The 72,089-nt window shown below is 42.3% G+C and overlaps 4 protein-coding genes across 5 annotated transcripts; 3 read left to right on the top strand and 1 right to left on the bottom strand.

Annotated features, from left to right (window-relative positions):
• The first annotated feature begins 6,956 nt into the window (after positions 1-6,956).
• LOC133890781 (protein phosphatase 2C 70-like) lies at positions 6,957-17,924 on the top strand. 2 transcript variants are annotated; one of them, XM_062331336.1, is made up of 13 exons: positions 6,957-7,247; positions 8,367-8,556; positions 8,707-8,883; positions 8,986-9,161; positions 9,849-10,007; positions 15,716-15,850; positions 15,913-15,974; positions 16,165-16,300; positions 16,854-16,948; positions 17,127-17,242; positions 17,333-17,462; positions 17,550-17,604; positions 17,711-17,924. In XM_062331336.1, the coding sequence occupies exons 1-13, from the start codon at positions 7,095-7,097 to the stop codon at positions 17,849-17,851; spliced, it is 1,725 nt and encodes a 574-aa protein (XP_062187320.1). In that variant the 5' UTR covers positions 6,957-7,094; the 3' UTR covers positions 17,852-17,924. The 2 variants fall into 2 exon arrangements, with proteins under 2 accessions (XP_062187320.1, XP_062187319.1); XM_062331335.1 differs by having other exon boundaries at positions 6,958-7,247; positions 15,710-15,850.
• Positions 12,995-14,380, bottom strand: LOC133890783 (uncharacterized). Its single transcript, XM_062331337.1, has 2 exons — positions 14,229-14,380; positions 12,995-14,136 (listed from the first exon to the last, which is right to left on the bottom strand). Exon 2 carries the CDS (start codon positions 14,050-14,052, stop codon positions 13,045-13,047), a length of 1,008 nt encoding a protein of 335 aa, XP_062187321.1. The 5' UTR covers positions 14,053-14,136; positions 14,229-14,380; the 3' UTR covers positions 12,995-13,044.
• Positions 17,925-18,661: 737 nt separating the features above from the next.
• On the top strand, positions 18,662-26,152 carry LOC133890214 (transcription factor BHLH42-like). The gene is made up of 10 exons (XM_062330663.1): positions 18,662-18,670; positions 19,430-19,539; positions 19,661-19,984; positions 22,521-22,617; positions 22,978-22,992; positions 23,249-23,305; positions 23,757-24,303; positions 24,728-25,155; positions 25,492-25,884; positions 25,987-26,152. The coding sequence occupies exons 1-10, from the start codon at positions 18,662-18,664 to the stop codon at positions 26,062-26,064; spliced, it is 2,058 nt and encodes a 685-aa protein (XP_062186647.1). The 3' UTR covers positions 26,065-26,152.
• A 33,556-nt stretch (positions 26,153-59,708) lies between these two features.
• Positions 59,709-61,000, top strand: LOC133891485 (adenylate isopentenyltransferase 5, chloroplastic-like). Its single transcript, XM_062332204.1, has one exon. It carries the CDS (start codon positions 59,709-59,711, stop codon positions 60,750-60,752), a length of 1,044 nt encoding a protein of 347 aa, XP_062188188.1. The 3' UTR covers positions 60,753-61,000.
• Positions 61,001-72,089: the final 11,089 nt, after the last annotated feature.

Genomic DNA, 72,089 nt, shown 5'->3' on the forward strand with positions numbered 1-72,089 from the left:
ACAACAAAAGACGAACGGAACCAACTGGAATGCATAGACGGTTAGCTCTAAACACAAATCCATCATTGATCACAAACTTGTTCCATGTACGTCCCTCTTTACAGTTCAGCAATACATCTTTAAAATCAGGATCAAGCACATATTGTTCTTTTATTGAGTCAAGTCCAAAAACTCTATAATCAAGTTGGGACAACAAAGCATATCGTCTAGACAAAGCATCAGCAATTATATTATCCTTCCCTTTCTTGTGTTTGATAACATAAGGAAAAGATTCAATAAATTCAACCCACTTAGCATGTCTACGATTCAGATTATTTTGAGAACGAAGATACTTAAGCGATTCATGATCTGAATGTATAACAAATTCTTTAGGCCACAAATAATGACGCCACGTCTCTAAAGAACGTACAAGTGCATACAATTCCTTATCATACGTAGAGTAATTAAGAACAGGGCCATGCAATTTTTCGCTAAAGTATGCAACGGGCTTACCTTCTTGCATCAAAACACCTCCAATGCCAACTCCACTAGCATCACATTCTAGCTCAAAGGTCTTACCAAAATTTGGAAGTTGCAGCAATAGCGTGTGCGTAAGCTTGCCCTTCAAAGTGTCAAAGGACTCCTCTTGTGCCTTACCCCAATGGAACACCACACCTTTCTTTGTCAACTCGTGTAAGGGGGCAGCAATGGCGCTGAAATCCTTCACGAAACGACGATAAAAACCTGCAAGTCCAAGAAAACTTCTCACCTGTTTGATGTTTTGGGGCACCGGCCAACTCTTTATGGCTTCAATTTTCATCTCATCCACCTCAATTCCCTGTGGAGTAATAACATAGCCAAGAAAAGAGACTCGATCCGTGCAAAAGATGCACTTCTCAAGGTTACCAAATAAACGTGCATCACGTAAAGCATTAAAAACAGCACGTAAGTGATCCATATGTTCATCCAAAGACTTGCTATAAATCAATATATCATCAAAGTAAACCACCACAAATCGTCCAATAAAAGCTCTTAAAACCTCATTCATCAAACGCATGAAAGTGCTAGGTGCATTAGTTAAACCAAAAGGCATTACTAACCACTCATATAATCTGAATTTAGTTTTGAAAGCTGTTTTCCATTCATCTCCAAGTTTCATTCTAATTTGGTGGTAACCACTACGCAAGTCGATCTTTGTAAAAATTACAGAACCACACAACTCATCAAGCATATCATCAAGTCTAGGAATAGGATGGCGATATCGAATAGTAATGTTATTGATGGCTCTACAATCAACACACATACGCCAAGTACCATCTTTCTTAGGAACCAAAATCACAGGAACAGCACAAGGACTAAGGCTCTCACGTACATACCCGCGGTCCAAAAGCTCTTGGACTTGCTGCTGAATTTCCTTAGTCTCCTCGGGATTGGTTCGATACGCAGCACGATTTGGCAATGTTGCTCCCGGGATCAAATCGATTTGATGCTCTATCCCTCTCATAGGTGGCAGTCCCGGGGGTATCTCAGCTGGGAAAACATCCTCATACTCCTGCAAAAGGTTAGTGGCAGCAGGAGGTATCGAACTAATAACATCATCAAGCGAATACAAAACTCGTTTGCAAACCAAGGTGTAGCAAATATCATTATTAGAAATTTCAGCAAGGTCACTTTTTAGTGCAAGCATAACACCACCCTTCAATTTTATGCCCTCTACCTTAGAACTAGGTGTAGACTTATCCTTTTTAGGTGGGTAAAGAGAATTAGCAACTTGCTGATTTTCAGATTTAGTATCACGCAAATTAGCAGCTCGTTCTTTATCAGCTTGTACAATTTCAACAGGGGTCATAGGAACCAAAGTAATTTTCTTTCCCTTATGCATAAAAGTATATGTATTACTTCTACCATGGTGTATAGCATCATTATCAAATTCCCAAGGTCGACCCAATAAAAGTGAGCAAGCTTCCATAGGTACCACATCACAGTCAACATAATCAGCATAGGAACCAATAGAAAAAGAAACTCTGCAAGTTTGTGTTACCTTAGCTTTTCCAGCATCATTAAACCACTGAAGATTATATGGATGGGGGTGTTGGCGTGTGGTCAAGCCAAGCTTCTTGACCAAATCTGAACTCACCAAATTATTACAACTACCTCCATCGATGATGACACGTGCTCGCCGATTTTGGATGACGAAGAAAATCTGGAACAAGTTATGGCGTTGCAGCTTCTCTGGTTGTTGTACCTTTGTGCTGAGCGCCCGCTGCACAATGATGCTCCTATAGGTCGCTGTGTCATCACTGCCCAAGATTTCGTTGCTCTCCTCAACAACTGGTTCTTCTTCTTCTTCAATGTCAGAGGCGCTGATGTACCCATCTTCAGTTGCAATGTATGCCCGCTGACTTGGGTAATCCTTCTGCACATGACCGAATCCATGGCAGCGACGACATTGAATGCCAGAGGTGCGTCCCGTTGATGCAACAGAGGAAGCACTCTTGGAAGGTCCCTGCAAAACAGAATTTTTACCTGAGCCCGAAGGTCGTGTAGTGACAGGATTTGGTGCCGTAGCTGCTTGTTGCTTGCTCGCTGGTGAGGGAGCCCTGTAAGTGGATGGTTTGGACAGCCCAAAGGATGGTCCTGTGCGCGGCGTGTATGTGGTGCTGGCCTTGTACTTGCCCTGCTGCTCACGCCCCTGCAACTCCTTCTCTGCAAGCATAGCAAACTGAAACAATTGGTTGACATTGTTAAATTCTTTATAATCAATAATATCCTGGATTTCACGTCTCAAACCCGAATAAAATTGACAAATAGAATCTTCGTTTCCCTCTACTATGCCACAACGCATCAAGCCCTTTTGAAGCTCACCATAATAATCCTGCACAGATTTATCTCCCTGTTCTAAGCGCATCAATTTCTTACGCAAGTCTCTATGATAAGATGGGGGAACAAATCTATCACGCATAGCAACCTTAAGCTCTTCCCATGTACGAGGTGTGGCACCATCTGCAGCTAAACCAGTCCACCAAATAATAGCAAAATCTTTAAACTCACTAGTGGCTTGTCTAACTCTATGTTGTTCAGGTACTTGATGGGCACTAAATTTTTGCTCTACTGTCATCTCCCAATCAAGATATCCCTCAGCATCATAATGTCCCGAAAAAGAAGGTATAGTAAATTTAACCTTAGCATAAGGATCTTCAGGAGCTCGATTATACATACCTCGATGGTGGTGGTGATGTGGAACGCCACCCATACCTGTGGTGTTAGTGCGAAGACGACGCCGTAATCTGTTTTGCAATGTCGCCGCTGGATCAACATTAACATCGTCATCATACAACTCATCACCGGTGTTGCTTCCATTCACATCTTCGTTGTGCACAGGACGGTTTTCCAAAGCATTTACCCTGTCGGTGAGCTCGGATAACCGTTTGTCCACCCGCTCAACCGCGTTTGCGAGTTTCATCTCAATTATCGCTTCAGTGACAGCCTTGATGACTGTCTCCCTCATCTCCTTCTGAGCATTGTCTACAACAGCTTGTAGCTGCTCTTGGCTGACACACTCCTTGAAGTCCTTTGGCGTTTTATCTCCTTCAACTGACATTGTGGAAACAAACACAACAACAAACAGTGAAGGTTATCCCTAATAATCGTACTACAAAGGTGGAGTGGTGCCTCTCAATCAAGATCAGCAAAGGTAGACACCTTACCAAGCTCTTACCAGGGTTCTTACCAGCAAAGCAAAGGATACCTGGAAGGCGTGCGAGCGATTGCAGGGATGCAAACCAGTGCTGTCCAGAAGAATCTGTGGGGCTTGGAAGGCTCACAAAGAGAACAAATATGTATATGTGGAACACAAATCAGAAACAGATAGTAATGCTGAATTATAGTCCCAAGTACTTGTTCTCGTTGCTGGCCTAAAGTGTTGCAAGTACCAAGTATGTGTGTTAAACAAGGTGGAGAAACAAGTATGATGGATAGCAAGAGCAACAGAAACAAAGAACTAAACAGCACACGCTAACACAGCTCACTTTGCCCTTCTCTATGTGCTCCTCTAGATATTGTTCCTCTTTTGCCCCTCTCTTTTTTCTATTTTTTTGGGCTGTCGTTGTTTTTTTGGGAAAATTCGACTTTTTCTTCTTATTTTTTTGATATTTTTTTTTCACTTAGGAGCATACAAGAGGGAACCACAGAAAATTTGAGCTTAAACAAGTGAAAGACGTGGCCTGTAGAATTTTCTGAAGTTCAGCCGTAAAATGAGAAAAATATTTGGAAATTGAAAACTCAAACTTCGGAGGCGAATTTGGGAATTCTGATTTCGCCGAACCCGATGAAGCGGGGACGAACGGATCCGAAACGCTGTTTCGATGTGAAAAACTCTATGACTTTTCTGAAAACGGAGTTCGTATGCGAAAGTTATGCCCGATTTGAGAAATGACTCCGAATTAGAGGACAAAACGGGAAGAAAGTGGGGAAAATATGCGACGGAGGCTAGGGTTTGATGGAAACGGTGGGGAAAAACACACGAACTGGACTCTAACACGACCTAACCAGCAACAAGACCTTGACCAGGACACAAACTCAACACGACGAACTCTGAAACTGAAATATGCAAAAGCTAAAGGCGCGGAAGGGTTGTAGGACAGGAAAAAAAAACGATATGGCAGTGGACTATGGAACGAAGGCGAAAAACACTCGAAACTAAGGGTAGATATGAACCTGACGGTATACCTGAAGCTCTGAATACCACTTAATATGAACAAGGGTTCCCGATCTTCCGAAAGGTTCTGGTAACTCTCGATTTGGTGGAAACGAGACACAAGTCGATCCGGCTTCCGAACAACACGATCCGAAACCCCGCAATCGCAGCACCACGTCTCCTCTGGTTATCAACCGGCGTTGCACGGTTGACCTCGCCAAGAAGGCTAAAATCCTTGTCTGCGAATCGAAGAACACAAGCAAGAACAAAGAAGAATGCAACCAAATTGCAGATGAATAATTAATCTCACGAGTTGGGGTCTCACAAACCGACGAAACGGCGAAACTGTTCTTGACAGAATAATCTAAGCAAAACCCAACCCTAATTAGGGCGGCGGCTACTGTATATAAAGGATTAGGGTCGGCCAAGGACCCCTAGACGCGTCCCTAATGGACTCCAACACGATACATGGCCCAACGGACCAAAAACGGTGACGCAGCACCGGGACAGATTCTGGACGCTGACTTGTTTCGACGTTTCCCGTTGACTCGGAAGGAATTTGGACCTCAAACCAACGCCATTGGTTTCCTTATGAAATTATCTTTCCAACCATATGTGAATCGTCGAAAACGGAGTCCGGATGCGTCCTGGGCGTCCGTTTTATTGCTCGCTGGTCCTGGAGGCCGAGGCTGATTCGGACTCGAGTTGGACTGGACCTCCTGCTGTTGTTGGACGTCCTAGCTGCTCCTCCACGCCTCCAAGCCTTCCTCTATGTGTTTCCTTGTTCTCTCCATGATTCCTAAACAACACATAATCATTAGGTAGTAATCTATTCTCAAAATTATATAAAGAGTTGCTTAGGAACGAGCTCACCTCTAAATTTAATTGTCGTGCGCGAGCTCTTGTGATTGGACCTTGAAAGTTCAATAGAGGATCATTGTATGTATCCGAGGGAGTGATGTCCTCATCAGTGATCCACCACCAAACTCCCTGTAATTTGATTTCATTTCCATTTACACTACCAAAGTGTGAACTAAACAACACCTTAGTTTATAGTGGTACGGAATTGGTATTTGCTACTCTCAATTGATCTTATCTATCTTTCCTCTGTAAAAGTCTCTTATGATTATTCGAGGTCTTCCCATTACGAGTAGCCATTACATAAAAAAACTGTTGTTCCATTCTTGATTCTGATTTTTTGAAAAAGCATTTTGGTCCTACATGCACGCTCCCTTCAATTTGGCAGTGTAAGGGGCCTAGAAGGTCGTGGGGCCCCTACTCACACGTAGTGTGTGAATTAGACCCATTTATCTTTTCTTTTGAGAGGAATTAGACCCATTTAGTTAGTCCTTCACCTTTTTGGCAGCTTGCCATGCAATGCAGGCTATCAGTCCACAAGATAATATCCATTGGCGAGGCTTAAGCATAAATTAGGAAGAGAAACCACTTCATTAGACTAGAATTTCTAAATAATGTCATAGCCTATAACTAGACGTGCACCAACGTATGTATATTTCCAAATATAATGAACTAAACGCATCACTATCTATGGTTTATAAAGGTGTGTCATTACCTAACAGATACCATTATAATCTTTTTTAATTATTTTAGCAATATTGTACCGAAAATATTGAATATGCAATACATGATAAATATATAAATGGATTAATGTGCGAGGTGTTCAAAGAACTCTATATTTGTGCATGAGATAGCTCTACATAGGCTATTGTTTTATTAAAAAAACACGAAGCCACAATATAGGCTATAAGGAAAACCAGAAGAAATTCTCACTCGTGACACCATCCATCGATGAAAGTGATAATACACTTTTGTGATATTCTTTTATTAAGAATCACAGTATAATATGGAAACATATGTACATACTCATATCACTACATATATGTATTCGCACAACGTCTATAATACGGAGCTTTTAGATTAATAAATGCGTTTTGCTATCGATAGATATGTTATCTATCGCTAAAAAAAAATTTCACCTTAGTGAGACACAAACAAGAGGTTTGATCTTAAATGAGTAGGGATATAATCACATCCACTACTCTTTTTGACATTACTTGATTTTTATATACCGTGAACTTTCTCTATATTTTATTATGAGTGTATTGGTATTTACTAAAAATAAGAGGAAGAAACTAATCTAAAGCTTAAAAGGAAGAAACTTAAAAAAAAAGGAAAAAGTGGGCGTGACATGAGATGTGCTCAACAATCATGGGCAACAGAAAAAAAACCCACAAAATGTGCTGTGCTGTGCCTCCCAAAAATAGCCTCCCTAAGAAACCCACGGACAACAAATTAGCCAATTGGGTAACACAAGCGCACGCGCACAACGAAGAAATGGCGATGGCGATGGCGATAGCGATGCAGCCATCTTAGCCTCCCCCGTTCCCTCCCCTCTTCCATGGCTGCCCCTCCTCTGGCGCTCCTGGCCGCTGCCATAGCCGCGCTCGTCATCCTCGTCTTCGTCGTTTTCGCCTTCCGGCGATGGTGGCGGCGGCGGCGGCGCCGCGCGCTCGAGGCCGCCGCGGCGGTCCCTGCCCCGGTCGCTGTCCAGGTCAAGATCCGAGCTTTCTTGCCCCCTTCTTGTTCTGTTGAATCGCCTGGAGGCGAAAGCGCGGTTTTTCGTGATGCGAATCGGTGGTCTCGGTGTTTCTTGGAAGATTATTGCAGAGACGTGGATCGCCGGTCGATTGGGGATTGGGGGTTCTTGGTGCCACGTTGCCAGCGGCGAATATTTGGGCGTAGCCCTGGGGGGGCTTGTTCTTGCCAACGTGATTTGTTCCTTTCTTAGTTAGAACATTGACGATTTGTCCATGTTGAGGTCGATAGGTGGTTGTTCTTGGCCATTTGCTTGTTTCTTGGGTAGAGATTATAGTTGTAGAGAACTATTGCATTGATGGTTCGAGGCTGTTTGGTTTGTTCCATGGTAGTAGTTGAGCAAGGTGGAGGTTGATTAGGTTGTCTTTGTTGCTTCTGTGCAATAATCTGGCCAGTAGATTGCCTAGATGTTTCAAAGAAAGGACTGATATTAGATTTTTATGCTCAATGATTGCGGTATTTCATCGGTTATTGTATTTTTAGTTGGTGAATCATGATGAACGATGGGTACCATGTTAGTGCCCACTTGAGAAAAGAACACCTATTGCCTAATAAGAAGTAACTATTCAGCTCAATTTTATCTCACAAAGCTATTAGAAGCATCAGATGGTCAGGATATCTAGGATGTTGTGAGCTAGGGAATGCCACTTAATGGAATTCTGCAGCATGTGGATTAAGCTGATCTTCTTAATCCTTGCTGAAGTTGTTTCGGCAGTCAATACCACCAGCTCCAGCACTTGTGTGCTAGCACCTAAACTATGTCATTGAGCCTCGAGCTGTATAATTGTGAAAATAGTGAAGGAGTATTATGAGAAATGCTATAGGCTAGGGCACAAGCTTTAGCAACGTTGGTTTGCAGCCTGCTAGGTTGATCAAACCCCCACTGTTTGTCATACTTGCTTGCCAAGATGATGGAACTTCACATTTTCTTTAGACTATGAAAACTAGTTATACTGAAAGACAATTTTATACTGCGGTGCTTTCACTACACATCTGTATCAAACTCTTATTTTCATTAATTGCAGTGTGGACATGCTTTTATTGGTGTCTTATGATTTACAGTCTCTGTTTGCAGAACGAGAATCTAAATAGGCCTCTTCTTTCTGAAAATCGGGATGATCACTCTTGCCAGAGTAGTAGTTTTCTTGAAAGTACTGCAGGAGAATCTTCGAAGATTCAAACAAATAGGAGTAACACTACGCCCAGAAGTCATGCAATTACTGATTCAGGAAGGATTTATCCCGCTGAATCTTGTCCTACACAAGGTATGCATAATCGTAGCCAAATATTTAGTAGCCTAGTTGGAAAATCACCTCTATTCAACTCTTTTTTTTTATTGCTCGGCACTGATATGTACACTCACAGATTTTCAAAGTCAATTTTCCAGTTACTGAAAGTCACCATGGATTTTGTAGGAGAAACTCATGTAATCATTGTTGAAAATGATACTTCTGAAGAGTTCCAATTAGGAAGCACCCTTAAACGGACAACACTGTCAAATTGGGCAACACCTGATAAAAGGCACAAAAGAAGGGGTTCTGGAGAGGATAATCGTAATGGCAGCAGCATTTTTCTGAAGGATTATACATATCGTAAGCTATCCTTCAAACTTGATTTAGACATTTTAGTTGTCCATTCCTTGCAAAGGTTGGCATTTATATGCCCATTTCATCCAATCTTTGTTAGAAGTGCAGAAAGCAACCTAGATTTAGAGGTCATAGCTGGTCCATCTCATGGCATAAGCTGTTCCCGGAAGTCAACTAGCTCTTCTATGCTCCCGATAACTCTTGGAAGGGTTCCCCCAAATGATTTGGTTTTAAAGGACTCTGAAGTGTCAGGGAAGCATGCTCGGATAAACTGGAATGCAAGAGTAAGTTATTCAGGAACTATTTATGTATCTATTGTGCCTTTGACTTAATTCTACTTGATTGTTTGTTTCTCCAGACTTTTAGCTCGTTGTAAAAAAATGAATAAGTAATGCTAATTTGACCATCAGGATTCTGGTGTATGTTTGTCCTAATTTATTACCTGACAAACTTAATTTTGTCGATGGATGGTTAATGTTGGGAATCGAGATGCTAGGGCCACTTATTTCAAACATAATCATTTGCAATGCCAATATCATGACAGCACTTTTTTTAGAGAAGCAATTTGTCCAACTGTAACTCAATGCAAAACTTTTTCATCTTTTTTTAAAAAAAATCCTGAGTAGAAACTCCCCCCTTGCAGAAGTGCAGTGAATGTTTGCCACGCCCACACTTATATTTTGTCAGCACTTCTAAATAGTTAGGTACTTATTTATGAGCAGAAGTATATTGAATAAAACCTTTTCTCGTGGTTGTAATCATGAAAATATTTTAGGCTTTGGTCATTAATTTACTAGAGTAGGGCCACCAAAGCTGCATTTGGCTCTCTCTGTTCAACTGACCATATCTGTAGTTAAGCTTGATGTCTTTCAGACACTTGCTTTCCTCCGGTTACTTATGTGCGGCACACAAATGTAAGATTCTTCCATTTCCTTCGAAAAAGTAATTATTCATATGTTGGAATGTTGCAGACTTTGAAATGGGAACTTGTGGACATGGGCAGCTTGAACGGAACTTTCTTGAACTCCCAGGCAATTCACCATCCAGATGTTGGGTCTAGGCATTGGAGTGAGCCCGCTGAACTTGCGCATGGTGATATTATAACTCTAGGGACATCATCAAAACTATCTGTAAGTTCCTGACATACTTCCAGAGCATCTGTTTTTGTTCCAAGTTTGGTAAAACATTTTGCGGGTCTTCCATTCATTGTTGTGGTTTAACCATGCAGTGTACTGAATTCCCATTGCATGTTTTATAGTAGTCTGAATCTTTGAGAATTGATAAAACTGACATGTTTTATAGAATTGATCATATGGTTATACCAAATCTATGCTATGAACCTTATACATGATATCTTCATGATCTTAATCTGAAACACTTTGATGTCGTAGGTTTAGATGGCCATTGTAAGTTTGTACTCCTAGTTCAGACTGAATATACAAATATACCTGTCCCATGACCTACAAATCATTATAAATCTACTGAACGCAATCCACCTCCGATTTGGTTGTATAGAAAATAATTATTTATATTTTCTTTTAATGATTGAGACAATTCCCTGTATGCCATCGATTTTTTTTTTAAAAAAATCCTCGATTGGCCACTCAAAAATTTATGATCCCTTCTATGCCACCACTTCAATTTTTTCTTTCCTTACGTGCCACTGCCGTCAGTATGCCATGAAACGATTGTTATCTGGTGCTAGAAAAGACTATCTTGCCCTCTTCTTACTCTTTCCTCTCACATCTCTCTCTCTCTCTCTCTCACACACACACACACACACACACACACACACATCAAAACTGCATTGATTTGATCCCCTCGACACCGGAAAGGATGCCATCCACCATGGCGGCGCACGCCCCCTCCTTCTGTGACAGAAGAACCCACCTCTCCAGCCTGCTCCACGCCCAGTGCTGCGGTCCTGCGCATCCTCAACGCACAGATCTGGCCGTCCTCAAGCTGCTGGTGGTCGGCATCGCTGTGGGCGGCACCATCGCTAAGGCCGTTGTAGGTGGCGGAGCCGAAGCTGCAGGCCCCGAATCCCAATCGTTGGCAAGTTGGGAGAGCACGGGGAGCTTGTTGAGTGCATGCTTGATGCCAAGCAGGACGGTGCCGGGTGCAGGAACTAGCTCCTTGTGTTCTGCTTGTGCGCGTACGAATCAAGAACTGGACAACCTTTGAGCAAACCAATCCAATCGCAAAATCATACCAATCACATCCAAGCTAGGGCTCAGTCGAACTAACCAATCCAAAACAGAAAAAAAAAACAAGTGTGGCTCATAAGGGAGAAAGCTGCTCATACTGTGGCGCTTGGCGATGAAGAAAACGACCAGTGCAAGGTCGCTCCAACCCTCCGCCCCGAGGCCGGTCCCTCCCTCTCCGCCTTCCTTGCTTGATTGGAGTTGGATCCATTGCTCCGATGCTGCAGAAGGGGAGTGTACCAGATAGTTTTGGAACGGCATTTCATCCCACCCGACACCGCCATCCTCTTTCCAGGCCGCTTGTTGCTGGTCCTCATCCTCGCCCGGCACCACTGAGAAAGACTGAGGAACAGTGTGAAGACTGAAGAGAGAGAGGGCAGTTCAAAATGAATGAGAGATGAGCCCACTTGTAAGCAAGGGCAAAATTGCCTTTTTCACAAAATCTAACGGCAGTTTGAGACAACAGAGTTGACGGAAGTGGCATATAGGGGAAGAAAAATTTGAAGTAATGGCACATAAGGGACAACTTTTTCAGTGGTACATCGGAGATTTTGAAATTTTTTAATGGCATACAGGGAATTTTCTCTGATTGATTCTGTGGGTGTGCTCTTCTGTTTTCAGCCCATATGCTTAAAGCTGTTCGTTTGGCATTTTTGGTTTTTTCGGTGGGGTAAATACAGTATTATTTGTCCAGTAAATATGGTGTAATTTATTGTACAATATGGTATCAGTATATACCAATTTATTTCGGTATGGGATCAGTATATACCATTTGTACCAAAGTTGACGTGAATTGAGATTGACATGATGAGTCATCAAGACATAACATGAATTTGCGAAATATCTGTGCACATGCAACCTGCAAGTGGAAGCCGCTAACTCACCAAGCCAGCCCCAAGGCCACAATAACGCAGCTTGCAGCCATGCACTGACTATGTTACACGGATACGGATACGTGTATCGGTATCGGACCGATACCGATATGCGGATACGTCTTTTTTCCGGAAATCCCGATACGCGGATACGTTTCAATAATATTTTATTAAAAATAAGTAGCTGCTATTTGGGTCATCACCCTTAAGAAGTTACTTCCAGCCGAATAACACATAAGAACATATAAGAAACACAATCTCACGAATAGCAAATTGGAAAGTTCAGTAGATAGTAGCTCACACAATAAAACATAGAAGTTCAACATAGCAGATAGCAGGTTCTACTTAAGTTTTATTACATAACATAATAGGTAGGATAGTAGCTTGCAAGTTCATCCAACTAGGTTTGTTCAGGATTTGCTTCAGCTTCATTTTCCTAAATATCAGCCTCCACATCTCCAAAAGACACGGCTTGCAATTCAGGCTCATCAAGAGAAAGGTTAGCCACTTCAAGAATTCCTAAACCACTTAGAGATTCAAAAGAATCTCCTCCGACATCCCACATCCTTGATTCTCCTTTCTTGTAATCATTAGTCCTTCTTGAGAGATGTCTCAAATTTGAGTGCACATAGACCAAATCTTCAGCACGCTCTGGAGTTAGGGCATTTCTTTTGACACTGTGAATGAAGCTATATGTACTCCAATTTCTCTCACAGCAGGAAGATGAGGCTGGTTGGCTAACCAATTTGATGACCAAATTCATCAATAAAGGAACAAACTGTCCATGATTTGTCCACTAAGTCATGGGAGAAACAAACCATCTATCATGGAGGGAGTCAGGATCATTGAATTCTTTGGAACAACTAGAGAACCTTGCGTATTCTTCTGTCACTTGAGACAATTTTGTTGGTATGCGGAAGTACTTCTTGAAGCATGTCATCCTCATTTTTGATACCTCTTTGTCCTTGTGTGGAGGTACACGGCCAACACCTCCATGTAGCCACTCTTGGCTATAATATCTACAATATAAACATAGGCAAGTGAATTAGCAATCGAGCTATAAACATAAGCAAGATAGCAAGTATTGATTATTACCTTGGGTTGAGTGAATGAGCCATACAATGAAGTGGATTATTGCCTTTTGTCCACCTATCAACTAATATCTTATGAATAACCAAGTACAAGTCCGACTCCTCATCTGGTTGCTTTCCTTCCCATTGATATATCTCTTTCTTCACTTTCTCAATCATAGAATCCCACATCTCATAAATCAAGTGAAGATATGGTGTGTTAGTGTCCGCCACACGTATCATCTCATAGATAGGAGTAGTAATCTTAAGTATATACTCCACATTCCTCCACCAAACCTCACTCAATACCTTGTCATGGACTAGAGCTGTTGTTTGGGCATCATCTTTGTAAATGTCCCATGCTTCACTAATTACCATTTGCTTAAGAGGTATTTTTACCTCCACCATCCGTTTCAACATACACACAACTGATGCAAATCGTGTTTCAGCAATAGCTAGTAGCTTCAAATGGCTAAACTCATTGAACATAGAAAGCCGCATGCCATGGTTCATTATAAAATTCTTGATGATTTGGGCTTCACTTCTAATAACATGTATAAATTCAAGTTGTTTCCAAACAAATTCCTCCTCTTCATTCTTTGGGAGTTTTGGCGCACAAATACTTTTCAAAGCAAGATTGAGAGTATGCACAACACATGGTGTCCAGAATATATTCTCATATTCAGCTTCAATAAGAAGACCCGCACCTTTGCAATTTGCAGCATTGTCTGTGATGATTTGTACCACATTTTGACGACCCACTTCTTCAATAACAGACTTCAGCTTCTCAGCAATGTATTCTTTTGTCTTCACTTGCCCTTCACAATTATCAGCCCTCAAGAACATAGGTGTCTTCTCAGAAACAGCAACAAAGTTGATGAGTAGTCGCCTCTGCGGATCTGACCATCCATCAGCACAAATTGTCACTCCCTTCTCCTGCCATGTGCTCTTTGAACTCTGCAATAGCATCTCAATGTGACCTCTTTCTTGCTTCAGAAGCGAAGTTCTAAGCTTGTTGTACCTAGGCATTTTTATAACCCGCCAAGTTGCGGTTACAAGCAAAGGAAATTGCTTGTTGAAAATATGGATTTCTTGCAAAATTGAAAGATATCCCTGCAAATCAATTAAAAAACAGAATTAGCACAACTGTACAAGTAAAGAAAACTTAAAATTGCAAATTAGTGTAATGCAATGAAAATGAATACCTCCAGAATAGAATGATCTAGCAATTAGAGCATCCAAGTGCTTACGGTCCTCTATTGCCCAAGATTTTTCTAATGCACTTGCAGGTCCTCTCTTGTTCGTGCTGCCACCATATGAAGAACCCGTAGTAGGCAAAGACACAGTTCTCTGTCTTGACATTTCTACTAATTCTTTGCACCTTTGAACATCTCTCCTCATTTGGCTAAGCAAATCTATTGACACCTTCGGACATATACCCACTCCCTTTCCCTTCTTCTGCAGCAAGTGAGCTTCAACTCGAGTGTAGCTACTGAATCCTTCATATGGACAATACTTGCACTTCCATCTAGTATTGCCCCCCCTGCTCTAGGTCTCTCTAAAATGTGGACATGATCCCACAATGGAGCTCTAATATCTGTCGATGTTGCAGAAGCACCACCAGCAGCATTACTACTTGAACCTTCGATCGCCATTACGATGAATCGGTGATAACACTGAAACAGAGCCACTGAGCCACAGCATGTCGGCAGTTACTGCTAAGTGCTAACTGCTAAGCGCCTAAGACAATCGGGAGGGGGAAAATGGGAGGGGAAGAAGGAGGAGAACGCACCAGTGGAGTTCAACCGTGCGCCTGCGCCAGTGGAGCTTCAAGCCTTCAACCGTGCGCCTGGACTGTTCGCCCGAACGCACCAGTGGAGGTTCTCCCGCGCCCCTGCGCCCGTGCGCCGGCCGCGGCTGCTGACCCGCCCGTGCGCCCGTGCACCAGCCGCAGCTCTCCCGCACCCGTGCGCCGGCCGCGGCTGCTCCCACGCCTCTGCGCACCAAATGAGAAGGATATAATGGGGATCAGAGCGGTTGCATTTTTGGGGTGGGCTGAAGCCCATCGGATGGGCTACGAGCTGAGGGATGACCCAGTGTTTGGTAGTTTTGTTTTTCAGTTGGTTTATCCGGAAAAACCGAGTAACTAAAATTCCACTTTTTTTAAACACCATCCCAAATACCAAATACCACTTTCCTCATGTGGGTGTGGGTTGAGTGGTGTTTTTGTACTGTGCTCTTTGTATTTTGTTACTATTTTCTTTTTCTTTGGTGAAATGACACGCATCTCTCCTGTGCATTCAAGAAAAACAAACCAAGTTGACTGGTACGGTTTGGTAATTTTGGTATGGTATTTTCGGTACGGTAGAAATCTGCATATTTCTGTATGATCTTTTTTACTCTTGGATATCATTGTTTGAATGGGTGCTTTCTTCGATTTCCTACTTTTCCGTATTGAGTTTTTGTTGCAATACTCCAACCATCATAATGTCCAATATCTTCTGTTCATCTAGTCTCAATTCTTAAGTTGAATTGTTCACATTTTATTGGTTCCTCAAGTTTTATTGGTGCTTGTAACTATGCAGTATATTTGGAACGTCATAGCAATATTTGTACACTTAGTTCTCTGATAAGATTTTTCATATCTCTATTTCATTACCTGAATTGCTTTGCTACCTCTCCGAAGGTTCAGATTTCACTGCAAAATCAACGAGTTCCTGCTGGTGTGGGTATGGCATCCGACCCAATGGTAGCCCGTAGAAGTGGAAAGAAACTTCCAATGGAGGACATCAGCTTTTGCCAGTGCCCTCTGCAGGATGTTGAACAGGTTGGTAATTTGTTAGTTCTGACAGTCTTGTTCCTTTTTTTTTATACTTGATTGTGTTGCAGTTTGGGCTCTTTGGAATTTTCGATGGACATGGTGGGGATGGAGCTGCCAAAGCTGTCAGCAAGTTAGTCATTTGTGCTCATTTGCATGATTATGCATCCCATGTACCATCCTAGCATACGGGGATTCTTGTCCTAGCATACGGGGATTCTTGTACTAGTTAATTCTAATGGAACCTGCTCTTTTATTTGGATTCTGATTTTCAATATTTAATCTCGCCATGCAAAACTGCTGTTTTACCTTTTGATTTGTAGGATTCTTCCAGAAAATGTGGCAAACATTTTATCTCATCCGGAAACAAAAGAACGAGTGCTATCAAGTTCTGATGCTTCAGATGTTCTTAGATATGCTTTTACTTTGACAGAAGCCGCAATCGATCATCAGTATGAGGTTCACATTTTCTCTAGTCATTTTTTGTCAGATGCTATTGTCAAACTAGGTTTTGGTTTAGATTCATTTGCCTATTAGTTTAGTGAATGTAATATTTGGTGAAAGATTGGTTTTTGTGTTTGCAAGGTAGTGATGTTTAGTGTTTTTGAACCATCCTGTTTGATTTAATATAAGCTAAGCATTTCCATGTTTGTTACAGCAGCATAATCAAGAAACTAACCGGGGTAGTGATGTTAAGAATTTAGACCATGATTCATGTCAGTTTTTCTGGTTGCTAATTGTGCTGCTGATCCCATCTCTTGGATACTGATTTTTAGGTAGTTTTGCTCCCAAATTGAAGCAGTTTGTTTGGTTGCTAACTCTTGTTGCTGAATTCATCTCTAGGATATAGATTTTTAGGTTGTTTGCTGAATTCTGTAGTCTAGTCTGTCGCCTCTTATAGGCCTTACATCATTTATATTATTTTGCTGAGTAGTAGTTATATGCTCTTCCCTTTAATTACCTTGATGATACAAACTGCGATGGCTTATGATTTTTATCTGTCCCTTCTCAGGGATGTACAGCGACTGCCCTTCTTATTTGGTTTGATCAGAATAAAGATTATTTCGCCCAGTGTGCTAATCTTGGTGATTCAGCTTGTGTAATGAGGTAACAGAATTCCTGGTTCATTTTATTTTTCTGAAGTTATTAAGAGATTTTCTTCTATTTAATATAAGCTGGCAGCTAGTATATTAGTTTTTCTCTTAACTTCCAATATGGTGTAGAATCAGAGCATTGTTACTAGGATGTTTCTGAGCCCCATAATGACCTATATTTTTTTTTTCAGTATCAATGGAAAGATGATTGATATGACTGAAGATCATCGGGTAGCTAGTACAACCGAAAGAGCTAGGATCGCCAGAACTGGGAAGCCCCTGAAAGATGGTGAAGTTCGTCTTAGTGGTATGATATTTTTGCCCCTTTTCCAGTGCAAGTCCTTTTTTTTACCATGTATGGTGAAAGCCAAATAAATGTTCATTATTGTTTCTACAGGACTAAATCTTGCCAGGATGTTCGGAGATAAATTTCTAAAAGAGCAAGACTCACGGTTCAGCTCAGAACCATATGTGAGTGAAGCTATTCATATCACCAAATCATGCACAGGTTTTGCCGTTATTGCTAGGTAACATGTTCTCTCAATGTGTAGCAAGGTAACGCTACTGATATAATGCAACCATTCTGACCAGCAAGGTTGTTTGTATGTATGCAGTGATGGGCTCTGGGACGTCATTAGTACTAAAAGGGCAGTACAGCTTGTTGTGGAGGTGACAGATCTGTTTCTTGTGTTTTTAGCTGGCATTGTTCTGCAGCCGCGATGGCCTGTCTTGTTAGTCTGTAGTCTTACGCTGTTCTTTCCTCCACATTTTTCAGGGAAACGAGAGGAACACTGGTGACAACACTTCGGCAGATAAAGTAGCCAATCGTGTCTTAAGCGAAGCTAGGAATTTGCGAACCAAGGACAACACATCCGTAATATTTGTAGATTTTGACATCTTGAGAACAGATCCTTGAATTGCCAAATGATTTGTCCGTTTTGAGACAGCTTGTTCTAAGAATCATCTGCCTGGTGGCTTATAGCTCCAAATTTTGCGTCACTATTGGTTTCTCTGGTTTTTACTGGGGTGATATTCGCATCAACTGAACTGATCATCTGTGAATTGTTATCGGAGCAAAGTACATGGTGTGTAATCTGGTGCTTCTAGAGTCTATACTTGCTACACAGAAAGCTGCAACACTTTCTGATCACTGGATTAGGTGACCTGAACTATAACAAGGAACACACAGCTTGTTGAGCTGCATGTTATCACATGACTTTTACCATGCTGTAGAATCTACTGGCTAGGCCAACAACAACATGCAGCCAAATGAAAACTGCTGTGATTTTTCAACCACCCAGCAGCCAACTTGCAAAGCAGGCACACTGCATTTTTTTTATGGTAGTAATTATCTGCATGGTTTCAGTTTGTGCACAAGCTGTGCCTCAGAAGACACCAATTGCCTGCCTGACAGAAATGGAACTCTGTGGAACCTGCCAAGGGCAATCTAGTGTGCACCTCTGACATCCTCTTTTCCCCAGTCTTGAAAGGATGAGGAGGGAAGCAGGTCTTGACCCTTTTACTACTTTCTGCAGCCCCAGAATTTGTAGCTCCCAAGACTAGCTGTGGACATTAAGGTACTGCAAGTAGTTAGAGCTCTTTTGCCTTTTTGAGGCCTTTTTGCATTCTTGCACATGAGAGGAGGATGTACCGTGGTAGATGTGCTTTGCATGCAAGAATTTTTGCAAGGGTTCAATGATTATTTTTTAAGAAAATATGTTGCGCCATGTTCAGTGTACCCATGTATCTTCCTCACCAATATTATCATTGAAAAGGTGTCAAAAGAGGGGAAAAAAGGGTGGTGCTGTCACAAAGCCATAATTGCGACAAACTAGTGCAAAGAAGAAACATGACTGACCAGTGCCATCCCCCATTTCCAAAATCTACGGAAATACCATCTGGCCATGCTTTCGGCTTTTGCCAATGTCCATTTGGAATGAAAAATTTTCAAGTCTTCTTCTCACCTCTCTCCATGGCCTTCCTATCCCACCCTTTATCACCTCACATAGAAGAGTGGGCGAAGAAGAACATAGTGAAATACAGAAGGGCATAACGGTCATTTCCCTTTTTTTTCCCCAGAGGGGGCAGAATAGTTATTTCACGGTCCGCCTAAGCAACTAACTGCAGGTTCCTTTCCTTCTTCCATACAGTACACATGTTTGGGATGACATTGAATACCGACAGACATTAGTAACGGTAACATCCTAATCCATTTGGATGATTTTTCTCAGATATTCTCCTAAACAGTCTTAAGCGCTATTAGATTATAATAGAAGGACGATGTGCTTGTTATTTATGGAGTTAAAGTTTTATGAATCTTTTTAATAGGTACGTGTGTAAGATGTAATAGGTTCATGTATATCTTGTACTAGAGGCTTTTAAAAAAAATCCTCGTACTACCCCACGTACCTTTGGGATCAGCTGCAGCCACCAGTCAAACTCTCGAGCCCTCACTCCTTCCTCGACCGGTAGAGCCGTAGAGGTGACCAGCTAGCCGCATGCCATGGCGGTGAGCGGCGAGGCCACGCAGAAGGCGCTGCAGTCGGTGGCGCAGAGCACGCGGTGGACGTACAGCATCGTCTGGCAGCTCTGCCCCCATCAAGGGTACCAAAAGCTGCACAAGCCGCCATGCCGGCGCTTCATCATCATCTTCTTCTCCTCCTTTCGTGCGTGCTTAATCACTTCAAGCTCTCGCGATATATTGACCAAGCCGATCTCATCACAGCGCGCTGGTGTGGGCGGAGGGGCACTACAACGGTGCCATCAAGACGCGCAAGACGGTGCAACCGGGTGGGGAGGAGGAGGAGGAGGAGACGGGCAAGGCGGCGCGCCGCCGCAGCCGGCAGCTGCGGGAGTTGTACGACTCGCTGGTGGGGGAGGCCGCCGCCGGTGTTGCTGTTGGAGGAGCGGGCAGCGGGGATGTCCACCATGGTCCGCAGCCGGCGGCGGCAGCGAGGCGGCCGAGCGCAGCGCTGGCGCCGGAGGACCTGACGGAGACGGAGTGGTTCTTCCTCATGTGCGCCTCCTACTGCTTCCCTCCCGGCGTCGGGTACGTATGTATCAATCAATATGCGTACGTAATTTGAACGAGACATATTTGCAGTATGAACGAATGGACATGTATTTGTTTGTATTTTGCATGCTTATGATTTTTTTCGAGTATAAGTCGGACGCACACTCACGTCAACACACCTGCACGCATGCTTGTGATTAAAACATATACATGTTCGTAATCAGATAAATCATTCATAATGTAATTATTTAGTAAATAAAGGTCTGAGATATGTAGTTTCAATCAGCCTCCTACTGCCTAGTTCATCAAAATAAATCAAGGTTGTTTTTAAGTTTACGCTGTCACATAAAAAGTGAATCCAATGATATATTTTGGGAGGACAAAAAACAGTCGCCTTTCTTTGCGACAGTGAGATTATTGATTGTAGTATCTGTCACATCATTTTTTTCCTTTTTTCCAAAAGGCTATGATTCACCCTCTCAAAAGTGTGTCATACAGTTCCAACAACACAGTGTGAAAATTGTGCATATGTATACAGAAAACATTTTTCTGTCTCATGATTAAGCGTCGTCCATGGCCACATTCATGCCCACATTAGTTCACATTACATGCCCATCTAAGATCTCTAGATAGCAAAATACACATGAATGTTCTCATGCACACACGTCTCAAGTTCATGGTAATGGAGTGTAACGGGCGGTGATGGCATGGAAGGGAAGAGGACTTATTTGACGGCAAATCAGGCATTTGACACTTATTCGATGGCAAACCATGGATTTTCTCTTATATTAACAGGCTTTCTAGTTCCTGGATGACGAATATTGAGAATGTAATAGCTGCAGTTCTTTTTATTCATGCATCTAAATAGGTCTTTATTTTTTCCAATATTATCAGGGGATACTAAATAGGTGTTTTTCCCACCTAAGATAAAAGTTCCAATTTTTTTTTCTCCCTAACAAATTATTCGAGCTCGATCCTTCTTTACATTTTTTTCAGAATCATAGATTATGCCAACATGCATCAATAAAGTGTTAAATGACAAATATAGAGAGATATACAAATAGTTCAAATGACAACATGCATCAATATATATATACAACAAGTTTATTATACGTATAGACGCACTATAATTTACTGTTGCGCCACCATCCAGTTGCAACTCAAACAACTATCAGATATAATCCGCTAGGTAGATCAGTTACAACCACGTATCCAGAAGTATATAATTGCAACACGAGAAGCTAACGAGTTACGTTTTAGATTGTACTACAATTACAATCTTGTTCCTTAGATTGTACATCATTAGATAAAAAATTCATTATGAGTTACGTTCATCCATAACGCAACTACAACTCAATTTTTTATTTATGTTTGATTGTAAATCCCTGTTTTGTGGATTATAACTCTAATTTTTTTAGATTATAACTAAAGAGAGTGTAACAGTAACTAGAGTTGAGTCTAGGCACATTATATATATACGACGAGTCTATTCTATGGCTAGGCGCAACAGTGAACTACGTTGCGCCACCCTTAGTTGCTGCAACCACCTTCGCACTACTCTAGTTACGATTAAAAACTAGTCAGTTATGACAGCACATATAGGTGAGTTACAATCACATAATAAAAAGTGTACAATTACGAGAAGCATTGTAGTTTACTACTGCACCACCCCAATTACGATTAAGAAAAATAGTCAGTTATAACAGCACAAATAGTTGAGTCACGATCACATGAAAAAAAGTCAGTTACAATAATAACTATACTGCTTTTTGGATCGTAACTAGGGTGTATACAGAGGTGACCTAGTTGCGATCACAGTTATGACAGCACAGATAGTTGAGTTACGATAGCATAACAAAAAAGTCAGTTACGATAGCAACTGTACTGCTTTTTATCGTAATGGGGGGTGTGCACAAAGGTGACCTAGTTGCGATCACATGACAAAAAATACATAATTACGATTAGATAATGTACTCAATTCTGACCATATATGTTTGTAGTAACTAACCTATCTTGTGAGTCGCAACTATACTATTTTCTGATCGTAATTGTAGGGTGACGCAACAGTGAACTACAGTGCGTCTATGCACATAATAGATATATAATACTTCCGGGAGTATGCACTCTCACATACGTATCTCATAATATAGGGAATATCTCATGTAATAAATGGTATGTACATGGAGCATGTGAGTATATAAGATCATTCAAGTGGTATGTATATTTTTAGGTGGTTTGTACATATTTTTTTGAGTATATTATATTTTATTTACAAATATGAAAGTATTATCAAAATCTATTAAAATTGATGTATTTCTTTTTAATTTTTTCATGTAATTCATATTCGAGTATCTTAGAATGAGTATGTAAGTATACTCATAATGATAAAGGAGTATATCCAATTTATTTATGTAGTATATCATAGTAGGGAGTATGTAATCCCGGGAGTACAGACTAGTGTGTGTATATATATATATATATATATATATATACAAAGAGATATGTTTTTTCGCATGCCATCACGATAGCTTTCATATAGGACTAGTACATGTGCCCTGCTTTAACTTTTCAGGTTGCCTGGGGAGGCATTTGCATGGAGAAGGCATGTATGGCTCAGTGGAGCAAACGAAGTTGATAGCAAAGTGTTTTCGAGAGCGATTCTTGCCAAGGTACGCCATCACTTCTTTTTTTTTGGGTGCTTATTTTGCTTTAAAGTATTAGTTGATTGCAGTGTGTGAAAACTGCAGAGCATCATCGAGCATAGATAAGAAAAAAAAAAGACTAAATTTGAAAAACAAAACTCTTTACATGTAGCAGCGAATTACAAAGAAATGATTGGAGTTGATATTCTGAAAACCATCACTTTCCTGAAAAATGGCTTTCACGAAATGAGCATGCATGAGAAGCTCAATCGGATAAAAAAGTCTTGTTTCCGTTCTTTCCCTGATCACAGAGAAAACTAACTCTCCTTGTTGTTACTCTTTTCACGTGGAGCGTAACAAATTTTGGTGGCAACGTATGCATGGCAGAGTGCAGGCATCCAGGTATTTGCCTCTGAAACTACTTATTCCTGAATGAGCATGATCATTGATTCACTATTCAACATTGTACTTCGATTACTTTTTGTGCCATCATCTCAGAATTTCAAAATAGCACTGAATTTCCTTTTATCTTCTAATAATTCTGTTTGCCAACATTCAGTAATCATAAGCACATAGTTACTTTACTTCCGCTAAATATTGAATCCCAGGCTTCTGAACTCCAACTAATGTCCGTGCATTGACTTCAATGATAATGCAGACAGTCGCATGTATTCCAGTTGTCGATGGTGTCCTGGAAATCGGAACCACAGAGAAGGCGAGTATATGATTTATTGTCTCACAATTTAATTACTATGTGTCAGATCAGTCCAAATAAACAATATTATACATACTTTTTAGCTAGTTAATTATGGATTGAAGAAATGAGTACTATTAGGTGTTAACTTTTTGCAAACTGAGCAAGAAGAGATTCAACTATGTTTTTTCAATGATGAAATTAATTAATCAACCTAACACTGTGAGGATCAGGGAAAAAAATTTGGCCTGGTACATCCGATTTACTGGTGGACCCTGGTAGAAATTTTTCTCCATGTTTACCGGTATTTTGTTTGAATTTTATTTGAATTGTGTTTAAATTTATTTGATTTTGTCTGGTATATTATGTTTACCAGTAACCTCTCGTAAATTTTATTTACTGGTAAAAAAACTGTGGGTGAGGATAAGTTGGGAGAACAATAGTATGGAACTAACGTATGAACATATTTCAGGTAGAACAAGACTTTGATTTTATTCAGTATGCTAGGAGCATCTTCATGGATCAACATGTACATGGCATCCAAATGATGCCTACCCTCTCAGGGCATTCAACTTCCAACCCAGTCACACACATTGATCATCAGCCATTCCAGACTAAAAGGGAAAACTACATTGGTGACACAAATGTGCAGCCAAATAATTTAAATCCAGGAGACGAGCACAATGAAATGGAAGAAGACGACGACGGCGACGAAATTGATACAGAGTGCGCATTAGGTTCAGAGATCAACACTGCGAAGGATTCATGCCAGCGTGCACGACTGAACAAGATGAACAATGAGCAGGCTACACCCAATGCAGGGAGCAGTGAACTGATGCAGGTTGAGATGCCCGAAAGGGTAAGAGATGGTTGCTCAAATTACAACATGGATGAAGGGACCGAAATGCTAATGGTTTGCCAGAACAGTAATGCCCAGTCCAGTCCGCAAGGGCAAGATGAACCTGGTCAGTGGCATCTACTCTACGAAGACCTATGCTGTGGCTACCTACAACCGTCAGGTATTTTGGTAGTCTCACTATGAGTTTTCTTCTTTTCTATATTTCCCATAGGGATTAGCCTTCTTGAAATGATCACAATTGACACCCTTCTTGACATAGCATATGAAATTCTGGTTTATTTGATGGTTTACTACTTGAATAAAACTTAAGAAGTAGTAATTAATTGAAAAAAGTTAAGGAGGTGAACATTGTAAATAAAGGTGAATGCCAATTTGTTTTTTTAAAGTTCACATATACTTCAAAATTATTTTTGGATCCAACAATAAAGTGTTTAATTTTTATTGTGACCATTGCGACCTGTTTGCTTGTTTTTCATTTTTGCAAGGTTCTTTAAATTAGGAGTGATGTATTGCCAATCAAAAAGAAACAAAAGAGCATATACAGTTGTCCTGAATTTCTTCATCTTTTTTTTCCTTCATCCCAGGAGCAGAAGATCAAGCAATACCACCCGAAAATGCGCACTATGCAGAAACAGTCCTGACAATCCTACGGCACAATGTGTGTCGACGAACAGCCTCAAACGTTAAGACCTACCTGGCAGTCTCCAACAATTCATCATTCTCAAGATGGAACACAAAAGGAACTGATGATCTTCAGAACATACTGAACCCAAAAGGCACTCCACAGAGAATGCTGAAGAGCATCCTGTTCAATGTTCCTAGCAGTCACCGCAGGTGCAGGGGAGATGCCCAGTCACCCGAGCCCAGGGACGGCGAAGGTGCGAGTCGGTCACGGAGAGGACAAGTCCAGGCAGAGATGAGTGCCAGCCATGTTCTGAAGGAGCGGAGGAGGAGGGAGAAGCTCAACGAGAGGTTCATCATCCTGCGGTCCTTGGTGCCGTTCGTGACAAAGGTGTGTATCTGAAAAACGAATAACAGATTCAGTTGTGTGCTCATATGAGTCCAGAACAAGCCTCCAAAGAGAAATGGTTGATGAGACTAGCAATGAAAAGTTGACATAATAAGTTCAGTTAATCTTTTTCATGGGTATATCTTTAGAAAGTTTCACATGGTCGATCTCCATTTTAATGAAAAACTTTTTGAAAAAAAATATGTTAACCTTCTGTCATGAACTGCACCGTTTCAAGAGTGAAATGTACAATGCTAACATGTTGTCAAATGCATCCTTATAACAGGTTTACTGACATGCAGTCATTTACTGACAGAAACAATCTGATTCTGTCGGCAGATGGACAGGGCCTCGATCCTGGGCGACACGATCGAGTACGTGAAGCAGCTGCGGAGACGCATCCAGGACCTCGAGTCACGATCCCGGCAGATCGACGGCAACGTGATGACGCAGCCTCCGGCAACGTCACACGAGAGGAGACGCCACAGCACAAGCAAAGGGAAGAGAGCTACGGAGGCGAGCGGCAGCAGCACCAGGATGCCCGCGGCGGCGGGCACGGAGGTGCAGGTGTCCATCATCGAGAGCGACGCGCTGCTGGAGCTGAGGTGCCCGCACAGGGACGGCCTCCTGCTCCGGGTCATGCAGGCGCTGCATCGGGAACTCCGGCTGGATGTCACCGCCGTCCAGGCCTCGTCGGCCGGCGGTGTGCTGCTAGCAGAATTGCGCGCAAAGGCAAGAACTGTAACATCATGAACAATGCGCGTACATTTGAATACGGTTCTGTTCATTGCAGTTTCTGTGAACTCTGAAGTGTCATTGGGTTGTCAACTGCAGGTGAAGGAGGTGCATGGGAGGAGGAGCAGCATCACTGAGGTGAAGAGAGCGATCCATCTAATCCTCTCGTCAGATTGAATATGTAACAAAAACTATATTTACTAGTGATCACCTTGTAGTTATTATACACCTGGAGGATGATTGTCAAAAGTAAAATAGAACCTGTGCTAGCAATCTTCGAAGAACAAATGAAGTAAGCATTATCTGTTAGACATATGAGGATGCATGTATATGCATATCCTTTATTTAGGCATAAGTTGAGGAGCTCGGTGCTGATGGTGGCATACATCCACGAGCGCATGGTACAATCCATGTGCATCCAATCGGGGTCATCGGCAGGGTCGCCGGCATGAAGGATATGATCATCGAGGGCATACTTGCCCAATGTGGTGAGGAAGAGCCCCGCCACTTGCTGTACTGGGTTGACGTCCGATTAAGAACGATTTGCACAAGGCACGGAAGTTTTGGACGGCGATCACTACTATAAAATCTATTTTTTAAGACATTCAGGTTTCATTTCTACAAGCGGTTTATAGGACAAACTGTTTGAGAAAGTGGTTACGGCCCCGTGCGGCTGAGGACTGTCTGTGAAAACTAATTTTTATAGGCGGTTCTTATGTGAACCGTCTGTGTAAATAGATCCATTTTCACAAGCGGTCCACATCAGGAACCGCCTGTGTAAATGCTCCATTTTCACAGGCGATTCCTTATGTGGACCACCTGTGGAAATGTATAAGGAACCGCCTGTGAAAATGGAGCATTTACACAGGCGGTTCCTTATGTGGACCGCCTGTGAAAATGGATGCATTTGCACAGACGGTTCACATAGAGAACCGCCTGTGTAAATTAGTTTTCACCGGCGGTTTCTTATATCTACCGCCTGTGGAAATAGTCCACAAATACTCCATCGTCTCGGCCAGCTCCATACAGACAGGCTTACTGTTTCGAACAGTAAGTATTTACTGTGGCGGCGAATTTGGAAAATAGGTGGGGAAGGTTTTGTTTTTGATTTCCTTAGAGGAGCCAAATAAGGTATGTATATCTCATCCCTAGCTTGCATTTTTTTTTAAGTTTAGATTTAGATTTAATGCTAAATTAGAGTTTCAATGTGATCTAGAGATGCTCATAGTTCTTGCCATTTAGATTATCAAATTAACTCAAATTTGTTACAATATTGATTTAATTGTGTAGATTCACATGATTCTAGTATTATATTTTAAAAATGTAGCTAGAATGTGATGTGTTTTAGCCTTAGGAGGTTTCATCATGAATAGGGATTTTTTCTCTAGATCTAGATCTAGGGAGAGGGAGAGGCAGAGGGAGAGAGAGAGTAAGGAATTCACATTATTTTGAGCTATAAATTTACGTCAATATAGATTCAATTACATAGACATATTATAATTATAACAAGCCCATATTTTCCTTTTTAAAAAAAAATCTTTTTAATTCTGATTTTCAAATTAATTAATTAATGTATCTAATTTTGTGGTTGAAGTTAAAGATGGACAAAGCATGGATGTATGATACGCCAAGACATGGAGAAATATACATCAAAAGACTCTCTGTTTTTATTGAAGCTGCAGAGAATGACGCTTTAACTAAGAAGACAAAAGAAATATATTGTCCATGTTCTGACTGCAAGAACGAGAAATTGTGGGACAAATCAAGCATAATCAAATCACACTTGATCTTGAGAAGTTTTGTTGAGGATTACAAATGTTGATCCAATCACGGCGAACAACGTACAAGCGAACAAAACCAGGACATCGCTGCTGATCAAGTAGATGGTGATGATGAGGGAGCAGTCGAAGGCGACACTGATGTTAGGATGGATGATGATACCAATTTTGATCTGGATGATGATGCTGATTTTGATCTGGAGGAAATACTGTGCCACGCAGAACCGCATGTTTTAAGGGATATGAGAGGTTTAGATAATTTCGAGACGTTACAAAAGGCATCGAATGAACTTTTGTATGAGGAATCGAAGGGCTGTGATAAGGAGTTTACGGTGTTGCATTCGGTGCTTGAACTTCTAAGGTTGAAGGCCAGCAATGGATGGTCCGACAAGAGTTTCTCGGATCTATTGAGTCTCTTGGCAAACATGCTTCCGAAGCCTAACTCCTTGCCCACCACCACTTATCTGGCGAAGAAGCTTATCTGCCTGTTGTCATTGGATGTGCAAAAAATACACGCATGTTCGAACCACTGTATCCTCTACCGTAAACAGTACAAAGCCTTGGATAGATGTCCAGTGTGCAATGCGAGTCGGTACAAGAGGAATAATGATTGTGAGGACGAAGATGCTTCCGCCAACGCGAAGAAGAAGAAGAGTAATGCTGGTCGTGATGAAGAAGACACTTCTTCCAACGCGGAGAAGAAGAGAAGAAGTCCTGCGATGGTGATGTGGTACCTACCAGTGATCCCCCGCTTGCAGCGTCTGTACTCGAACCCTAGGGACTCTGAACTGATGCGTTGGTATTTCGATAAGTGCAAGAAGGATAGAACTAAGCTTCGACACCCCGCTGATGCTAGGCAATGGAGAAAGTTCGATGCCATGTATCCAGAGTTCGCTGAAGAACCAAGGAATGTAATGTTCGCGTTGAGTACCGACGGAATGAATCCTTTCGGTGACATGAGCACCTCACATAGCACTTGGCCAGTGGTCCTGGCCATCTACAACCTTCTTCCATGGCTATGAATGAAGCGGAAGTACCTTATGCTATCCATTCTTATCCAAGGACCGAAACAACCGGGCAACGATATAGATGTGTTTCTGGAATCATTGATGGAAGATATGGTGAAACTATGGAACGAGGCGGTCCGGGTGTGGGATGAGTTCCGACGACAGTACTTCACGTTGAAAGCAATGATTTTTGTTACCATCAATGATTATCCCGCCCTTTTTAACCTATCGGGACAGGTTAAAGGGAAGCAAGGATGTGCAGTGTGCTTGGATGAAACCGCATCTATGTACCTTCCGTACTCACAGAAGGTAGTGTACACGCGACACCGACAGTTCTTACTCAGAACTCACAGATACCGCAATATGAAGATACATTTTGACAACACGGTTGAGGAAGATACTGGCCCGAAACCTCGCAGCGGGGCACGAGTGTTTCAAATGGTCAGTAGCATCAAGGTTGTTTTTGGGAAGCCACCGAAGGGTAAAAAGAGGAAGAAAAGTGAGACGCCGACCAGCACGCTGTGGAAGAAGATGCTAATTTTCTTTAAGTATTTGCCCTACTGGAAGGACTTGGACGTCCGTCACAGCATCGATGTCATGCACGTTGAGAAGAATGTGTGTGATAGCATCCTTGGCCTCTTACTGGACATACCGAGCAAGACAAAGGATGGAATCAAGTCACGTAAGGACTTGGTGCATTTTGAAATTAGGCCTGAGCTACACCCTGAAGACAGACCAAATGGGAAACATTATCTTCCGCTGGCTAGCTACTCACTGACACCTGAGGAGAAAAAAGCACTGTGCAAGTGCTTACTTGGGGTGAGAGTCCCGACTGGCTACTCATCCAACATTAAGAACCTAGTCTCGATGAAAGATTTGAAGCTAATCGGCATGAAGTCTCACGATTGTCATGTGATGATGACGCAGATGCTCCCTATTGCAATAAGGGGTATCAAGCCAAGATACATAAAAGGTGGTCATCACACGGTTGTGTCACTTCTTCAACGCAATTGCTCAGAAGGTGATCAATGCTGAAAAACTGGGTGCTCTACATAGTTACTTGGTAGAGACTTTGTGCCAACTTGAGATATGCTTCCCTCTATCCTTTTTTGATATCATGGTACACCTCTTGGTTCACATCGTGAATGAAATAATTACGCTGGGCCCTGTATTCTTACATCAGATGTATGCGTTCGAGCGGTACATGGGCATTCTCAAGGGCTATGTACAGAATCGTGCTCACCCAGAGGGTTCCATGATCAAGGGCTACAGTACCGAGGAAGTTGTTGAGTGTTGCATCGATTACATAAAAGATTATAATCCGATTGGTGTACCTGTATCTTGACATGAGGGGAGGTTGTCTGGGAGAGGGACCAAAGGAAAGAAAAGATTCATCGATCATGATTATAAAGCAGTGGAAGAAGCACATTTCACCATCTTGCAGCAGATCCAGTTAGTGGTGCCGTATGTCGAGCAACAGATAAATGAGCTCCACACAAAAAATCAAGGCCGCTCGTATGATTGGATCTTGAAAGAGCACAAGCATCGCTTCACCACATGGTTCAAGAACCAAAACCTTCCAAATGGCGAATCTGTAGATAAAAAAAAAGTGAAAACGTTGGCATGTGGCCCATCAAGTTTAGTTACATCATGGCAAGCGTATGACATTAATGGGTACACGTTTTATACCAAAGCAAAAGATAAGAAGAGAACGACCCAAAACAGCGGTGTTCGAACAGAAGCTTATGACATAACAGGGGAAAAGGTCACCTACTATGGGTTCATAGAACAAATCCGGGAACTCGACTATGGAGTAAATCTGCAGATCCCTGTCTTTCGGTGCAAATGGGTCAAACACCCAAATGGTGTGGCGGTGGACAACTATGGCTCCACAATTGTCGACCTCAGCCTTATAGGGCACAAAGATGACCCGTGGGTACTCGCTGATCACGTCGCACATGTTTTCTATATAATCGACCCCGCGAATGAAAAGAAGCACGTAGTTGTTGCCGGGAAACAAAGAATTGTCGGAGTTGAGAATGTGGAGGATGAGGAAGAATACAATTAGTTCGATGATGTGCCGCCTTTCGGAGATCCAGAAAAGATCAAACTTGTAGAAGAAACCCTAGATAGATCTGTGATGCCCTACATGCACCTTGATGTTGTAGGAAAAACAGTTCAAGGCAAATAGTATCAAATTGTATAAAATTAGGATAAACTTTAATTTGTATCAAGGACTTGTATGCATGATATAAGATTATGCTTTAATGTATTTCAAGGGCATGTATGGATTAGTATTATGCTTTAATTTACATTTAGGTCATGTATTAACTAAGATGCTTAATATGTAATAGAAGAATATTTGCCGGAAAAAATTTAAAAAATCATTAGTACCTTGCACTGATATGTTTCCACAGGCGGTTGACCTAAGAAACTGCCTGCGGTTAATCTTATAAACTGCCTGTGGAAATGATTTCCACAGGTGGTTGCTTACGTCAACCGCCTGCGAAAATAATTTTCACCGGCGGTTGCTTACGTCAACCGCCTGCAGAAATCTTTTCCTATATAAATTCCCCTTCCGAGGCCCGCTCGCCAAACCCTAGCACTTGACGAAATTTTTGCCTGCCGTCAGGCTGCCCAAAACCGCCACGCGCGCTCCTCGCCGTCTCCCCGCTGTCCTCGACACCATCCTCCGCTCCGGTGATTCCCGCGCAGCCATCGCTATCCCCATCGCCGCCGTCCAAGCCCTCGATTCCCGATGCCGCCATCCTCACCCCCGAGCATGCCGCCGTCCTGGAGTCCGAGGGCGCCGTCCCGCCTTCCTGGAGTCCGAGCGCGCTGCTGTCCTCGCTTCTTCCTCCCCGCACCGCCGACGACCGAAGAAGAAGAATGGCAGGCAGCTGGTCGCACTTCCCCAGCCGACGCGTCGATTGCCTTGGAGTGGCTTAGGACTTGTTATTCCCTTGGTGGTAAAGAGCCCTAACTCGTCGATTATTAATTTTGTGAAGCCTGCATTCGATGATTTTGTCCTGCCTTCCAAGAAATATGCTGATGTTGCAATTGATTTAATTGTGCAACATATTCGTACAAAACTTGGTCAGCATGACTTGTGCAAAATCTCTCATGAAGAATATCAGATGCTGCTCGCCTCTTGTCATGGCAACCCTATAGCTAGCTACAACAGGATTAAGTCGATAGATAGCTTTACTTTTCGTTGTTTGTTCAAAGAATTGCCAACATAGAACTCTCAAGTTCTAATTATTTTAGTCATGGGGATACATGGAAATTTCAAATATCACAAAGTACTGTACGACATTTAAGCTGAAATTGAACTGTATCAATAGAATATGGATTATTTGTCAAGCTTATTGGTCCCTTAGAATGTAGGAGTAGGAAAAATAAAGGAATGTAGATGACATGACATTGATTTCAGAGGGAGTACTATCTGTAGGGATTGTCCAGCTTATCTATTTGGACACTATGTACGCAAGCAAAACATCTTTTTGGACATTAAGTGCCAGGAGAAGTTTGGGCATTATGTTTTGCTTTACTGTTTGTTAATCATATGCTGATGTTGGGTTGAAAGCAACAATTTTGTGTAGAAGTCTGAAATCAGGATGTCCATTTCCCCTCTTTACAATTTATATGCCTGTCATCCTTGATATTGTTCTTCCGAGTATCACTTGCCCGCCTCCATCAGATGCTAAAGTGGCATGTCTCAAATTATTTTGTATATACCTCCTTTTAGTTACAAGCTTGTTTTTCCACAGTGATAATGTACTTTGACATTGCAAGGGCATGTCTTTTTGAACGGGTTGCATGCGTGCGCATGTTTGTTTTAGATGGAAAACATCAAGGGAGCTCCATACAGTATATTAAGTAATAAATGATTTGGAGCTTATATGTACAAGTAAAAAAGAAAGAATTTGCAAGCCATTAGAGCCAAAAGTACCAAAAAAAAGCTATGCCAGGATCTGAGTCTTTAGTTATCTTCTCGCCCAATGGATAATGAAAGCAAACTCCTGCGTGAATTGTTATGTATCCTGATTCCATGAGTGACAATATACCATTATCGAATGTAATTTTCTTTTTAGGTTTACAAATAGTCCAGAAGATAATAGTAATTATTGCTGATATGGGTGCTCAGTTGTAGTTTTCACTTTTCACATATATGGATGCTTTAGTAGTCACCTACTCACCTCTCTTTAATCTATTTCATTTTATGAAAGTTCCAACCTTTTCACTAACTAGTTGATTTTGTTTTCCTGTTTTCAAGCGCACAAACTCTTGTTATAGTCACGCTTATTTTTCATGGAGGAGCAATCGTTTGCATTCAGTTCTTATGCTCATACTTTATAAAAGTAATAGCAAAGAGTCTCGGTATGAAATCTTTCACAAGATCTCTGGGCCCTCAGAAATATGCTTGAGTTGGTGCGACCCACCGCAGCTCCATATGAATTTTGCCCAAAAAAAGAGAAAAAAAAGGTCCTTCAGGGAGAGTGGGGATATGAGAAAAAAATAAATTCATGTGCTTCATGAGAAAGTTATGCGCAAATATCATTGTCTTCTGTATAGTAATGCTTTATGGAAGCCATTTTTAATTTTCTAACATGAGAGCACTATTTTGGTATATCATGATCATGGATTAAAATCTTGGTAGCAAAGTTTCTACTTTGATCCTACCAACAATACCAGTTTTCAGCTTGTTCACACAGATTTTCAACCCTACCGAGAATACCAATTTTAGCCGCGATTGTCATTGATGATGTTTTCTTATCTTTATTGTAGCAGACAATATTATCTTGTGCATTATTCAATTATTTGACAAAATTTCTTGTGTGCCTGGCCATTTTTATCACACTACTTGCTTTCCACGATATATTCCATATTTGTTCATTCAAGAGAACATGGATGAGCTGCCATATGTTAGACTGATCTCTCACTAATTAAGCCCAACGGCTTAATTAGAACCTTGACCCGCGCCCTGATCGGGGGCGTCCAGCCCAATTTGGCTGGTGGGCCCCCGTCGCCAGCGCTATAAAAAGAGGTGGGGGGCCGGGGCGCTCGTCACGAGGTTCACCGCGCCGCTAGTCACCCCACCTACACCTAAACCCTAACCGATCTAGAGGAGGGGCGCTGTGCCGACGGGAAGCTCCACCTGCCCCTCTGCGTCACGCCCTGGACTACGTGCGCCTACGTCACCATCGTCGGACGCCGACGAGCCCTTCTGCCCCGACCGTCGCTGCCCTAGCGCAGAGCTCCACCGACGAAGCAGAGATGGCGGGTTCTAGCAACCCTACTCCAACCATTGGAGTCTCAGGTATGAACCCATCCATCTCCCCCCTCTCTCCCTTCTACTCTCGGTAGTGCGGTCATCAGGTTGTTGAAGATGACCATCACATATGCTAACAATGGCATCAGAGCCCACAACCAAACCCTAACCCTAACAGTACATCTTCGACTAGAAAGGGGGGGGGATTTCTCACCTCTTCTGGCCGTAGATCACCGCCGTGGGCGGCAGAGTACTCGCACCGCCGCTCGACGGCGTGCGCACAGAGCCGAGCCCCGAGCGCCTCCTCCGCGGGCTCAAGGGGTCAGGCACCACCGTGAAGCCACTCGACGGCGGCGCGCTCACCCCTAGGGGAGCGCGCACGCCGGCGAGGAGCCTCGCGGCGGCACCGTCTCTCCTCTCTGGCGCCGGTCGCCGCGGAGCGCCCCGGCCACCGTGTCGCCGCTCGGTCTCGCGAGAGAGAGAGAGGAGATCGAATAGGTTAGGGTTAGGGCGAGGGGCGCGGCGACGTCGGGTTTTGTTCGGCCGAGATCGCCGCTGCGCCGTCCGATCCAAATGAATGGCTGAGATCGACGCGGGCGGGCGGGGGGGCGCGCTGACGGGCCGAATTGGCGACCCAGGCCCAGGTTGCGGCCTGTGCGCGCGTCGGCCGTCGCGGGCGCGTCCGCTGCGGGCCGCTAGCGGGCCAAATCTCCGGCTGGGCCCAACAGTAACGGGCCGAAAGTGAAATGGATGGGCTGTCAAGGCCGAAATGGCGTTTTCAACAGTATAAAAGTATCTATACTGTTTAGCATTTTCCAGAAAGTATTTAAATTGAATTATTGGTGTGATTTTTATGCAAAAAAAAAAATTATCCAACGATAATTTTGCCCAGAAAATTATAAAGTCTAGAAATAATTCTGGAAAAATAGTATAAAGTATTTAAAATTGTTTTCCGCTGCGTATTTTCATTATTAAATTCAAACCAACGGGAGAATTTAATTCTGGAAATGAAAATGATGATTATTATTATAATTTTGTTATTATTCTGACCAACGTTGATTAATAGCAATATTATAATAATATTAATGTATAATCTCATGTATTAATTCTATTTTGCCCAACGGTGATATAGAATTAGTGCAGGGAACAGTTGTATGTTTTGATTTTAACCAACGTTGCAATCAAGGCATGCAATTGTGGTGTCATTTCATGTTCTCACATTATTTGAATTGTATTTTCAGGAGGGTACAACTTGATGGGTTGTATCAATGAGATTCCAACTCTGAAAGGTGACAACTATTCAGAGTGGAAAAAGAAGATCGACCTAGCCTTCATCTTGGCTGAGGTTGATTGGGTAGTCACCACACCGTGTCCTACAGATCCTGTGGCACCGGTGAGGGAGACAAACGAGGCTGATGCCGCTTGGGCAACCAGAGATAGGGATTATCAATCCCAAAAGATGGCCTATGACCTTGAGCATAGGAAGTGGGTCACTGCCAACAAGAAATGTTTGGCAGTGATAAAGAACACGATTGAGCCTGCTATTGTGGGTTCGATCTCAGAGTGTGACACTGTCACTGAGTACCTGAACAGAATAAAGAGTCAGTTTACTGGCTCTTCAAAGACTTATGCTACCCAGCTGATAAAGCAGCTGGTAACAGAAAGATACTCAGGTGGAGGCAGTGGCATAAGAGAGCACATACTGAGGATGAGCAACTTGGCATCCAAGCTCAAACCAATGGATCTGGCTCTAAAGGATGAGTTCCTTATCCATTTGATTTTTGCTTCCTTGCCAAAAGAGTTTGATACATTTGTTGTAAACTACAACATACAGCCCGAGAAGTGGGATTTAGAGAAGCTCATTGCTATGTGTGTGCAAGAAGAGGAAAGGATAAAAGCTTCACATGGTGGTTTCATCAACTATGTGAAAGAGAATAACAAGAAAAAGAATTTCGATGCCAACTCTCCAAAGGGCAAGGGCAAAGGCCCCATGCAGCATCAACAAAAGAAATTCACAGTGGAGAAAGATCAGTGTCTTCATTGCAAGAAGACGGGGCATTACAAGAAAGACTGTCCCGAATTCTTGAAAATGATAATGGCAAAGAAAGGTGAGAACATTATTACGTTCATAAATGAAATCCTGTATGTGAGTTATTCGAAATCTACATGGTGGATTGACTCAGGAGCAACTGTTCATGTTGCAAACTCATTACAGGGATTCCGTTCGACGAGGACTACGCAAAGAAGCGAAAGACACGTTAAAGTCGCAAATGGAGTCCAAGCAGATGTTGAAGCCATTGGCGACCTTCCTCTGGAGCTTACTGATGGATTCACATTAATTCTTAGAGATGTGCTTTATGTCCCCTCTTTACAGAGGAATTTGATAAGTGTTTCATGTTTGGACAATGATGGATATGATTGCCATTTTGGAAATGGCAAATGTAAGATAACATTCAATAATGCATGTGTTGGGATTGCTATCTTACAAAATGAGTTATATTTGTTATCACTACGTGATGAAGTAAATGTTATATGTGATAGTGAAAACGTATCCTCGTCTGCGGATGTAAACAGAAAACGAAAGCGAACTCAAGATGCGTCGTCGAAATTATGGCACTGTCGTTTAGGCCATATTTCGAGGGGGAGAATAGAGAGACTAGTAAAGAATGATATTCTTCCTCCATTAGAGTTCGCAGACTTAGAGCAATGCAGAGATTGCATAAAAGGAAAATATGTAAAGAAAATTAAGAAAAATGCCAAACGAAGCACAGGAATATTAGAAATAATCCACACAGACATATGTGGTCCATTTCCTATGAAAAGTGTGGATGGTTTTGACTCGTTCATAACATTCACAGATGATTACTCCCGTTTTGGCTATATTTATCCAATTAAAGAAAGAACAGAAGCATTGGATAAATTTAAGATATTCAAAGCAGAAGTTGAGAACCAACACAGTTTAAAGATTAAGATAGTCAGATCTGACCGTGGAGGGGAGTACTACGGTCGTCATACCCCGTATGGACAGATTCCTGGACCTTTTGCAAGGTTCTTACAAGAAAATGGAATAGTAGCCCAGTATTCGACACCGGGCGAGCCTCAGCAAAATGGAGTAGCTGAAAGGCGTAACCGTACCCTGATGGATATGGTGCGTAGTATGATGAGTTACTCATCCCTACCATTGGGTCTATGGATAGAAGCATTAAAGACAGCAATCCATATTCTCAATAGAGTACCAAGTAAATCGGTGCCCAAGACACCGTATGAGTTGTGGACAGGGAGAGTACCCTCACTAAAGCATTTACGTGTGTGGGGGAGCCCAGCTGAGGCCAAGGTGTTTAACCCAAACATTGGGAAGCTAGATCCCAAAACAGTTAGTTGCCATTTCATTGGCTATCCTGAAAGATCGAAAGGTTATCGTTTCTACTGCCCTGATAGACATACAAAGTTTGTGGAAACGAGACACGCAATCTTCCTAGAAGATGAGATGATAAGGGGGAGCGTGGTAGCTCGAGAGTTTGACCTTGAGGAGAAGCGGGAATATGTGCCCACTCCGTTGACTCATGAGCCATTCTTCTCACTACCTGTTGTAGCTGCACCAACAGTGGAAGACACTGTGATGCAAGCACCTGTGGTTGTCCCTCCTGTGGCAACAACGAATGAAGATGTGGAACCTGTGCTTCAGGAACCCATGGAAGCTATTGCCACAGATCAAGGGGAGCAACAACAGCCTCAACTTGAAAATATTCCAAATGTAGAGGCTCCTAGAAGGTCTCAAAGAGTGAGAAGATCAGCTATCCCTGACGATTATAAAGTGTATAACATCGAAGAGTTTCAAGTCGAAGGTGATCCTACCTCGTTTGAAGAAGCCATGAGAAGCGAACACTCATCCAAGTGGCTTGAGGCCATGGAAGATGAGATAAGATCAATGAGTGCCAACGAGGTTTGGGACTTAGAGGTAATTCCTAAAGGAGCCAAAACAGTGGGCTGCAAATGGGTCTACAAAATAAAATATGACTCCCAAGGGAATATAGAAAAGTATAAAGCGCGACTTGTGGCAAAAGGCTTTACGCAAAGAGAAGGGATTGATTACAATGAGACCTTTTCTCCAGTCTCATGTAAAGATTCCTTCAGAATCATAATGGCGCTGGTAGCCCACTATGATTTAGACTTGCATCAAATGGATGTAAAGACAGCATTCCTTAACGGGGATTTAGACGAGAGTGTCTATATGGCACAACCGAAAGGCTTTGTCATAAAAGGAAAAGAACGTCTGGGATGCCGCTTAAAGAAATCCATTTATGGGTTGAAACAGGCTTCAAGGCAGTGGTACTTGAAGTTTGATAAGACAATAAGACAGTTTGGGTTCAAAGAAAATGTAGAGGACAATTGTGTATATTCAAAGTTTAAAAGTGGAAAGTATATCTTTCTGATCTTATATGTGGATGACATCTTGCTTGCGAGTAGTGATGTCAGCCTAATGAAAGAAACAAAGAAGTTCTTGTCCTCGAACTTTGATATGAAAGATCTCGGTGAAGCTGCATATGTTCTGGGAATTGAGATACACCGAGATAGAAGCAAAGGGGTATTAGGACTGTCACAAAAGGCATACATAGAAAAGGTCTTGAAAAAGTTCAGTATGCATAAGTGTAGTGCCTCACCTGCACCCATAGTCAAGGGCGATAGATATGGGGATTTTCAATGCCCAAAGAATCAATACGAGATCGATCAAATGAAAGTGGTACCATATGCTTCAGCTGTCGGGAGCTTACAGTATGCGCAAGTTTGTACACGCCCTGACATAGCTTTTGTCACCGGGTTACTTGGCAGATTTCAAAGTAATCCAGGACCAGAACACTGGAAATTGGTAAAGAAGGTCTTGCGTTATTTGCAAGGCACAAAAGGCCTCATGCTAACGTACAGAAAATCAGATTCCTTGCACATAGTAGGGTACTCGGATTCTGATTATGCGGGAGATGATAGAAAGTCCACGTCAGGGTACGTGTTTACTCTCGCAGGAGGAGCAATATCATGGAAAAGCTCCAAACAAACCGTCACTACATCGTCCACAATGTATGCCGAGTTTGTAGCATGTTACGAGGCAACGGGGCAGGTGAACTGGCTAAAGAAGTTCGTACCCGGTTTAAAGGTGGTTGACGACATCTATAGACCACTAAAGTTATACTGCGATAATTATCCGGCAGTACAGTACGCTCACAACAATAAGTCAAGTGGTGCTGCCAAACACATTGACATAAAGTATTACGTTGTGAAGGATAAAGTCCGGGATCAAATCATAAGTCTCGAGCATATAGGTACAGCAAGGATGCTCGCGGATCCGCTAACGAAAGGCTTACCACCCAACGTGTTCAAGGAACATGTAGCCGGCATGGGGTTAAGGGATAGCCTGTGATTCCTGGACTACTAGGGCCCAAAAGTTAAAGAATCTGTTTCAAAACAGAGACGTGCTTGTAGCTACCAAATCTATCGGCGATTGACCGTGACGATGAAGTATGCTCTATGCAACTATCTGTGATGGAATGGGATAAAAGTAAAAGTTTAAAAGTAAAAGTATAGAGTGAGATCAAGGGGGAGAATGTTAGACTGATCTCTCACTAATTAAGCCCAACGGCTTAATTAGAACCTTGACCCGCGCCCTGATCGGGGGCGTCCAGCCCAATTTGGCTGGTGGGCCCCCGTCGCCAGCGCTATAAAAAGAGGTGGGGGGCCGGGGCGCTCGTCACGAGGTTCACCGCGCCGCTAGTCACCCCACCTACACCTAAACCCTAACCGATCTAGAGGAGGGGCGCTGTGCCGACGGGAAGCTCCACCTGCCCCTCTGCGTCACGCCCTGGACTACGTGCGCCTACGTCACCATCGTCGGACGCCGACGAGCCCTTCTGCCCCGACCGTCGCTGCCCTAGCGCAGAGCTCCACCGACGAAGCAGAGATGGCGGGTTCTAGCAACCCTACTCCAACCATTGGAGTCTCAGGTATGAACCCATCCATCTCCCCCCTCTCTCCCTTCTACTCTCGGTAGTGCGGTCATCAGGTTGTTGAAGATGACCATCACATATGCTAACACCATATTCACTTGGCAAAAGTCTATAGCATTGCACTATTTTTTCTTCATGTCCTTTGCACTACTGCTTCTTCAATTCTTTTGCTGAACTTCGTGTAACCTTGTCCTTCGTGATGTCTATATGCACCTATATTTCATGAAGCATTGAAATTTCACATTGTGAGTTTTATTTTTTGAACGGAGTATTATAAGTTTTATTTTTCTGAATGGCAAAGGAGATTTAGCACAGAACGAAGTTTTATATACAGATTGTACTCATTAAAATGCTAACCATGCACGTGTATATGGTCAGAAAATAATTTGAAGACCAGAACTTGCCTGTGGCCCCATATTAATCATACCCCAACTAGTTATCTTTTCCCATCAATGATAACAAGGAAGTCCTGAATACAAGGGCATATGATTAGCTTGAAGAAACATAGGAAGAAAAACAAACATGATCATAGTCAAAGCTGTATGTCCCACAAAGCTATGCTTCCTCTCTCTCTCTCTCTCTCTCTCTCTCTCATCGACACAAGCCAATAGCTAATCATTTAGCCCCAGATATACAACACCAGCTAGCAAAGCAACACTAACAATCGGCACACTTCTGAGATTCTAACTCATCTGTCACATTTTTTGTGTGTTTTGACCAATCTTTAGTTACCATTAACTCCATGTGATGTTAACTTTCTCTGCTTCCTCCTCCATATCATCTTGATTGTTTGATTTTTCTGGGCTAGCTGCCTATATGCCTCCACTTGCAGTTTTTGTGTAGAAACTATATGTGCATCTTTCTGACTTAACACCTTTCATTTTCCTAACTCATTTCTATCTTGATGTTCACCTATACCACCTGATGAGGAGTCGACTTTTGATTTTTTTTTTTTGTTTCGGCTGCCTCCCCTCAAGCTCTTCCAGCATTGCCTTATCGTTTTCTACTATTGTCTCCAACTTTATTTGCAATGTATGCAGGCATTGTTGGACCTCCTTCCACCTCAACTGACTCAATTGAAATATATATCATAAAGACTTCCAAACTTGTGATGCTTTTGATGATTCATCTACTTTTCATTTATACAAGTCCAAATTTCATTTAATATGGTTAAATTGAACCATTTTTGCTGGTACGGTACTGTGTAACTTGCTGATGAGTGGTGGTGTAGTAGTGTACCAATGTTCTAACAAAATAAAGCAACATCTACTTTTTATTTATTTATTTATATAGATAGATATATGCATAATCATGTGAAATATTATAGTCATTACTCACAGACATACCAAATGCATCAATTCTTGTCATCATCTCTTGTAGTACAACATGAAGGTACATGCATTAAGTGATGTACACTCTACACTAATATATTTGCATCAAAAGCCTCTCCTTGATTCCTTTTCTTTCCTCTAAAATAATATTACCCATTGCAATTTGATCTTTGTTGCATCTTGCTTCACAATGGCATATTGGAACGAGAAATTTCATTGATGTACCATTGCATACTTGTTAGTTTTTTCTAGACAACAATAATCCAGCGGTCGATTAAGTACTATGGGGCAGAAGAGGACAGTAACCCCTAAGAAACCAGAAGCAAGCAGGATGTCAGATGTCGCAATAGAGGCCTCCTAGGCACAGAGGACGCTCGCAATAGAGGCCTCCTCGGCACAGAGGACGCTCGCAATAGAGGCCTCCCTAGCACAGAGGTCACTTGCAGAAGAGGATGCCCTGGCACAAGATGGGGCGGATGGAAGCAGGAGGTCGGATAGGAGCCCAAGCCCTCACTAGCCGTCCTCCTCCGACAGCAGCAAAAGCTCGGGCTCGTATCACAGCCCAAGCCCTGTTCCGTGCGATCGGGAGATCTGACGTCAGGAAAGTGACAACGAGTACGATCCCGCCGAAGAGGTATTTAGTTGAGTCAATGCATTTTATACTTCTTAAATGGAGGAATATCTTCTGTTCATGTCAACTCTCATTTTTCTCTCTCTAGAGGGTGAGGGTGCAAAGATCTTCGCGTCGATCATCTGCGCCACAACATTCTGCGCCACAACCCACCGCTACCTCTGTGCCTGAAACTTCGGGTCCCTCTGGGCCGACGCTGAAACGAAGAAGGGGCGAGCGTAGCAGAAACAAGTTGCCGTCTGGCATTTATACAATAACACAGGTCGGTGTTGAAGGGGAGCCTATTGCACCTCGTGAGGCCTGCGCCAAATTCCGCAACAGTTGCAGATTTCTTGTCAAGAAGTACGTCCCAATCACTATAACTGATTGGCGGTTGCTATCGGATGAGACGAAGGAGTTCCTGTGGGAAACATTGCAGAGAACCATCCGATTCCCCTCGAGAACAGAGGAAGCAGCCAAACAAAATGCATTGAAAACTATGGGAAAGAGCTTCCGGGGCTGGAAGAGTGAGCTCAATAAGGAATTCGTGAAGAAGAACTTGGTACCCTTTAATAAATACAGAAAGATTACGCCAGAGCAATGGGCAAAGTTTGTTAGGCAGAAGACCACACCTGATGCCATCAAACTGGGTGAATCGTTCAAGCACCTTGCGAAGAAGAACAAGCACCACCATCACTTGGGCTTGTCTGGGTACGCCCCCAAAATTCCTGAGTGGAGGAGACAAGAAGAAGGGGCTACCCGGGCTGGGAAACCCAACCCTTTGGAAAATTGTGACGAGTGAAGCAGGAACTGGGTCTACGCTCGGTCACAACGAACCGAGTCTGGGGACTTAGCCTTCAATAGCCCTGAGACCATAGAGGTGACCCAGACCATCGAAGGGCTTGCTAAGGAAGGGTCTCTAGAGCCCGACAGGGAGAATGACCTGCTTACCAAGGCCCTAGGGAACAAGGAACACCCGGGTCGCACTCGAGGCATCGGATCAAAAGTGGGCTGGAAGCATGGGTTCCCAGACGCTGCGGGCCAGTACAAGACCCGTAATAGATATAAGAAGACCCTAGAGGAATAGATACAAGAACAGGTTAAGGTCGAATTCATGAAGATGTGGAATGAAAAGGAGAAGGAAAGGGCGGCATTAATGCTGATAGAGCAACCAACTAGCCCAGGTTTTCGGAGCAGCATCGGGTTCATGCATTTCGATAGCCAGAGATATCCTGTGGATGAAATCACAGAGGCTACCCTTGCATTCTTCATGTTCCGGTCGGTAAGGGAGACTTCACTGTCGAGGCTACCACTAGCTAGGCCATTCCAGGCCGTGTGTTTCACAGTCAAGATATTCCAGCCGGTTACGCCAAGGTACAAGTGGACTCGGTGCAACCGGTTTTCATGAAGTACAAGCTTGAAATCAGCACACCTGAGGGTATTGAGATTCTCGATGAGGTTGTTGGCAACTTCATTCTGTGGCCCAGACGGTATATCATCTTCAGCTGTCAGAAGTCACAATTGCTAGCGTCACGCCTATCCCAGCACCCAGCATCTCTGACTCAGGCACCTCTGCCCTAGAGCCAACCCACTCCGCCTCAGGCACCTCAGCCCCCGCGCCAACCCTCTTCGCTTCAGGCACCGTCGCCCCTGCACTCGGTATTTCCGCCTCAGGCAACTTTGCATCGTGCTTCACCGTCTACAACTCCGGCACCTCCGCCTCCAGCGTCTCCGACTCCGGCATCTCCGCCTCCGGCACATCCATCACCTGAGCATCGGAGAGTTCCTAAAATGATTACGCCATATGAGAAGATTGATATACCTGATCCGATGAAGAGGTGGCTTCTGTCCTCATCAAAACCAAAGGCATCATCCGCTCAGGAATCTCCAGCGAAGAGCGATCTCACGAAAGAGATCGTCAAAGCATTACGTACCCCACAGATAGATTTCGTGCATACACTGGATGTTCCTGAGAAATATGAGCATGACAAGCCATTTCTGCCATCGTTTCAACTCCAAGAAGGTCCGTGGGAGATAAGGAAATTCCACGAATGGTACATGAGGGCATGTCGTGCGGGGCTCTCCATAATCACTGCTTCTGTCCCCGCTATCATTTATCTAAGCAGAGACAACTACATCATGTTGGATTTTAAGGACATGCACTCTTTGTTCCGCCTCGAAAAACTCGATGTCAATCTCATAAGCGTGTGGTGCCTGTAAGTGCCTACAATCTACCCCTACGTTCATATATCTACCAATGTATGCTATAGAAGCTAATGAATATTGACTTGTTCTGTAGGATGCAATTTAACGATGCGGAAAAGTTGAAGAGGCCCATCGGATTTATTGATCCGCAACGAATTTTCCAACCCAGCATGATCGTGAACATAAGGACTGATGACCCTAGGATTAAGGGAAAGAGTAAAAAGGATAAAGCACGGGTCATAAAAGAAGCGACCAAAACAAAAAGGCTCAAAATGTCAACCTACATAGGAAGGGCTATGCTAGATATGCAGGACAAGGACTGCATCTTCGCTCCCTAGGTGTGATACGTTATGAACCTAACATAAGTATTCAACTTAGTTGATCGATCAAGAATCTAACATAAGTATTCATGTAGCGATCACTATATTTGTATAATGCTGATGCCGAAGTCGAGCAGACTCGTGATCCTTGACTCTGCCAATTTCTAACAAAAATCCTACCAAGATTTCATTGACGTTATACAGAGGTAAGGAAATCCCCCATACTTAAAATTCTTATAAATTATTTATGAATTGATAATTACTTATTGGCATTCGAATAGGGCCTACAAGTGGTACGTAACGAAAGGTGGGATACACGATACGGACAAGCCGGATGCGATGACGGTCCGTACACACTTTCTGGTAATAACTCACTTCTAATTCTTGTATCCCACTATTAATGACGAAGAGTCTTATTGAACTAACGAATACGTTGCGTTTATATTTATAGTGCCACAAGCAAGGTTTCAATAGCGTTCTTTGTGGATACTATGTTTGCCAATTTCTTAGGGTAAACAGGAGGTACACAACGAATCATGAGGACGTAAGTCATCATTACGCCTGCACATTCTTATTTGGTTATGTTTCCATTGCCAGTAGTGTTATAACTCTTTTAGTTGTATTTTCAATCCAGGCAAGGATGATCCAATGTGCCAATCAAGCTCTCACCGACAAAGAAATCCAAAACGTCCAACGTGACATGTGCCGGTTTATTATGCACGAAGTCATCCACAAGAACGGCAGATTCTTTGATCACGGAGGCGAATTAGCTAGCCATCCGAGGCTTTATGTGTGGGAGAGCGACTCTTAGCTATATAGGCTTGTGATGTTGTGAATATTATTATACTTGTGTTAAATATTGAAATATGTGATGCTATGTGATGCTATTCATATTGTTATTGAAACTGTGTGAAATCTGGATGCAATAAAATATATTCTAATTATTTTTTTTTGAAAGAAATACATACCATAGGCGGTTCTCTTACGGAACTGCCTGTGTAAATCTTTATATCTAAGGCGGCAGCTAATGTGGGCCGTCTGTCTATTTCCACAGGCGGTTCCTTATGCCAACCGCCTGTGAAAATAGATTTTCACAGGCAATCAGTTTTGTGCCTCCTTTGGTCCCAGGCGGGTGCGCTAAACGCCTGTGAAAAGACGTTTCCACCCGCCTGTACAGTATCGTTCTGTAGTAGTGGATGGCTTGCACATGCAGGGCGGTGAAGACGGCCTGGACGTTGGCGAGGGCGAGCATGTGGGTCTCTGCGCAGGTGGCTTCCTCGTCACGGCGCACACGGGCGGCCTCCTCTTCCAGGCGCGCAAGCTCGCGGGCCTCTGCCTGCTCGCGAGCGAGTCGCTCCTCCACGGTCTTCGGGTATGCCATGGCAAGAAGACGGGTGGTGGGGCTGGTGGAGTTTGGCGGCAGAGGGGCAGCCGAGGGTGGCTAGCAGCAACGGTAGGAGAAACCGGCAACTAGGGCTAGTGTTTGGAGTGGAAGCGCGATGGTTGCGGGAGCGATGGCATCGAATACCATGAAAGCAAGATAATATACGTGATGATTAAATTGATTAACCAAGGGTTACATATATAGGCACAATCCCTTCCATATCCCAACAACCGGCTTATAGGAATAGATATCCGAGAGAATAGGAAGGTGAGCCTAAAAGGGTAACGTGTGATATACGCATAAATAAAAGACATGCATATACATGCATCCTCATATGTCTAACATTATCCATGCTCTTTAATTATTCGTTGCGCGAGTAATCCACTGTTCCATAGAGTTTTACTGCTTCTTAATCTATTATCTTGGTAAAACAAAGTTAAAATGAGTCTCCTCCTACACTTTCAATCTGTAGAAATTACTACCTTAATTGTATGAAAAAAAAAAATCTACACATCTGTCTTGGTGGGTCGAGATTATAACAGACAAGATTAATCAGATACGTGAGACGATTCAGTTATGGAGAGAAGCGGATGCGTTTGATTCACATACTTTACGTCGTCATGGAACGGGATCCTCTAACGTTGGCTTAGCTACGTCAGAGTGCAGTCCGCGTTGTATCCGCCGTCCGCGCGTGGTGCGCGGCATCAAACGCCTCTCTGACTTATGTGAGTTCACATGAATTTTTGTTGTTATTCCTAAGTAATACTGCTCCATGCTTGTTCTTTCTGCTATGATAACACACAAATTGTGGTTATTCATGCATGATGCTACTTCATGCTTGTTCTTTCTAGTATGAGATCACACGAATTTTTATTGTACCTTTTCAAATTCTTTTCCAGAATTGATGCCAATATTTTCTCTGCACTTAGAAAAGTCTCCTGCTCATGTTCTTTTTTTCCTTTGCAGAGATACCGTGGTGCCTAGTTTTGTACCTCATATTGGCATGGAATTCAAAAATTCAGATGAGGCTTGGATGTTTTGGGTTAGCTATGGAGGTCAAAAAGGTTTTTAGGTAAAAAAAAGGTACACAAACAAAATGAAGTCTGATGGCAAGATTACATAATGTAGATATGTTTGTTCAAATGAGGGCCATCGATCACAAGACTAAAGAGATCATTTAACAAAGTGTCATCGAGCTGAAACTAGAATAGATTGTCAAGTCTGCATGGGTGCTGTAATGGACCGAAAGAAGTGAAATTATAAAGTGTCTAAGCTAGTTTTGGAACACAATCACATCTTTAACTTGTCAGAAACCTTGCACCTAATGGCATCACAAAAGAAAATTTTAGAATTATAAGCTTTTGAAAATTTTAGAATAGCATATGGTCAAGCAAGAAGCATGCTAAAGTATTTTCAAGATAAAATTGTAAAGAACCCATCGTTCCGATATGCATTGCAAATGGACTGTGATGAGCAACTAGCAAATATATTTTGGATCGATGCTAAAATGATGGCTGATTATGCACACTTTGGTGATGTTGTGCAGAATCCATCTCAGCCACTCAGATGTGCAGAACTGTAGATGTTTTTGAAACTGTCGTTCTTTCTTCAGGCTTCAGTAGTAGTCTGGTTCATTTTCTTTAGGCTTCAGTAGCAGTCTCGTTCGTTCTTGCAGGCTTCAGGCCTTTCGGTTTTTGAGATGGAGGCCTCAATGTGTTTGTATTTGCCGGGCTTGGGCCTTGCAATAGAAGCAGCATGCTGGGAATCGAAGGAAGCATCAAGCTTATGGCCAGCTTCCGTGGGCGGCGTTTGATCCAGCACGGACGGTGGATACGACGCGGACTGCACACACGTCATGGCCTTCTATTAGACTCCTTACGTAAAACCAATGCGTAGATTTGATAAGCTGGCGGGCATGGCTACCGGCGGTGCTTGCGCGTGGAACGCTAGGGAATGACGATTCATTAATGTGCAGTGTTCCCCGCCGCCGTCGCCTCCATCACGAGATGAACCTTTGAGCCAGGAGCCATAAGCGAAAGCGAGATGATTGAGATAAAAATAAGTAGTCTATCATGGAGGCCGGTCATGTTGGGTGACCTGTTGCTCTCCTACAACTGCTATAGTATCATACAAGAGACCGTGTGGGCTAATTGCAAGAGCTTCTGAAAACATTCTTGTTCCTTGGATCCCATGACGCCATGCGCTGAGATGCTTTGATGATCATGAAAAAGTCAAGGGCAAACTACAAGTACGAGCTGAACAAGTATTATGTGCAAATGGGTCTAGAGTTGTACACGCAACATGTGATCTACAAGGATATCTTCACTACTACAGGATCTATTATAGGTAGCGGCTCATCACTGCCGATTATATTAGAACCGGTAATGATAATGTATCACTATCGATTCTTAATCTCCTATGCCCGAACGATGATGAAATAACTAAGAACCGGTACTAATATGAACTATCAGTGCTGGTTTGTAATACGAACCGGCACTGATAGTCGTATACCAATGCTGGTTCTATTCACGAACCGGCATTGAAGTTCAGACCCGAATATTTTGTTCAATCCACTTTTGGCTCGCGTACGTTCGGCTCGTCAGCTCTCATCCGCTCTCCACCTCCTGTCTCATCCACTCATCCTTCTGCTCTTATCCGCTCATCCACTGGAGCTCTGCCATCTGCTCTCCACCTGCTCTCTCATCCACTGGACACGGGTAGCAGCAGATGAGCACATCCTCCACCTGCTCTCTCCATCTGGTTGCAGCAGATCCTCCTGGTAGTAGCAGCAGGTGCTCTTGGCAGCAGCAGATCCTCTCAGCAGCAGTAGCAGGTGCGTGGCTCCACCGCCACCGCTGACGATGACAAGAAGCACAAGGCGCAGCTTCATGTTTGATTTGATTTGATTTGATTGTGAGATGAGTTGCCTTGTGTTCTATTTGATTGTGAGATGAGTTCGTATGGATGAGATAGTTGTTCTATTCTTGTATGAATTTGATTGTGAGTTTGTATGGATTTGATTGTGTGATCGTATGGATGAGATAAGTCAATTTGTGCTTGTGTTCGTATGTCGAGAGAGGTTGATGGATGAGCGGTAGAGCAAAGGAGAGAGGAGAGCAAGTGCTCATCAAGGACGGACGGCACTTGGCTGAGCTGCGGAGCTGGTAGCAGTCATGTGACGCAGCGGCAGAGCACACTGGCGTACCGGCAGTCGAGTTGGCTCATTTCTTTTTTTTGGTTCACGATCCAGCTATAATTGCCGGTTAGTGGCTCGAACCGGCAGTGATAGTGAGCTTTTGTGCCGGTTGTGGAACCAGCGCTGTTACTAGCCAAGTATCAGTGCTGAGTAAGGAGTGCCAGTTGAAAAATTGGCACTGAAGCTGTTTTCAACCAACATTGTTATACCTTTTTGTAGTAGTGCTTTATTGAGCAAAGAACATCAGTAGAAGCCAAGAAGTCAAGTGTGAAGCACACGAATATCTAGAAGATGAACAAACAACCACATAGACTTGGCTCGAGTAGGTACACGTGGAAAATATCGTAATGGAAGAGAGAGCTCAAACGAATGTGCTAGAACCATTATAAGGGCTCCCAGCCCGAGATAGGAACTGGGTATACCCGAGGGAAGAAATCATGTCCGATGGGGTCCTTGTAACACCCCAGGTACCTACATACCTGAAGGTCTACCCATCACACCAAAATCCTACTATGTTTGGAATTTATAGGAAAATTCGATAGAGTTTACCTTGTAAATCCTGGACAAACAACCACATAACAATAGCATGAATAACATATTCTCAACAAACATCATAGCCCAACCCAAAGGTCAAATAAAGGTGGCCACCTTAACCACGTGACCATCTCAACCCTACATTAGTTAACTAAATGAAACTAGTAATAAAGTTCTACTTCTTTAAGATGAATGACTAATTAAAATTATGAGTGTATGTGCTAAAGTCGAAGGTGCTACTCCCATTGTCACGTCCCGTGCCAGATCGCAAATCATAGTTGTGGAAGACATGAGGCTTTGGTCTAAAGCCTCCGCTGGGAGCCGTGGTGGTAACTGGTGTAGGAGAAAGGCACCGAGATCAAACTAGGAACATGGGTAGAAGGAGAAGAACAAAGGGAGAAAGGATTGGGTAATTCTTGCTTGCTTAACTCCAAATTATGACCTGTTTAAATAGGGCATTACAGACTCAACATGGAGAGTCCATGCCATAATCTAAACCAACTCCTAAATCTTTCCTAAACTAACTAATCGAATATTGCCTCCTTTAAATAAATCTATCTCTTACCTAGTCAACTATCTCTTGCCTAAATGACTTCTATCTCTTACTAAAACTCTGAAAACTTCCTTCAGGTTGCCGACACCCTACCTCTCTGGCTGTAATTTAGACCCCACATGACATCTCCCCCCCCACCCTCGAAGATCAGCTCATCGTCGAGCTGAAATGTCGAATACTGTCACTTGAAATCGTCAATGGGAACCCATGAAGTCTCAGTATCCAACTGATCTTGCCATTGCACAAGGAGTTCCTTGACACTATGGGCCATTCTGGCGCGCAGGACCGCTCGAGAAGATGCATAGGCACGCCCATGCTGCAAGAGTGGCAACGATAGAGGGCTGCTGGGTGTTGTACCAAAGAGTGGCTTGAGCAGACCAACGTGAAAAATATCATCAATTCGTGCACGCGGTGGTAACTGCAACCGATAAGCAACATCCCCAATTTGAGCTAAAACTTTGTAAGGCCCGTAGAAGTGTGGAGCGAGTTTTTGGTGAGCCTTGAGGGCGATGGACGATGCTTGACGGTGTTGGAGATGGAGCCATACCCATTGGCCTTCTTGAAAAACCATTGGGCAATGGTGAAGGTCATAATGCCACTTATAGTATTGTTGAGCCTACAGGAGACATTCATGCATGTCTTGGAGTAGCAAGTAATGATCGACGAGCAACTAGTCAACTGCCATAACCCAGGCAGTGTTGTTGTACTGCCGCAGAGATGGTGGATCACGACCATAGAATACTTTGGAGGGTGCCTCCTTTAAGGATGACTGGAATGAGGTGTTGTAGCAGTACTCAGCCTTGGATAGCCAACGGAGCCATTGGCATGGTCAGTCAGCGGAGATACATGGCTGTAATCTTGTTCACAACTTATGTTTGCCCGTCGGAATGAGAATGAAATGCCGAACTTAAGTTGAGCTTGACACCGGCGAGGCGGAAGAGTTCTTGCCAGAAGTTGCTTGTAAAGATCGGGTCATAGGCCTGTCAATGAATGAGAAATCCTTCACTAAGCGTCGGTAGTAACCCGCCATGCCCAAGAAACTTCTTACCTCTTTAACACTGGTTGGCCTTTCCCATTTTGGTACTGTAGAAACATTGCTTGGATTGACTGAGATACCCTGCTGATTAATATCATATCCTATAAAGCCGACTTTTGAGAGCCAAAACTCATATTTTTTAACTTAGCATAGAATTTGTTATCATGCAAGGTCTCGAATACTATCCTCCGATGTCGCTCATGCTCTTCCTTGGTCTTAGAGAAAATGAGGATGTCATCAATGAATACCACTACGAAGACCTCAAATCGATGTAACATGTTGTTCATGGTCTTCATGAAGTAAGAAGATGCTTTAGTAAGTCCAAAAGACATAACTCTAAACTCATAGTGTTCATACATCATGGAAAACTCTGTCATCTCAATATACTCTTCCCTTACTAGAATCTAATTATACCCTGATCATAGATTGATATTGGAAAACACTTTGGATCCTTTCAACCGGTCAAACAGTTCATCAATGCAGAGCAATGGATACTTGTTCTTGATTGTCATCGCGTTTAGGCGATGGTAGTCCACATACATGCACCAACTTCTGTTCTTCTTCTTAGTAAATAGAACAGGAGCTCACCAAGGTGGCACACTCGCTGAATCAACTTCTTGGATAGCAGATCATCTAATTGTCTCCTCAATTCTTCTTGAAAAGGATGAGCCAAACAATATGGTGCTATTGAATGGGGTGAGTACCAGGTTTAAGGTCAATATGGAACATCACTTGGTGCTTGGGCGGCATTCCTGGCAACTCAGCAGGGAAGATGTCGAGGTAGCCAGCAAGATCAATTCTTTTGTTCATGTTTTGATAGCTAGGAAAGCATAAAACAACTATGTCATACCACAATAATCTCTTAAATCGCTAAGGGAAACTTTGGCTTCTTAGCTAAAGCCAAAAGAAATTTGGACTTCATGGAATGTTAAACCTGAAAATAGCCTTGACAACATAGATAGAGAACCTGATGGTGTGCTCGCCTAAAAGATTATCGTCTCGCCCGATGGTGCTTCGAAGGTAATAAATATTCTTCTAGAAGCAAGATATCATGGCCCATACCATTGTAACCAGTCCATGCCAAGTATGACATCAAAAATTGGTAAGGGAATTACTATCAAGTTTGCTACAAAGTCATCACCCTCTATGGATACTACACAACCTGAGCATACCACCAAACTAGAAATAAGACCTCCCATAGAACTAACTTGAATGGATTGAGTAATTTCTTGGCTGGAGATATTATCCCTTCTAATGAAATCGAGTGAAACAAACAAAAAGATAGCACCATAATCAAACCAAACTAGAGCATCATACAAATCAACAATTAGAATACTTGAGACCACATCTAGGTGACCCAAAGAACAAGTGGGAGGCATGGTGTAGATCCTAGTGGTAGTCAAAGAAGTAGGACCTCTGCTGACCTGTAATGGCGGTGGAGCAATATATGGCTTAGGCAGCTGAAGCAAGGCCAATGGTGTAGGAAGCTGAGGCATATGCCAATAGTACACTGGAGGTAAAGGTAGGTACTATTGAGGGAACTGTTGGTATTGTACTAGAGGAGTGGCCATCATTTGAACTGATCCCTGAGGGACTCTAGTGGTAAGAACTAAACCTTGAGAAGAGTTAGTTGCTGAAGGTCCTACTGAGGAAGAACTGGACCGCTGCAGCTTGATGATAGAATATGGGTTCCTCTTGCAAACCGCTCCCATAAGTCCATCCTTGCCACAGATGCGACATGTCCCCGAAAAAAGCCACACTCTAAGGAATGATGGGGCTTCCCACACTTGAAGCAAATCAGCCCCTGTCCTGAAACTAGACACATAAACAAGGTTCTCGCAGGGTGTTGTGCGGAAGAAGGCTAGGTCTGTGGCTGCTTGGGCCTAAATAAATGAGATTGCTGGGGTTGCTGATTTGGCTTGAACTTCTTGAAAGGAGTTCATTGAGAGGACTCTACTCACTCCTGGTCACTACTTGGGACACTAACACTCCCAGTACGTCTCTGCTACTTTACAGTAAGCTGAATTTCTAACTTCATTCCTCTAGCCTCCTCAACTGCTGTAAGATAAGTAGTGGGTGGGTTTCTCTCCATCGCCTCTTTGTAGTGTGCATTAAGTCCTCTAAAGAACTTCCTAGCCTTCACACAGTCATCACACCCCACACTAGGCATGAAATGAACAATGTTGCTTGATTCCCTCTCATACTCAATCACCATCTTGCTCCCTTGCTATATATGGTTCAATGCATTGTTCATCCTATCCCTGAAAGAGACTGGATAGTACTTGGCCATTAACTGTTGTAGAAAGACCTCCCAAGTAATGTCATCACGAGTAGGGATTCACACATTAAGAACTTTATCCCACCAGATATATGGCTGACCCAACAGCTGGTGCGGTGCAAACTCAACCTTCTCCTTTGGTGTCATTCGACACCCATTCATGATCTTCTCTATCTTGTGTTGCCAAACTACAACATCTGTTGGCATCTCCAACCCATCAAATGTGTCCAATTGCACAGAGATCCATCTTGGGTACGTCATCCTCTGAGTCGTAGGAGCCACTAAGGTAGCATTAACGGCTTCAACTCTAGCAACTGAGTGATCCACAAGCTCTTCACCTTTCTGATTCTCTTCCACTAGTTTAGGTTCCATTGCTTGGCCGATACGGTCTCCAGTGCAGACCCTACCCCGACCTCCATTGCGGCCACCAATGCGACCTCCACGGGCAGCCATTCGAGCACTCCTTCTCGACAGCATAGCTTTACCCAAACAAATATTAACAAGAATATGATCAACAACATGTTATCATATTCGAAATAAGCACACAAGAAGAAAAAATATTTAACGGAAATGAAAATGCAATGCATGCCCATGTAACCTATCTGCTGTGCATAAGTGTGTCAAAATTTTAAGTTTGTTAAACCTATGTCAAGTTTTATTGATGGTTTGCCTAAGTTATCAATTAACTACCATAAGAACCATTGCATGATTATGATACCAACTGTAACACCCCAAATTTCTACAAACCTGAATGCTACCATCTCTCATCTAAAATCCGACTGAGTCCAAAAATTATTAGAAATTTTGGCAGAGTTTCCCCTGTAACTGCTTTCTTTCCTGGATAAGCAAAAATATACATTTTCCACTGGCATAATATTTATAAGCCAAAAATTAAGCACCACAACTCAAATCTAGGACCCCATATAAATCATTGACCCGATACAATTCATGGATCCGATACATATGACCAACTTAGACCCAAGTTGTTTAACTGACCAAACTAGTAGCTATAGTTCTAATACATTATTGAGAAGTCTAAGCATTTCTATAAATGTGCTAAAACGTGATCCTACTCCCTTACATGCATGCCACCATCATTTGGTATCTAAAAACTAAATAAATCATAAGTGTGAGTAAAAACACTCTGCAAGTACAATATATAATTGGAAGAACATATAAAACAACATGATTCGTTAGAAAATCGGTTTGGAAGGAAAAATTCTCTTCTTAAAAAACCCCCCCTTTGAAATAGTAGTTTTCGTCTGAAACGGATAACACCTGAATACATCCTTAACATTTACCGATAAAACCAAGCAAGTGAGACCAACACCTACTCACATGAACATAAATATGAGAATCAAACAACACATCCGGTTCTACCAAAACAGGAATAATACCGTGAAAAATGAATCATGATATGGAACAACATCATGAGATTTGAATAAGGAGTCTCACATGAACATATTTTCTATTAAAGACTACTATGAGTAACCCGAGCAATTGTGTGGGCTATTCAACATACTCCATCCAATCCAAAATAAGTGTCGTTTTGGATATCGACATGGTTCACAAAATACAACATTGACTACTATCTTTTGTTGAAATATATTGATAAAATATAGCAAAAATGTACTATTATAAAAGTACTTTTCGAGACAAATATACCAATGCCATTTTCAAGTATCAAACTCAATACATAAAAAGTAATCTGTAGGCAAAGTTTAAAATAGTTGACTGCACGTAACCTAAAATGACACTTATTTTAGACTGGAGGGAGTAGTTAGTATAATTATGGCACCTCCTCGAGGCTAATCAAAATAGAGCCTTGATTACAACATATACTATTTCTATTGGGGCATCCATGTTCTGCCCCCCTCCCAACCCCACATTATTGTTGCAACTCCTCTCTGCCTTGATAGAAGTGTTATGTGATGCGATGTGATGAACTAGATGCTTCTAGAACTTTACTTTAATTATCATATCGTTAGTGCATCTCTAATAGTTACAGTCAGTGCTAACTCTTAGATGAAATAGCACACTTCTCAAAATTTATACTGGTCTCATCGTTCATAATTTCCTATACCTCACATGCTGAGGTTGGGCCTAGTATCTGTTGGAGCCAAACGTAGAACTGAACTGATGAACTTTAATTTTATTCTGCAGTTGTTCGTATCCAATTGCCGATAGTAAAGGATGAATCACGAGTCAGTGGCTCATGGGGTACACACACCTTTGTGTTGGTGCAGCTGACCACCTGTGTGGCTGTGTCCCAACTGATAAGAATCTTATAAGAACTGCTTTGTTTTCCCACATAATTCTTCTAAAACCAGTGAGCCCTAAGATAGGTTACAAACTCAGAATATTAGAGTAAAGGGTTGTTCCGATTTCAAGAATTTCACAAGGATTTTAGAGGAACAATATAATCCTCCAAGACTATTAACAAAAGTATATATTTTGGATTCAAAAGAAAACAAAATACTGTATTTGAAATGAGGTTTTCATCCCTCACAAAGAAGGCTCAAAGGCATGAGCCTTCTTTAAGTGTCATTTCTTTATTATAAAAACGATTATATTATCTTAAATAACTAGCCATATTGCATAATAGTTATATCCTATACATCACTAATACATGCATATGATTAAAAGTACAATTGTATAATAACTGTGACAACTCCAATTAACCTTGGCCACCGTAATCAGTTACAAGATCTAACCAAAATAAACTGTGCAAACATTTTTTTTTTGTCTCATGGATTAATGAGAGAGTTTCGATGATTTATTTTTATTTAACTATTATGAGTAAACAGTTGTTGCCTTCAATCCCACAATTATTATGTTTATATACGAATTCGATAAACATCACCTCAAATTTGTAATGTTACAGTCCAATTTCTAACCTTTGAAACTTGCATTAAGATTCGTGCTCTGGGCATTGCAGTCCACCTCCTCCATCCTCACCGTGATCATTGTCCATCCAAGCTGGTGTATAGGGTTCACCCGAGCTCAAACCTGTTGACGTGAAAAGTTACCACGCTAAGTACTGAGCACCTCGTGTGCAAGCCATAGCACCACGCGCAGGGTGTTCAGCAACGGAGATAACTATTGCGTTTTCGCGGTAACGAGCTACCGATTGGTTAATGCTCATTGGTCGGAGGTACAGTTCATCTGATCGGGGGTACTGTCATTTGGTCGGAAGTACTGTTCATCTGGTCGGAGGTACTGATCACTCTAATGACTACTATAGATATCAAATCTTATCATCAACACATGTCCCCCTATTTTTGGTAAAGCTTGAGTACCAAAAGTACTTTCATGTGCAATAATCATGAACATCTTATTATCTATTTCCAGCCATCACTTAGGACGATGATAAACGATGTGCCAGCTATGTATGCGCTTAGGATGATGATAAATAAACATTGGCTATATATCTTATGTTCTCCTAATAATGTTTTTAATACGGCTGTAACAACTGATTCTATGTACCTTGACTTGGCAATGCCTAACTAAAATGTAAAGATATATAAAATGACATTCAAGGATCACACCAAAACCATAGAGAATAACCAAACATACCTGGGCATAGTTTTCACAATGAGGACATCAGTAGAACAGGTAATGAACATAGATGATGTGGCTGCCAATGGTTTTGATGATCATGTGCAAAGCTACGATTTTGCGGCTGTTTCCTGGATCCATTCACCTTCAAATTTACCTCCTGTGTAGTTCTAGCAATGGATACTTGAACGTTACCCTTAGTTGAACTTGTGTGCTAGCTTTAGAAACTCACATCTTCTTCTTGTAATTAACAACATCAATGCCATGCTTTTGATCAGTCACATCAGCTGTCTTCTCACTTTCTTGCTTTGAACCTGAACCGGAACACATGTATTCGGTTGCATATTTACCATTGAGCTGCTGGACCTTTCCTTTTTGCTAATCCTGACATCAATAATTCTTCTTCTATGTGTTATTTTTTCCTTGTCACATCTAATGCAAGAGCCCGAACCAGATGCGTGTTTGGCTTAATCACATGATGTGTGTTCATCTGGTTGGAGGTACTGTTCATCTGATCGGGGGTACTGATCGCTACAATGATCACTATAGATGCCAAATCTTGTCATCAACAAAACCTTGTAGTGAGAAAGGAGCGGTAGCAACAAAGGTGGATCTAGCAGCGGGTAGCCACCAGAAATGGGGAAGAGGAAGTGGGGGTGGATGTAGAGGCGGTGACTTGCTCTAGCACCACCCTCGGTGTCGATAGTTGCATTGGGCGGTGGTAGATGTGGCAAGGGACAATATTGCAAGGGTTCACCGTCATCATGGGCAACGTTAACAGAGTGAGGGGAGGCAGTTATACAAAGAGAGAGGGGAAGTGGCGGCCCACAAGGAGCATGGGATGGGGCAAGGCTAGGCTTTGGGTGGGAGGGTTTATCTTTTTTTAGGCAAATGGTGAGAGGGTTTGATAATATATTGTAGGTGGAAGCGAATATTTGGGTGGATAGATTTCATTCGACAGTTAAAAGGTGGCAGAAAAATACTAGTACTTTTTCCATCAAGTGAGAAGTAGATAGACCGATTTATGTATCTGAGAGTCTTTTTTAAACTTAGTAAAGAAATCCTCTAACTTCGTTCATAAGAAACTTAACGCGCTCTGGCTGACTATTCTTATACTTGAACTGAAGAAAAAACTTATAATTTCTGTTGGTGTGGACAAAGAACTAGTCATGTATGTATTGTTTGTTTTTTTGTGTGATCCGCGTATATGTGTGGATCACAGGATCTCAAGGAAAATAATCCTGCATAACATGTGAGATCCACATATAATTGCATTCAACAGCTCGTTGCAACTGCGCATGTTTCGTGCGTTGCACAACCTGTATATCTAAATGCAACTGTACCTCCCTCTCTCTGTCTCTCCTATATAATATATATTTTTGTGCCATTTGTATCTGTGAAAGATACGTGCAAAATCTGAATGTATCATGCTCATGATTTCGACAAGAATTTCAGATACGAAGGCAAGAACTTCTGCTGATTGCGGCAGTCTAGCACGCAAGGCTGACCACCCAACTACACTTAAAAAGCCAAATTTTGTTGTTACATACAGCTCAGCTCTGCCGTCCTTTCTATTGACCTTCATCTTCTTATTTTCCTTTCCCCCCAAATCCTACAATCAAACCCTCTGCAAACAACAATTTTTTGAGACATCCTTATCCTTAGTATCTGGATCAACTTCAGAAATGGAACACTTAAAAACAAAGAAAATATGACTCACACATTTTAAGAAAATTAAGTACAATTAGTGTACATAACGCAAAAGGGCATTTACAGGTCTCTTGCGTGTTCTAGAAAGGGTAATCCACACACTCACCTTACAACTGGGCTAATGTTTAGAAATGGCATTATACTTCCGTCTCTTATTTTCACAAGTTTAGACATTATGTGGAACATCTATATCCAATTCAGATGCCCGCTGACGATATGGCTACTTTTTTTGATACCCATTAAAGATCTGCCAAGGTCAAAGGCCACTTCAAATTAAACTTTGTTGAGTTTCATGCACAATATGATCATAGTGCTTAATTCGAAGAGTGGGGTTAGATGGTAACCTCTAGTTTGATCAAACATGGGACCGAAGAATATAAAGAAAGACCGCACCATCACAATCTATCTCCCTCTCCTTTTGCTTACCGTTCCTTTCAGCTTTTTGTAAAATACACTATGCCTTTCATTAGGCCCACCACCATTCGCCGCATACAAGAACTAAAGAAGCACAAGTTCATGTAAACCAATTCCCTCCCCAACTCCACTTTGTAATGGCTCACAGCCCACTTGCATCATGATCATCGAATCGATCTGCAATCGAATTCAAAAGCACATTACGCGCATGCATTTCATCCTTATGCCCGTCAGGTCGAAACGAAGAGTTGAGTTTAACATTAGAAATGGGCATAATTGAACTCGTACAAGGGCATCCACGAAGTCATTGGGTAAAGGTTCTATTTGTGATCCGATGCTTGCGCCACCGGGTAAAAATTCTCAAACACCAGGTGTTCTATTTGTGATCCGATGCTAGAAGACTTCAAGGGCGTGGATCCGAATCCTTATCTCGCGCATTTGTTTTAAAAAATGGAACCCCAAAGGAATCCATTTTGTATTTTGTATTGCAATGAGGATGCCCTTTTCTGCTGCTTGCTTACCCAGCATAGCATAAATAGCCACCCAACACATCCACAGCCAACTCACAAACTAACTACAATTAAGAAGATCTCAAGACTTCTTAAACAAGTAGTTAAGTAGTTAACTAGCGACAAAATCATGTCACTCTACTCGGCGCCCACAGCCTCCGTCGCCACCGCTATCACCCTCCGGAGGTTCATAGCACCAGCTGCACCACCGATTGATATAAGGCGGCTAGAGCGCGACATGGCGTTTCCTGCACCGCCGCCGCCGCTTGTCAGTGCCAATAGGTACGTGGGAGCGAAGCATAAGGCCGTGGTGGTGATGGGCGCGACGGGGACAGGCAAGTCGCGCCTCGCCGTGGATCTCGCTCTCAGGTTCGGCGGCGAGGTGATCAACTCGGACAAGATTCAGGTGTACGCGGGCCTGGACGTGGCCACCAACAAGGTCACGGCGGAGGAGTGCGCTGGCGTGCCTCACCACCTGCTCGGGGTGGCGCACCCCAACGACGACTTCACGGCCGCGGACTTCCGGCGCGAGGCGTTCCGCGCCGCGGGCGCGATCACCGCGCGCGGCCGCCTCCCGATCATCGCGGGCGGATCGAACTCATACATCGAGGAGCTCGTCGACGGCGACCGCCGCTCATTCCGCGAGCGTTACGACTGCTGCTTCCTGTGGGTGGACGTGCAGCTCCCCGTGCTGCACGGTTACGTCTCCCGCCGCGTCGACGAGATGTACACCCGCGGGCTCGTGGACGAGGTCGTGGCCGCCGTCGACCCGCACCGCACCGACTACTCCCGCGGCATCTGGCGTGCCATCGGCGTGCCAGAGCTCGACGCGTACCTGCGGTGGTTGCGCAGCTCCGGCGACGACGAGGACGAGCGCGCCCGGCTGCAGGCCGTCGCCATCGAGGACATCAAGTCGAACACCAGCCGGCTCTCGTGCCGGCAGCGCGCCAAGATCCAGCGGCTGGCGAAGCTGTGGCAAGTCCGGCGCGTGGACGCCACGGAAGCATTCCGGAGGCGCGGTGACGCCGCCGACGAGGCATGGCAGCGGCTCGTCGCAGCGCCGTGCATCGACGCCGTGCGCTCCTTCCTTCACAACGACGCTGTCCCGGCTGATGATCTGCCCCCTGACGTGCCCGTGTTCACTCCTGCGGCGGCAGCCGCCGTCGCAGTATAACCCTGCTTCTCGACATTGACAGCTGCATTCACGAGAACGCGTGGACGTAAGTGCGGAGTAGACATTAGCCACCATTGCTTGGTGCGATGGCATTGGACAAGGCCGTCAAGAAAGAGGAAGGAGCGACAGCTGGGGAGGTTAATTACTTTGTTTTACAGTAAATCTATCTATAGAGGAGTATTTGTTTTATTTTATTATTTTGAAAAATAGCTTTTAGATAGTAGATTTTAAAAGGTTGTATTGTGGAAAGTTCAGGGTTTGGTTTGGAAATAATAATAGTATTGATAGGTAATTACCCTAGGCTTGTGTATGTACTTTTATTTTTTATATAGTCACCGGAGGGGACGGTTTGTAGATTACGGTAAAAAAATAATTTAGATTTTGACAAACAAATTATATAATCTACTTATTTATTTTAGCTTTAGCTTTTAAAACAAATAGATCCAATTCTTACGTAATTCTGCCACCAGAATTCCAATGAGAATGCTACGCTCGAGGACGGAACATCGTTGAACAAATTATGTTACATTCCAGCATGTGCGCGAGCTAACACCTGTATTTTTCTCTCCATTTTTCCAATTTTCTTCTAAGTTTAATGGAGTGACGATTATTTTTGCTTCCCTTCTTTTTATGTTCTTATTTCGTATAACTACGTGCATTCGTGATGTGCGATCGAGCGTGTGCTATAGCTGTCCAAGTTCCTTTCTGTTTCTTGTCGTATCTGTGTCTGAGAGATGCGCGGGGGCACTCTCTGAATTTATCTGTACTTAAGTATATGTTATGTACGAGATCACATAAATAAAGTCTAATGGGTTGATATTTTGATCTTCATTTTTCATTCTGGTAGAATTAATGCACAACACACACGTATACATAGTTGACATTTTCAACCTTTCGGGTGCATTTTGAGAAATATATGGGTGTATTTGGAATACTAGAACCTAAACAGAAAATGGTTCTAATTCGATAAGAATTTGTTTCTCCACATTCAGGACGTTGTCTAAGTTGCTGCACCTCGCATTCCCATAGGATGTATGAATACTGTATGATTTTTCAACTATCTGTTGGTGACAACTATGCACACAAAATATAATCACAAGTGCACGGGTCGGTGTAGCTTCTCTTAAAGTATTTAAGATTTCTTGATCTTAAGAAACAAATAGACTTATTCTACATAATCTCCCATCAATGTCAATTCAAAAACTATTTTACTACCGGTTCAAAAACTAATAGTGATTAATTATACTAGATAGTTGATAGTACGCATCACTGCTAGTGATATTCATAGATTATCGCTACAGTGATATTACATATTACTGTTGGTTCATGTAATAAACCGACAATGATAATTGAATTATCACTGCTAGTCCATTACATGAACTGCTTGTGATAACCCCCACACAAATCTAGTTATTATCGACAACAAAACACATCATATATTTATAAAACAACACATATATACAAGTATAGATACATACAAAAATTCATCATAGATTTTTCTAGCTCGATACATTTTATTCACAAATCAGGTATACATACACAATTCACATACCATTCACAACAGTTTTATATCAAGTTCAAGATAAGTAATTCAAGTTCTCTAGCTACCCAAAGTTATCTAACTCAGCAAGTCATGAATGCTTATTGAAGGTTGTGCTCTATATGCCAGCTCATAAAGCTCACTTTTTGGACTTATCACTTTATTATTGATGAATCCAATAAGTTGTTCTTGAATTGCGTTGATATGATGCTGCAGGAGTTTGCTTGTGTTCAACTTGATTAGCTATCCTGATATAAGAATTAAAGAAATCAATCATTTGAACACATATAGAAACTAAGAAGTATGCATCAATATGTATTTACACACCCCTGCATCATCTTGGATCACTTTGTCTTCATTGAATGTGTGCATTAACTCACATACATAAAAAGGCACATAAATTGTTGCCTGATTTATGCATGTTACATTGAAAAAAGATATGAAACATTAGTGATATGAAACTAGTCACTTAGTAGGAACTGGATATATGAATATTCCGTATGTACTGGAAAGTTTGTTCGGACATTGAACTCCTTCGCGTATGGACAGTATCGAACACTCCTCTTATAGTCTCGTGTGTATACCCTATGCGTGATTATGAATAGTATTATTAGACTAAGATTCAATCGAATATAAGATTACTAGAGTGAATAATGAAATGATCGACTTTACTTGTTTAGAGTCTATAATAGGTTGGAATTGTATTTGTGGTCTCTTTTGTGAGTCAAATACAATGATTTTGCTAATATCTGGTTGGATTACAAGGATGATCTAGTGATACCTGCAAATATATGTATAGCAAAACTAGTATGTACTCCTAGGAGTACATACTCCCAGCTCGATCCATAGTTTGTCCTGTTCCAACTGAAGTAGATACTAATTTCTGAGATATACATACTACTTTTTGACATGTATATACTATTTTCTGATATGCATATACTTCTTTATAAGTGAAATATATATATTTTTTCTAAGATGTATATACTACTTTTTAAGATATACTCCTTTCTGAACAACCATTAGAGGAGGAGTATGTGCACCCGAGAGTACATAAAAGGCTTCATATATATATATATATATATGAATATATTAGTATATATTTAAAAATGTATGTATATATGTAATCTATATATGTATATATATACATATATACATATATATACACGTACATAGATACATCTATATATATATATGTGTGTGTGTGTGTGTCACCATACCTAATTAGTCTTAACATCAAGTTGCGCATAGAAGAGTAGAATAAGCATGTAAGGGGAAACACATACATAAAGTTGTAAGGTAAAAATATGTATGTCTTGTGTTTTAGTTCGACCATAGCGTTGCACACATAGTCCTTGACTTTGACTGGATGATCTCTGACAAGCGTCACATTTACTCTTGTTAGGTCGAGGAATCATACTTCGTAAATGCACTCTTTCCTACATTGATGTACCTTCATTCTACATAAGAAATAAGTTATTGATGCAATTAAATGGTATAATAATGTAAATAGTGACTTATACATATAAGACACTTACAATGTGGCACTACTCATGATAAACACATCGAAGGTGTCTTGCTGGTACACGTTATAAATTTCCTTGAATTCGAACCACAATATGTCGTCGATGTTGAGGAAATCTTCATTTTGTACTCTAGCACCAAATATTGCTCTACCGTTGCTCGACTCATCATGTACCACTTATCGAATTTCCGCATTTGATAGGACATGTTGTTCATCACATCTTGCTTGACCAGCAGTTTGCCCAATTGAAATGACCATCTAAACTCTACAGTGTCAATTAGATCCTCCCCTGCAATTTGGGATTCTATAAATGCGGCTTCTGCAAGAAACTATTGGATCGCCTGCCCCTTCAGGTAAGGCTTATCCCCCAACTATTTTGTTTTGCCATAGACGTGAAAAACTTCTGCATTGAAGGATCGATTGGATCCTTCTTCTTAGGTTCAGCTAGTTTGAAGTGTGCAGTTAAACTGGCATTCACTGTCTGTCTCAATTCCTCAGAAGTTTGTTCTGACTAATGAGGTGGTGCTAACTTCTTAGGTGGTAGCCGCTTGCGAGATGAAAATGATTTCTTAGATGAAAGAGATTTTTGGGACAAAATTGACTTCTTAGATGGTGCAGGTGTTGATGGTGAAGGACTCGGACTTCTAAGCGGTGCAGGTGTTGGCGGCGGAGGATTCGAACCTCTTGTTGGTGCAAGTGCTGGAAGTGGAGGAGTTGGAGATCTTCTGTGTGGAGGCAACTGAGGAGTCAGAGATCTTCTAGGTGAAGGGAGGTATGTTCGGGAGTCTAGCTCCTCTTCTTTATCGTCTGTATCTTTGCCAAACAATACGTATTGCTTGCACCACATGAAGAAATTACCTATGTTTGCTCCCAGTTTCGTGTGCCCCATCTCTCCAGGGATATCCATGTTCATTTTGTGGTACCCGGGAAGTATGCTATCCACTTGGACCCTGGCATATTCCAACGGTATCGAGTGATCATTGAACAGAGCCCCAATTTCCACTCGTGGCCAAGTCAAGATCATAGCCACCTTGGTGGTAACGTTCACAGTGGACACAACAATCTTGCACTGTTTGGTTTCTTTGATATCGTCCACAGATAACGACATAATTCCTCATCGGGAATGCATGTGGATGCGCAACTACTCTGACGAGCACCAGAGCTGTGGAGAATAGCAATATTGTCCTGTACTTGCTATTGGTCGTTGGCTTCTTGTATCGCTTGCCATATACGAGCATCTGTCATCTGTCCCTCTTGTTAAAGTTCTTCTTGTACAAGGGCCAAGAATCTTGCATTTCTTTTTTATTTCTCTTCCGACTCCTATAACTATAGTAGTCTTTTTGGAAGGAGTCTTTTCAAGGCCTCAAACCTTGGCCTCGCGTGAGGCCAGGGTGCTCCTTGTTTTCCAGTGCCAAGGTTAGTTCGTCCTTCTCTCTATCTGCCCTAAAAGAGCCTTGGGAAGTCTAGGCATGGGCATCTGCAATACTTTGTGTCACCTCTTGGAATCCACCGAGCCATCACAGGTGTGACACCGTTGCGGGCTAGTTCTTCTTCCTTCTTCTCCCAGTCGGGTACTTTCTTCACGTATCTACGCATGCCTAGTATGTGGTAGTAAATGTTCTTTTCAGAGTTAGCCTTGTTTGCCTCACTTTGCTTAATTGCTTCCTCCAACTACTTGTACTGCATGAATTCATTCCAATAGTCATGCACCTTAGAGTAAACGTTAAAGTCCGGTATTTTGTCACTCTTCACATAATCTCTGTACAATGTACCCTTGAAAATTTTAAATGATTTGACCATTATATTTAATGCATGGCCCTTCGCTCGCTCAATGTTGCATCCTTCAGGGAACTCAAATTTTCTATCAACTTATCCCACAAAAGGTCCTTGATGTCATTGTAAACCACTTCTCCAATTTATATAGCTGATTGGGACATGATCCCTGATGAGAACCTGCATGTCTTATATGGCCATAGTACATGCGATAGCATTGTAGGCTCCCTGACTGAATTTTGAGGAACCGTCCAAATAATATTCTAATTAATCACCAGGAGGATCATTATTCATAATCACAACCTCAATGATTAACCAGAATATGATCCCGGTAGTCCTGGCATGTGTTTTGTGCTCAAGATCGGAACACATGCCTTTTTAACATGTACATCACAACAAAGCTTAAGAAAGAGCGAGTAATTAACATTATATTACAAGTTCTTAAACATGCAACAAGTTATCACGATTTACAGTAAAAGAGAGCTAGGAGGAGACTAAAACCTGCTCAACTCCTAACCAACAAAAAAACTAAGCAGCGAAAGACTAAAAGCTATACAACAAAAGGGGGATGGAGCCATATGCCCTTAGGCTCCATCACAAAAGCACGACCATCCAGAGTAGGATGCACTACTCTTGCCCACTACCTACATCGGCGGGCACGAAGTAGCCAAACACCGCATCTCCCTTAGCAACAGGAGTACCTGAAAGCGCAGGCATGAGTACGAAGGTACTCGCAAGACTTAAACCATATAGAGCACATATACATAGCTCGACTCCAAGGATTATGCATTGATCATTAGAAAGGATGAACCATACGTTAAGTAAAACATATGCACTAAGCATCCTAGATATATGTGTGAGCGACTGAAACTTTACCAAAACATATGAAAACTACCTTGCATCTAACAACTGAACAAGTGTAACTGTAACAACATGTATATCAATAAGTAACAAGTGCTCACATCACCATCTCCCACATATCGAACCACAAACCATACTCGAAACTCTATGAACGCGTCAAATGAAACAATAGCATGCTCATGACCGAGGGCATGTCAGTTCGAACTGTTTATACACCCTACAGGGGATATTCCTGGACCCACACGACTCAGGGACCATACGGCTTGTGCCACCTGCTAAAGTGCACACAAGGGGGTACCCGTGTAAACCTTTCCCAACCAGCCCCAACCGTGTGCGGCATGCATCGCTCGGCGTGGTGGTACTAGAACTACTCCCGGAGCAAACTAGTACCACTTACAAGCCCATCCGCTCAAACCGTCGATGTTCAGGCCCCACAACGCCACAGCTGCGAAGGTATTCGGCTCGCCTAATCATTAGATCGGCATGTAGTGAGTAAGTTAAGTGCTAAAGCCAACTACCCCGACGATCGGCCTTAAATGATGCAAGCGGCCTACGGTGTCCGGTTTTCCTCTACTGACCTACCTAGGGGAACTCCACATCCGGACAGGACAAAAAACCATCCTAGCACCGCCTGCACCTCGTCTCATTCTCACCACTCATACAACCATCTCAACCTCAACAAGTGTATGTAACCATAAGGAGGTCGTATGCTCGTGAACAACGGGATGCGCCGTTGTTCGACTTCTACCGAATGAGCTAAGCATGGCTAAGCATATAAGTCGAACTCATACCTAGACATTGACAACACCTCAAGGCTACAACGAATGTAAATACACAAGTATTCAAAGTAGAAGAATGCAATCGGCATAGGTTCTACCCATTGGTACCCGACACTGACTCGCTAAACATGCATACATACATAAGCACATTTCATCAATTTTAGACTTATCCAATTACACAAGAGGGGTCAATATGCTTAGTTGCTAGTCTTGCTGCCTTGGATCAGAAAGGTGGGGCGCGTCGAGATTGAACTCGGCCTCTGGGATCGTCGGATCGGCGTTCTCTAAAAATAAATAACGTGTGCAATGCTATGAGTATGGATGTAATGCAACAATGCATGCTATAAGATTCGCAAAACATGCTAAAAGTGCAAACATGCGAGCTAGAACAAAATTGGCACTTAAACCAATTTAAAAAGTTGCCAAAAGTGCGGAACCTCCGGACATATGCGGACTATCCACAAAATTATGTGGAACATCCGAACATTTGCGCAACTCAGGCAAACTCCGGACTATCCGGAGAATTCTCCGGATACTCTGGACATGTGCGGACCCTCCGGACTTTGTCTGGACACTCCAGACACTGACAGGAAATGTGTTTTTGCCGATTCATCGATTGATTCAACTTGAACACTAGATACACTTTACCTAAAGATTGTCATACACTATATAAGGGATTTAGATTCAATTAATTACGCAATGTTAAAGGTTGAAACCATTTCAATGACTCATTAAACCTCAGCGTGTATTTTATTATTCAACGGAATTCAAACACTCATCTCATGGCTCATAGTATTTTTAATGTGTAGAGCATGTTAATACAAGGCTAACAAAAGTGGTTTCATAATTTTAGAACATGGCAACAACTAACCGTGACCTAAACAAGCCGAAACACATTTAATTTACTCACTAATTCTCAAAAATATTTTCTGGAGTTCCAACATTTTTAACACGTAATTCACTCTCATATGAAGCTAACGCAACTAGTCTCACGTTGTTTGGAGTTCGGATGAATTAATTATGAATTTTACAAGCCTCAATACGCCTAATGAATAGTAACTGCGGACCCTCCGCACTTTTATGTGGAACCTCAGCACTTTTGCGGACTATCCGCACTTTTTTGTGGAGGTTCCGGATTGCGGAACCTCTGGATAATTTTTCGGATGTTCTAGACTTTCCAGAACTGCTCCTATTTGAGGGGAAACTTTGCCAAATCGATTTGCGATCTTTTTCACTCCAAAGGGGATATGTTTGGGAGAATTTAGAGAGTCTATAACTCAACTAACCACCTTAGCAACTCAATTTCTAAATCAAATCTCATATAAATCCTCATTTTGGTTTAAAACCTCAAAAACTCATGAACTTTGCTAAAATTCGAAATCGATCAACCAAACCACGAATTCTTGCCATGGGGAGCCTAAGAGACTTACTCAAGATGCTTGTGGAGCTGGGTGACCGCCGGAAAGTGGAGAAAATGGAGGGATATCGAAGAACTCCGGTGTTTTTTGCGCTTCAACCATGAACACCAAAAGATATCAAATCCGGCTCGAATCTTTTGAGAAAACAAAAATGAATTGGATGGATGAGTAGCTTATGAGCTCTAGAATGCAATGGCACCACATGCATACCTTCAATCCTTCTCTAGAGCTCGGATTTGATAAGGAATGGAGAGAGGGCTCGAGAGAGAGAGGGAGAGGGAGAGCTCCAGCTGCTGCACGAGGAGAGAGAGCACGTGAGAGTGAGGGGAGCAGGTGGGAGAGAGAGAGAGAGAGGGCAGGTGGGGGTTGCCCACTTGAGTGGTTGGAGGGTGGGGCCCACAGGTAAGTGAAAAGGGTCCATTTTCGCTGCGAATTCAATTCTTTTCTGTCACGGATTTCTTTCCCTCATCTAAATGATTTCAACGAATTGCATTAGTATTCCGAATTATAATTATGCAAAAATTAAACATAATGCTTAAAAAGCATGATTATGCTTAATTGAGTGATTAAGAATTTGGGATGTGACATGAATCAAGCACCATGATGACAAAATGTCATGTAAGCAACTTGCTAGGACCTCGTCCATGCTGTCTCTATACTTCGGGCATTTGACCATCTATAGCATTAGTCATGGTCTGACCCTTTGGAGCGTCAGGGTGATCTATGTTGAGGTACTCACTTGGGCTTCCGCTTCATGGACTATCATTTCTCGTCTATTCCATATTCACGTGCCCATCTCTTTTGAGCCTGCACCCTAGTCCAAGGAGGGGCAACTTTCTTTTGGAGGTGTCATTCCTACATACAAATTTCCATCTTATGGATTTCTTCATGATAGAAAAAAATACATTTATAAAAACTAAGACCAAGGATTGACATCACAATATCCACAGGGAGTTTCACTTGATATATACATGCCATTGTGTTAAATGTGAAAATAAATTACAAAAATTACAATACAAATGTATTAAAAAATGTCTACTAATATCATAAATTCAACAAAGAAGTTCATATTTTGCAAAAATTACAATATAAATTGTTCAAATATGAAATATTGTCTTCCATAAATAGGAGATTACATTTCTTCACTTTGCGCTTTTCATGGCCATGAAAGTCTCAATTATGTAATCCTTACTTACTTTTGAGAAAATATCCCACTCATTGTGATTAAGCCAAATAATGGTTCAAAGTTGCTCCATTTGAAAAAGCAATACTCCATTGAAACAATGAGGGGGGCTTAGATGGTTTTAATCCACTTAACCAATTGTAGAAAATAATACCATCTCAGACATCTTAAAAGAATTCTCTACAACTTTGCTTTTAGGACGTTAGACTAATTCATGCTTTAAGTAATACAACAACATATAAATAAATTATTACGCGTATTGAAATCGATCGTACAATAGCATTATTTTCATGATTTATCTAACACGACTAATTGGAATTGAACAAAACCAGCTCCATTAGAAAGATAACAATGAAACCTCAACTTTCATTTTGGAGCTATGTCATGATTCTGCACCAATTAATCCCAATTTTGATTCCAATCTCAATGTGTAAATCACCACCTTTTTCATCTCTAAAGATGGAAGGATTTGGGAAAAAGTGGGGCACCGGTGCGACACGACACTGGCTGGGTGTCGGGGTGGTGACGGGAAACCAGGGTGATGCGGCAACGTTGCCATGACGGGGCACTGGGGTGACAGGGTGATGAGGCGGCGGCGTGGTGGTGGTCGGGTGGGCGTCAGGGCAATGGGGCACCGGGGTGGCTGGCAACGAGCGTCGAGGTGGCAGTTGCAATAGGCATCAAGAAATAAACCTAATACAACCAGACATCGGGATGTTTGAATAAATACTTAGGAGGCTATTACTGCCGGTTGTAGCATACAACTAGCAATATACAACCGACAGTGATAAGTGAGTATAATTGCCGTTGTAGTATAGAACCGACACTGATATGTATCACTACCGGTTTTATGCTACAATCGGAAGTGATACTCTTTCTAATTTTTAAATATTGGAATTTATTTATATTTGTACAATTTATTAAAATAATATTTAGATGCATATTTGAAGTTTATTCTTGTAGTATATTAAATCATAGTATTTACGTTAAAGCATGTCCTTAATATATTGTATAGTATTTATTTTTATAACATTCATATAGTTTATTAAAATAGTATTTACATTAAAGCACATCCTTAACAAAAAGAAAGCATATCTTTAATTAATACGAATCAACATGTCCTTAATTAATACAAATTTCAGCAAATCCTTAATGAATACATCAATGCTTTTTTCAATTAACGATTCGACATTCGTTCTGATCGCGATGTCTATAACTACATTCCTCATTGTCTTCTATTTGACTTAGGTTGATGTTCTCTCCAAAAGGAGGGAGGTCATCAAATTTATTATAATCTTCCTCATCGACGATATTTTCAACTCTAGCAAACCTCATTTTTCCTTAAAAAACTATGTGGTGCTCCTTGTCAGCCAGATCCTTTACATAAAATACTTGTGTAACATCATTGGTAAGTACCAATAGTTTTTCTCTGTAATAAATGAGTTTGAGGTTCACACTAGTCATACCGTACTTGTCAATATTCACTTCTCCTGGGAGTCTAACCTATTGGCACCGAAAAAGAGGGACATTCAATGGTTCATACTGGAGCTTCTAAATCTCCTCTATAAATCCATAGTAGGTCTCCCTATTGCTATTGTTGTCATCGGCATTGATACATACATCACTATTTTGGTTGATGCTCTTGTCATCTTGTGCTATCGTATAAAATGTATAGCCATTCGTGCTGTATCCTTGAAATATCATAATTGTAGTTGACAGTCCATGAGCAAGCAATTTCAACTGAGCATCCTCTGTATCCTTACCCATCATGTGTCTACATAAACAATTACCAAAATGATCTCTGTGCTCTCTTGTGATCCAATCTTCCGACTTCATTAGGTTTGTGGTGTGTAGCATGTTCATGTGCATACTGACATATGGGCCCACTATAACTGATTGTTGCAGAACTGCGAAATGTGTTTTAGTGAATGAAACATGATCGTTGGTATGGACTGATTTCTCACCTATCATCCCTATCCCCTATAGCCTCCTCCCATGGTGAGATACATGCACACAAATCGGTTTGAAATTCATCTAGTCCATGCATCACTCAATGACCTCTTCGGTTCTCGACCCTATGGCAATGCAACCTTCCAGCCAACCTCAATTAGAAACATATTTCTTCAAAACTCCAATCAACCTCTTGAAAGGGTACATCTAATAAAGAAACAAGGGGCCAAGGATATTTATCTCTCTTGCAATGTGAACAACGATATGGGTAATGATATCAAAAAAAGATGGAGGGAAACACATCTCAAGCT

This window comes from Phragmites australis, chromosome 14, assembly GCF_958298935.1.
Source record: "Phragmites australis chromosome 14, lpPhrAust1.1, whole genome shotgun sequence".
Taxonomy (NCBI): Eukaryota; Viridiplantae; Streptophyta; class Magnoliopsida; order Poales; family Poaceae; genus Phragmites; species Phragmites australis.

What these genes read in the sequence shown, in the direction of transcription:
- LOC133890781 (XM_062331335.1), top strand. Translation starts at nt 7,095, where the DNA reads ATGGCTGCCCCTCCTCTGGCGCTCCTGGCCGCTGCCATAGCCGCGCTC. An exon ending in GCTGCCAAAGCTGTCAGCAA is followed by an intron (nt 15,975 to 16,164) that starts GTTAGTCATTTG and finishes TTTGATTTGTAG; the next exon opens with GATTCTTCCAGAAAATGTGG. An exon ending in CAGTACAGCTTGTTGTGGAG is followed by an intron (nt 17,605 to 17,710) that starts GTGACAGATCTG and finishes CACATTTTTCAG; the next exon opens with GGAAACGAGAGGAACACTGG.
- LOC133890783 (XM_062331337.1), bottom strand. Translation starts at nt 14,052, where the DNA reads ATGCCTAGGTACAACAAGCTTAGAACTTCGCTTCTGAAGCAAGAAAGA.
- LOC133890214 (XM_062330663.1), top strand. An exon ending in CAGCTCTGCCCCCATCAAGG is followed by an intron (nt 19,540 to 19,660) that starts GTACCAAAAGCT and finishes ATCTCATCACAG; the next exon opens with CGCGCTGGTGTGGGCGGAGG. An exon ending in AAATCGGAACCACAGAGAAG is followed by an intron (nt 23,306 to 23,756) that starts GCGAGTATATGA and finishes AACATATTTCAG; the next exon opens with GTAGAACAAGACTTTGATTT.
- LOC133891485 (XM_062332204.1), top strand. Translation starts at nt 59,709, where the DNA reads ATGTCACTCTACTCGGCGCCCACAGCCTCCGTCGCCACCGCTATCACC.